The sequence below is a fragment of the Vitis riparia genome, chromosome 6 (genome assembly GCF_004353265.1).
Source record: "Vitis riparia cultivar Riparia Gloire de Montpellier isolate 1030 chromosome 6, EGFV_Vit.rip_1.0, whole genome shotgun sequence".
In the NCBI taxonomy this organism is placed as follows: Eukaryota; Viridiplantae; Streptophyta; class Magnoliopsida; order Vitales; family Vitaceae; genus Vitis; species Vitis riparia.
The window spans coordinates 21637546-21709030 of record NC_048436.1 but is presented as its reverse complement, the minus strand read 5'-3'; the positions used below and the strand labels follow the sequence as shown (position 1 = coordinate 21709030).

General features: G+C 34.3%; 1 protein-coding gene across 1 annotated transcript; it reads left to right on the top strand.

The window, feature by feature from the left end:
* The first annotated feature begins 26776 nt into the window (after positions 1-26776).
* LOC117916207 (callose synthase 9-like) lies at positions 26777-62738 on the top strand. The gene is made up of 21 exons (XM_034832123.1): positions 26777-26903; positions 26984-27109; positions 31686-31775; positions 34307-34404; positions 34535-34652; positions 35853-35984; positions 41302-41378; positions 41442-41520; positions 41945-42067; positions 42584-42686; positions 42972-43095; positions 43216-43405; positions 43536-43588; positions 54334-54394; positions 54483-54564; positions 55171-55220; positions 57191-57276; positions 57736-57821; positions 57937-57960; positions 62491-62585; positions 62715-62738. The coding sequence occupies exons 1-17, from the start codon at positions 26805-26807 to the stop codon at positions 57269-57271; spliced, it is 1686 nt and encodes a 561-aa protein (XP_034688014.1). The 5' UTR covers positions 26777-26804; the 3' UTR covers positions 57272-57276; positions 57736-57821; positions 57937-57960; positions 62491-62585; positions 62715-62738.
* Positions 62739-71485: the final 8747 nt, after the last annotated feature.

Below are 71485 nucleotides of genomic sequence, written 5' to 3'. Positions count from 1 at the left end.
AAAATAAATTTGAGATGTTTTTATGATTTTTTTTAAGAATATTTTGAGAAATAATTAAAAATATTGAGAATATTTCGAGAATTTTTAAATTTTATTCAAGTGTACATTACATCCATAGAGAATAATTTTAAAATTTATTTTTTATTTGAATTCTCAAATAATTTTTTTTTCCTTGAATTAATTGAAAACTTTAATTTAGAACTATTTTATAAAAAGAAAATTGTTTTAAATTTTTTGAAAATAAAGAAAAAAATATTTTTTTAAAAAATGTTGCAAACAATCCATAAATCATCCGCAGAGTTGGAAAGTTATACCTCAATTTAGTGGCAGACTAGTTTTCTCAAATTCTATTGAAATTACCTTTGCATAAATTCTCAAATTCTATACTTCAAAATGTCTTTGAGAAAATTTGATCTTGACACACAATACTAAAAATTTCCACTTTTGCCGATCCAATATGATGATAGATGCTTTGGGATATATTTTTCTACTTTCATTTTTTTTCGAAAATTGAGTTCAAAAAATAAAATAAAATAAAAATGGATATTTGTACAATTTTATTAATAAAAATAAAGATTGATTTTTAAAAAATTTTAAAAAAATTCATATTATGAGACTCATGATATAAAAGAATATATAATTAAATATTGTCTATAATTACCATTTTGTATATTTATTATGTTATAGATTATTAGAAATAAATATGTTTTGGTAGAAAAACATGGAATTGCATATTTGAAATGCTCAAAATTCAAAAAGTAGTTATTTCACCGTTTAATTTTTTGTTCCAAGTCATGAATGGACCACATTAAAATAAAAAATCACTCAACTCCAACAAATTTTCTATTAGAAATTAATTTATAAAAATATATTAATTATAAAGACGTTAGAATATTCTATTTTATATATAATAATATTATTATTAATGTGGCAATATATACATAATAAATAATAATATTATTATCTTTTATAATAATATATCTTATAACATCGCATATTAATTAAATAAAATTTTATTCATATTTTTTATGATAATAAAAACTCTACGAATTTCATTTTTTTCAAAAGATGAAAATGATCATATTAAGGAATTCACATGTTTTTATAATGACGATAATCTTATTTCATGATCCACCCGGCAGTCTATCAACATTATCCTAATACATCCCACTGGTCAACACAAAGTCAAGGCCGTCACGCGTTCAAAGCGTTGTCATATTCAAATTGTTGGGCAATTTTAATACATGGTTCCACTCACTAAAATGGGATTTGATGGATTGATTTTCTTCTTTTGACTCTTACTTGTTGATTAAGCTTATTTCGTATATTTAATTACTTATTTTGATTTTTTTTTAATATTTAATCATGCATGAACTTCCTTTGATTTCTACACGCTTACTAACATCCCGTTTGACGACAATTATAAAAAATACTTTAAATAAACATAATTAATGGGTGCTTTTAGAAATATATATATATATATATAGATGAAAAAATTTAGAATATGCTTTTAAAAAATTAAAATCATTTATAATATTTTTTTAAAAAATATTTAGGTATTGTTTGGTGATTGTTTTTTAAAACAATTTTAAAAACTGTTTTTTGAAAACTATCCTTTAATGTTTTATAAAACAAAAGTTTGTTTTGAAATTTAAAATGTTTTTAACCTATTTTTAATATTTTTAGATATGTTTTAAAAATAATTTTTACATTTAAAACTTTATTTTTAAGTAGTATACATGCTTGTATAATTATTTTTAAAAATAGTTATTAAAAATAACTAAAAGAGTTATTTGAAAATACCATATTTTTTGTTTTTAAGAACAAAATACATAAAATAATTTTATGATTTTTAAATATATTTTCTAATTTTTTTTATTTTGTAAAATATAAAACTATTTTCGAAACCAATTATCAAATTAGTCATTAATAAACAAAATACTTAAATAAAATATTTTTAATAAAAATACTGTCAAACATATTCTAAACTTAATTTACTAATTTTTCATATATTCAATCATCCATAAAAATTTCATATACGGATTGAAAATATAAAAGTTAAGTTTTGAATTAAATACATTTTATGTTTTCTATTTTAAAAAATAGAAAATAACTATAAATTCTATTATAAAGATTTATATTGAATATATAATGGTTTTCCAAAACAACCAAATTTAATTAAAAAAATTGAAGTATTACAATTTTGTTGCCACCTCAAATTTAATTTTTTAAAAATATAAGATAAGTCTATAATTTTTTATAAGAGTTTCTATTTTTTGAACAAAAGTTTGCATATCTAAGAATAAAAATATAGGAAATATATCAACAAAAATGCTATTAAAATACTTTTCTTTTAATTTTTATCCCAACATTAAACGATTATTTTTAAAATATTACTAAAACTAAAAATATCTTAATTAGAATCACTCTCAAATAAGCTTTTAATTCAAATTAAGCATGCAAAAATATCAAAATTTTATAATAACTCAATTCATTCAATATTATATCTATTTTTCAACTTAATTCATTCGGGTGTATGGTAGAATTTGAGGTATTAAATAAGGGTACAAACAAAATATATTAGGTACAAATAAATTGATCAAGATATAGGATAATAAAATCAATCGGCAAAGTAATAAGATCACGTAACCCCAATCCTACTTGCATTTCATCTATTTTTTTCATCTCTAAAAAATTAGAAGAAATATATTATAAATAAATAAATAAATTTAAAAAGGGAAAGGGTTTAAACTCATAATGACTTTGTTGACAATCAAACAAAACTTTGACTCGTAATAGCCTTTGTCAAAAGCATACATCATATATCCTTCATCAGCGCCTCAAGTTTAAGCTTACCTACTGTATTTTATCAATTTTCTTCTCTTACCATATTAGAATTTTTGTCCTTATTCTTCTAGTTTGGCATTAAATCGTTGTAATCACTCGTAGTTCATAATTAGCAACTGTAATTTTTCATTAAATTAGTGCGGAGTCAGTTATTCCAAATGTTTGTTACTATCCACTGCACAAAAACTTTATCGTGTCCTATTTATTATTTTTCTACTTCTTTTATTTGAGTTTTGATGCGTTTAATTTAATTTTATTTCTCTTTTTTCCTTAAAAGGATTAACTTACAATGATAAATATTTGTTTACATTATCCACTTAAAGTGCATTCGAAAATGTTTTTATTTGAAGTATTTGTAATAAAATTTGTTTCTTTAAAAGTATCTTTAAAAGAATTATCTATAAAATGTTTCTTTAGAAAACACTCTAATTTATTTTGCAATATATTTTTCAAAATTTTAAAAGTGTTTTCTAAATTTTACCAAACACTAATTTTTTTTTTTCAAAAATATTTTTTGGATAAAAATACTTCTCAAAATTACTATAAAAAGACTCTTAAAACATGTTTGATAATGATTTTAAGAAACGTCTCTAACATTTTTAACACTTTAAAATTTTTATTATTTAAATGTTGAAAATGTTAGAAACATTTTTTAGAATCACAGTCAAACATACTTTGAGTGCATTTGAGAGTGATCTTAAAATTAGGTGGTGCTTGTTTTTTTACTTAATTCTAAAAAGAACTTTTATGTTTAATAGTATTAGGTATAATGTCGTTTATTTTTGTAGTATTTTATTTATATTAAGCATTAAAAAGTAGAGAAAAACCAATATGTTACTTTTTTTCTATTTAGAAAAAAACAAAATATTTTGACTTTTTCTATTTAGCAAAAAATTTATAATAAGAATAAAAAAGTAGAAAAACAAACAACCGAAATTTTGAAAACAAATTAATTTTAGTTAAAAAAAAAAAAAAAACTCCCTTACCACATGTTGGAAAAAGTATTTTTGAAAAAAATTAGGTATTTGGAAAAAATTTATGAAACGCTTTTTAAAATCTAAAAAAATCACTTGTAGTGTTTTTTAAAGAAACACTTTATAGGTGATTATTCTAAAAATGTTTACAGATAAAATATTTTTATTAGAAAAACTTTGAATAAAAATTTTGTCAAACGCACTCTTATGACGTGTTGAGAGTGTTTCTACTTCAAGTGTTTTAAATGAAAGTGTTTTTTTTAGAAGAATAATCCATCATGTGTTTTTTTTTTTTTTTTAGAAAAAGACAAGTGATTTTTCAACACTATAAATAATTTTTTATATTTTTAAAAGTGTTTCCTTAATTTTGTCATATGTCTAATTTAAAAAAAAAAAAAAACATTTTTTAGATTAAAACACTTTTTAGAGTTACTGAAGAATGAACTCTTATTTTTTTTTTTCATGGTTTAAAGTCTTATTTACTAATTGAAATGATGATTATTATGGGTTGATTACCCCAAAATTTAGTGTAAGCACATCAAAATTATGATAGTTTTAAATTTAATTGTTAAACTTCATTTTTAGAGAATTATTAAACACAACTATCTAAAATTTCTTTAAAATAAATTTTATAAATGATATAATTTATAAAAGTGCTAATCTAAAAAATTTAAAATCAATGAGGGTTAAATATAAATACAACATATGTAATTAAAATTAACTCGAACTATTTTTTGTTTTGAAAAGCAAAAGAGAAGTAAAAATAATAGTTTTAAAAATATTATAAATATCAACTATTTAATTATATATGAACATGTTGATTATTTTCCTTATTCAACTATGAAAGTCTTTAGAATTTTCCAAGTCTTTATTAAGTATCTTTCTATTTGGTCAAATAAGCCACCCATTATTCCTCCAATGCTACATTTAATTGCCATGTTGACTTTTTTCTAGATGAATAATAATTGATTTGTTGACTTTTCTCTCAATAAATAATGATTTTAAGAAATCTTTTGAAAAAAGACTCAATTTTTTCATCATCATTCAAATCTGAAGTTTTTTTGGAGGGTGTCAACGGAAAGATTGAGAATTTTACCAATTTTGATAGTTAAAAAAACATAAAATGACTAAAGGAAATGAGAAAACTTGTTTTTTACTATGAATTTAGCCATTCAATCCTTTTGAATGTAAAAAGTCCAAAGGAATCAATGGGTTTCATATTGAATAATGTCCAAATACTATTGCAAGTCATCAAGTTAAGAATATTTCTTATAATGAATTTAGGGTTGACTTAATAAATAAAAAATGACATAATTCCAAATTTGTAGCTATATGAGAAAATTTTCTTCTTCTTCATTCTATCAATTAAATGAATATACTTTTCTTTGTATTCATAAATACCATGTGTTATGATGATGACTCCTTCAACAAAGGTGGGCAATTTTTTACTTGGCAACTAGGTTACTACAATGCCAATAATGAAAATCACGCAATTTAACTAATTTGTTTTTACTACAAAGGCTTTGATTTTCAATTATTTAAGATTATTTTATTTCCCTTATCTCTTAAATTGTTACAATTTGATGGAGTCGTGTGTTTATTTGTTTGTTTTTAAGATTACGAATAACAATTTTGGATTGTCATTGATCATAATAGCGACTACGCATTTGAACTATTAGATAATTCTCCTTAGTTTATTCAAAAATTGACACTGTGTTTTACTTCAGTTAAAAACCATATTCATGTTAGATTATTAGGTGGTATGAAATAATGATCTTGTTACTTTTAGAGTGTTAGTCACTTCTTTTTTTTTGGTGTTTTTCCAATGGGTTTAAAACTAAGAGATGAGCATGGATAGATAGACTAACAAATCCCTCGTGTGATATAGTTTATCAAAAAATTGACAATATGTTTTTGTTTAATTAAGAACAATATTCCATGTTAGATTATTAGATGATATGAAATAATAATCTTATTACTTTTCAAGTGTTGATAATTTTTTTCTTGATGTTTTTCCAATAGATTTAAGACCAAAAGATGGGCATATGAGTAGATAGATTAACGAATCCCTCGTTCAATAAAGTGGTGATCACATGTATTTGAATTGAACCTACAATAAGGTAGTGGACAATTTGTCTAACCGATTCACTTAAATGATCAAGTTATCAACTATTTCAAGAGATTGAGATAATTAGCATAAAACACAAGATTATTTAGGATTTTAATAAGAATAAATTCATCCACCTCCACCCTTCAAAGGATCAAGAGGGCCTTCAATAATTTAATATTTAAATTGTTGTTGAGTTAACGGTAGTTAATCCATTTGCGATTGGTTTGTCTATACCAATATGATGGATTCAAAACTTTAACTTGTTTACCCCTTGGTGTTGTGATTGGTCTAACAAAAGTAGGTGATAATGGTTAAAATCAATAAAATCACGTATAAAAGACAAAGTAATAAAATACTAGACATAAAACAATGATATACATGTGACGTTTCTAATTATTGTTATCCTTTTGATATAATATAAATATCATTTTTAAAATATTATAAATATCAACGACTTAAAAGCGAACGTTTCGATTATTTTCAATTCTTGGAATATGAAAATATTTATTTAATTTTTTTTAATCAATTAAGCCATTCACTTATAGAATTAGTAGTTTAATATTATAACATTTCTCTAATAGTTGGGTAGGTATGTGGACTTTTCTTCATAAAAATGATGATTTTAAGAATCATTTTCAAAATAACCACTTACTTTTTCATCATTATTCAAACCTAGAGGTTTTTTGTTTTTGTTTTTTCCCCTTTTTGGGTTTTGGGTCAATGGAAAGTTTGAAAAGTTTTATCAAAATTTTAAGATAGTATCAAATGATTAAAGCTTTAGTCAATGCACTATTGAAGTTTGCTAATTAGTAATCCTATGATCAACTATGTGAAATTAGAAATCTTGTTTCTAACATGAATTTGACCATATCTTTTGAATGTCAAAGTCAAAATTATGGGGGAATTAGTGGGTTTCATTCTAATAATGTTGAAGTAATATCGCAAATTATCTTATTCTACTTGGAAATAAAAAAACCCTAGTCAAGTATCCTGTTTTGGACTTTTCTTTTGAAATATCTACCAGTCAAATGGAATGATTCCATTACCATTGTTTGAATTCCTTCCATCTCCTCAAATAAAGCCAATATGCTAATAATAATAATAATAATAAGATTAATTTTCAATTGTACTACTTGAAATAGCCATTTTGTAGAGTGACATAGAATGTAAGCCTTATAAAATTGATAAATGTAACAATGCTACAAATTTATTGTCGGAGAAGATAATGACTAAGATATCGTAACTCCTATAGTGTGGTTGATTACGACTATTGAAAATCATTTTCATTGATTTTGATTTTCATAAAAGTTTCGTCTGTCTTTTTCTTGATTTTGATTTTTGTGAAAATTTATTTTGTCAGTTTTTTGAGATGATAAAGAATAATTAATTTAAGTATATATTATAATAAAATTAAGATAATGCTAATCGAATACATGACATAACCTTCATTTTTAGCTACAAGAGAAATTTGACTTATATTTTTTATGAAAAAAAATCCAAGTGAATAATGTTCATCTTTCCAATTAAATGGAGTACGCCATAAATACCAAGTGTTATTAGTGTAACTCCTTCAATATAGGTGACCAACTCTTTATACACTACATGGTGTACTCTATGTTGATAATCAAAATTGTACAACTTTTTTAATTTGTTTGTATCACAAAAGCTTTGAATTTTCATTATGTAAAATCATTTCATTGCTTTGATCTCTCAAATTGTCATATTGATTCAACTTGTTGGATTAGGTGTATGCATTTTTTCCTAAAGATTCCAAATGACAAATTTGGATTGTTGTTAATCCAAGTAGCAACTACATATATGAACTATTAGCTAGTTCTCCTTAATTAATACGAGCATGAGATAAGATGATAAGCGTTAGCCTAAGAGTTTTTCCAATCGCGTTTTGATGATAACAAACTATGGTTAAGTGACTAATTAATTTGAATTATGAAGAATTTTAGGTATTAGTTTGGAAATTTATCAAATGACCTAATGAATGCAAGATTAAGACATTTGGAATACCTTTAATAATTGGAAACATATGTAAGATGAATACATGAGTGCACTTAGGATTTTCATATCTTTTTATGTATCTTTAAAAACTCGGTTTATGTATTAAAGTTACATTTTCATCAAAACCCGAGTTTTATCAAATGAACCTTAGGTAAATTGTTTCAAAATTGACATATTAATTCACTTAAAGACTTTGCCTAAGTATTAGAAAGGAAAAAAAAAAACAAAAAAAGATATGTTTTCGGGCAAAAAATGATGAACCAATCGAGACATTGGCCAACCAGATCAACCGACTAGGGTACCGGTTGATCGATTACACCTTCTCAATTGAGGTTCGGTCGAGAGATGAAAAAAGTCTTCTCTCTCTTCCAATAGCCTTGCATTCCCGGTCGAAGGATATGTCTTCTTGATCGAGGACTGGTTAAAATCTGGTCGAGGACTAATGGTTACCTGCCACACATTTATTGTCAAACGGCTAGTCAACTGGTTGATCCTTAACTCGACCGATCAAGGCTGTTTTTTTAGAATTTTTGGCTCCAATGCTAGAAACCTATAAATTGAGATCTCCACTTTATTTATAAGTAAACACCTACATTTACTTGTCAACCTACTTGTTCTTGCATCAAAATCTCTTATTCTTTTCTTAGTGTATTAAATATTCATTTACATATTCCTTAGTGCACTCTTGCGATTCTTCCTAACATTTAAATTGTATTTGACTTTTTGTTGAGTTAGGTTGAGATATTCAAACTTTGTTATTTGAGTGTTAGAACTTTCAAGTGAATAGAGACTTTAAGATATTATATAATAGCCCATTGAAGCTGGATTCCAAGCGTAAAGGTGATTAGAAACTTGGTTGAAACTTGAAGTATGGTGGAACCCTCACTTGGTTAGAAGTTTAAGGAGAATGGACGTAGGTAAGAAAGTGTCGAACCACTATAAAATATGAGTTTACTCTCTCTAACTTTATTTATTTATGTTTGTGCTTCTTTTACTTGAATTTATTATGTTTTGAAAAATATTTTTTAAAGCCCAATTCATCTTCCATCGTGGGTGTTTTTTCTATAAAGATTAGCCTTTATTTTCTCAATAAATACTAGTGGTAAGCTTAGTAAACCTGTTGTAGAATAAAATGATGACTATACACATCCAAATTGGTACTTGTAATAACAATTATTTACAAAGTTAGTATCTATTTTAAAATAATGAAATGATTGAAAGAAAACATAAAATGAACTAAAATCTTAGTAGGAAGATGGAAAGTAGATCCGAAGGCACCCCTCCCTAAGGGGTCATGAGAGCCTTTTATAACTTGACATTGGACTAATGATAGTTGTGGTGAGAGGTATTTATTTATTATTAGGTAGCTTCTACAAGGCGTAAAGGATTTAGTGCCTTGTCCAATTCACTCCATGGCATTAGGATTGATATAAGAAAAGTAGCTCATGCTAGTTGATGATAAATATTGCTTGTATATAGATAACAATGGTTGGTTATATATAGACAAACTTGGGATTATTCTATTTTCACTAATTAACACCACCTATTAAGTGTTACATGTGTGAACAACTAAACCATTCTCGAGAAGATCTCATTTCTCGATGGATTCAATACCTTTACTCGTAATTAAACGGGTTTGTGTAAGCACCTAAGGTTTTTAGACTCGATTTAATATGATAGGCCATCCATGGGTGGAATCAAATCCATCTTCATTTGATGGCCTATATTGATTTGGTCCATGTCCCTCTACTCGATACACATTTTTTAGAATTATTATTATTATTCTTTCTAAAGTTGTTGTTTCATCTCATGTACTACATGTAATTAATGTTCCAATTGTGTCATGAAGCCATGACACTAATTTATATATGGAAAAAACATATCCAAAACAAACTTTAAATAAAGAAAGTTTTTCCTTAAAATAAACATACAATAGAAAATTTTATATATATATATATATCAAAATTAAAGAGCTTATAAATTACCAATGCGAGAAATGGTACCCACTTAGAAATTTTGTATGTTACCAAGGAAAAAAACTTGAAAACTCATGTTAACCAAACTAACTATTTATTTTTTTGTTTTTATTTATATTTATAAAATTATTCACATTTTCTATTTTTAGATAGATCAAAATTGAACATAAAATGATAAATTATTGGTAATAATATACAAATCTTTTAAAATTTGACTAATTTTACACTCTTATATGCACATATTTGATGTTTCCACCAATATTTGAAATATCGATAAATATAGATATATTGATATTTGGATTTTACGGATATATTGAAAATATAGATGAATATTTTGATAAAAATATCGATAAAGTAAAATTTATTTAAAATTTATGAAAATATTTGAAAAAACTCTAAAAAAATTATAAAATCAATAAAAATTTACATTTTAAAGTTATTTTGTAAATGTAATTAACATAGATATTGTTATGAAAAAAATATATACATGTAAAGATATATCGGTCTTAATATGTAATTTATTATTTATCTTATCAAATTAATTTTAATTTATAAAATATTACAAATTTATTATTATCATTATTATTTATATTTTAGTTTTTAAAATAAAAAAATATTTTAAATATTTTAAAATAAAAACATTCAATATTAAAAGAATAAATATAAAAATTTAAAAATGAAGTGATAGTAATTTTTTAGAATAGGATTAATGAGACAAATTATAATACATTTAATATTAAAATTATAATTTATTTAATTCAAATGCATTTAATAGTGTGAAATAAATGATAATACAATCATGATTTATTTAATATTTATATTTTTATATTTAATTATCATATAAATAATATAAAAAAACTGATTAAAAAATTATAATATTGATTTTTATATTTTTATTAATTAATTAAATATAATTTAAAATAAAATAATTAAAATTAAATTTTTTTAATGATGAACCTTAACAAATTTAAATTCAACATAAATTATCAAAGACCATCATGGTTCAACGGTAGCCAGGATTGAACCCAAGCCCATAAATAGTGATAATCGAAATGAATAATTAATAATTATTTATATCCAGGAAAATTGTTCTCATGATTTTTTTTTTTTTTTTTTTTTTTTTTTTTTTTTATCTCTACTAAATCTAAAACTCAAACCGGCCACTCACTTCTCTCACTCGAGGCATCAAGAAGCCGTTTCTGAAGTTGCCTTCCAGACGAGAGAATCCCCAAGAAGGGCCCTATTTTCCTCTGCCACTCTCAATCCTCGCAGGTACTAATCTAACCAGGCTTTGTTTTGTTTTTTTTTTTTTCAACCCCCGTTCGATTCCCAAGAAAATCCATCCCCCATTTGATTTCCGGGAAAATTCATCGTCGTTTGATTTCCAAGAAAATCCATGCAAAACCCCTAAGGATTTTTTGTTGCTCCCTGTGTTTTCTGGATCTGTTATAGGGGTCTCTTTGCTTTTATGCCAGTGGATTTCAATTTCACGAACCCTAAATCCACGATTATTGAGCCAGGCTGAAAAACACAACATTTGCCTGCAAATCATGATCAGATTACCAAATAGCATCTTATGTTTTTTTTCTTTTAAATGGACAGATTTTGTATCCTGTGCGTGGGCTGGGCTGGTAGGAAATATCGGGAAATTCCCCGAAAAATCGGTAAAAATACCGATAAACACCGAAATATCGGTGATATTCCGAAGAATTACCGAAATTTCCGTCGGCCGATAATCGGTGACGAACATTGTGTCGAAGCCGGCCGATAAGCGAAATTTCGGGGAATATCGCCGAAATTTTTCGATATTACAAACACTGGTTTCCACTAAGAACCCAAGCGAGACGCCGATGGCCTGGCCCAATATCACCTTGGGCCCCTACAATTTAAACCTGAGCTCAGCTCGAAACCGAATGCCTTGATATGGCCCAATGGCCCCAAGCCCAAAAGCACCGATTGTATCCCAGACCATTTTACATCCCTTGACCCGGATATGCTTATTCTGAATCGGGTTCCACTTCCCCCAGTAACCAAACGCGGGGAAACTGGTCGGACCGTTTCTAAACGGGCAATTAAAAGTCACCGAGTCGTCGAGGGGGAGGTTTCTTCTACGCGTTATTCAAATCGAGTACGTGTGCCACCGGCTACACCAGCAAAACCGGTCACAAATCTTGTGCCCAATAACATTTACTTCTTTTATCTGCCTTTTATTCTCTTCGAAGTAACAGCTTTTTAGAGTCCGATACAGATTCGAATCCTTAGGGTTTCGTCTTCGATCAGGTACTCTAACTTTAATTTTCTCTTCTCCGTTTGGTTCCGGAGGAAATGCAAGAAAATGTAAAAGCATTGATCTTTTAGTTGTTAGATTTTTCGTAGTCGGGACCCGAGAAATTGAAAATCTTTGCTCAATGGAGTTGAAAGGATAGTTTTCATTTCCTTTTTTGTGAAATCGGAACTGATTTAAGCATGAGAAGGAAGAGCATGTTTACTTTGTTGTGTTGCGTTTCTTGTTTGGTTGGTGAGAAAAATGAGGAAACAGGAACGGAACTGAAAAAGGTTTTTTGTTTTTTAAACAGTTGCTTGTTTGGAAGCTGTGGAAGTGTTAGTTTCTTAGTTAATTGAGCTCTGTATGACCACTCAGCTTAGTTGAAGAAACTTTAATTTCGAAATTTTATTTTTTCAGTAGCTAAGCTGTGCTCTGTTAGATCTCTGTCTTGTCTTGACGAGCTAAAATTAGTAAGTGTTAAATTACATAAAGTGGCTGAGTTGAAGGAAGTTGCAATTTTTGGATGAAAGATATAATATTGAAGCTTGAAATTAAAATTTGGTTGTTCTATGCATTTTTGGGAAGTTTTGATTTTGTGCTGTGGTTACTTGCATGCCAATGATGCATTCTGACAAACTGATTGTGGACAATTAATTCAGTTTGTTTTATGGGGCTTTCAAGTTTTTTTTTTTTTTTTTTCAAGTTAAATGTAGTTTATACTTTACATTTGATTACATTTGGTGGATGATCTCCTTTTTCCTTTTCTATTGGCTTGTGATCCATGTTGGTTTGTTTTCTAAAATTTGTTTTGAGAAGGTCTTTTCATATTTGCAGGATATGCACCAAATTGATTGAGAATATTATAACATTATAATTGTCGTAAATTTTAGTACACTAATGCTGCTTAGTACGTTGAGCTTGAATATTCTGCATCTTCTTCTTCAGTTTGTGACCTGCACATATTTAGTTCAATGCCTGGTTATCACCTACATTTCTATGCTGCACTACTATGTTAGTGGTAAAATCAAAACGTAACATTTTCTGTAAGAATAGTTTCTCATTTTACTTCATCCCCTTGTCTTTTTAATACTCTGTTTTTGTTTTTGATTCATCAGGTTACTGCTAGTTCCTTTATGTCATGATTCCTGCTAGTGAATAGAACTGAGATATACCTGGTATCTAAAACTGGTTTACTCTTTTTAAGAGAGTATGTCTCGAGTAGAGCATCTATGGGAGCGGTTGGTGCATGCAGCACTAAGGAGTGAAAAGGCCGGGTTTGACGCATTTGGGCGGCCTGTTGGTGGCATTGCTGGAAATGTTCCATCTTCACTTGCAAAGAATAGGGACATAGATGCAATCTTAAGAGCTGCAGATGAAATACAAGATGATGATCCAAATGTCTCTAGAATCTGTAAGTTTTCCTACACATGGTTATATTATTTCACTGTCTGGTGTTTATGGAGGTTTTCTTATCCTTTCAACATGTTTATGCTGTTATTTGCTAAATATAATCGTACTTTCCAAGATACATTTGCCAAAAACTTACATATCCTTCATGGAAAAGATACATGATAATGGACTGCAGGAAGTGAAAACCTTGCATCATTGTCTGGCTTTGCTTGTACAATTAATGGTTTTTATCTCCACAATGCAATCTTTCTAAAGCACTTTAATATCAATAAAGGCAAAACTTGACTTTTGAGAAAGAATCTGCAAGGTTGGCCTAAAATCATGTAAGCTACTTCTAGCATGAAGGGTGTTAGTTATATTACTCAGGAAGGCATGAAAACCACTGCAAAAGCCGCTAGAGGGGAGGCACGAAAACCACTGCAAAAACCACTAGAGGGAAGGCACCTTGCTCAGGCAATTGATCCACTAACTGGTTAGTTGAATGGGGAATCTAGGTGCAGGGGCAACCTAACCCTCTGTGACAAATTAATGACTGGTGTACAATCAACCATCTAGTTTCCATGGCCTTCTTTTGCAAATCCAATGAAAGAACTATGACTGAGTGTCCTCTTAAAAAAATATTGATACCTCTTAAAAAAACCCTACAACATATTTGAGAGGGAGTCTTTTGTATACCTCCTGTATACTTTGGGACGCTTCCTTGATGTGCCTTTTATTATTAATATATTGCTGTTTATTCTTAAAAAAAAAAAACATATTTGAGAGTGAGATTATGACTTTATTGAGAAAAATAGAGGCTAAAAGGTGCAAGAGAAGGTTGTTCTCTCTAGGAAACAAAGTTTTGGTGATTCCTTTAGAAAAAAGAGGGAGTTGCACAAGCTGGAGTGCTTTGTGTAGTAGGTGGGTAGGGAGGGATAGGGGAGTGCTAGAAGGGGTGCATGTTTGGCTTGGCTCTTTTTCTTGTTGTTCAATGAAGTGCAAGATTAGCTCTTGGAATATGAGAGGGTTGGATGATAATGAGAAAAGGTAGTCCATTCACAAACGAATCTTTAAACCATTGAATGCCATAAGAGAAATTAAGGAACTTGAAAAGTTGGTTTCCACAAGTGGTGGTTTGACCGCCTAATTGGAATGTAGTTGTCCTATTTGTTTGGAGAGTAACCATATATGCTTTTTATATTTTTGTGTTGTAATGAATCGTCGCTCTAGGATTTTTGAGGACTAGGCAAGAACTTCAAAGGCTCTTTGAGACATCATTCATTTTTTTACCTCCTTTTAGGCCTCTTGCATCACAACTTTTAAGGGCATTATTCAACTTGATTGGTTATCAGCGTGTAGTTTGAAAGGTGTGTCCTAGCAAGGAGTGATTGCTTGGGAGGAAATTGTTCTTTTTCAGAATTATGATTTGTTTTTATATATTCCCATATGGTATTTTACTGTTGTATAGGTTTACTTAATACTTTGGAGGTTCCAACATACCTTCTATTTAGGTTCTTTGTTTTTTGGAAGGATTCCTCATCCTTCTTTTGTACCTCTTGATACCTAGTTTAATTTATTATCCAAAAAAAATAAAATAAAAATCAAACAATTGCTCTTCCCTTAGCACTTGAGACAGGAAGTCTTGTTGATTCCCTTATTCCTATATGTAACTTAAATTGGGATTCCAAGAAATGGTAGATAGTATGAAAGAGGTAAACATAGTAACACTTCTTCTAAAGAGAGGAAAACCCTTTTTCAATCATTTTGTCTTTTGGAAATTTTGATGCAACATACTCCTAGGGTGGTTACCTATGGTTAATAAGATAGACTAGTGCTTCTTGAATCTAGAATTTAAGAAGGGAAATAAGCATTTAATAGTTTTGAACTCTACATCATCAAAGGTTGCAAAGTATGCAAAAATCAATATTATTCATCATTATTTTGAACATTTAAACTTTCCATGTACTTAACCTGGAGGAAAATGATAATGTTAGAAAATAGGAACTTTTAGAAACGAAAGCTTTTTAGAAAAGTAGAAACTTTTAGAAAATAGAAGTTATTACAAAATAATAAACTGAAATTACTAGGTATCTATTTTATGCATACCTATCTTTACCTATCAAAAACAAAAAAGAAAAAAGAAAAAGAAAAAAAAGAAAATAATAATCTTTTTAGTCAATTGAAGTTTTTATCTTTTCAAAAAATAGATGCCTTTGAAAAATAGGAACTTCGTTAGAAAATTGTGCTTTTTTTTTTTTTTTTAAATAAAAATTTTAGAAACAAGAAATTTTTAGTGAATGAAAAAAGTCCAAATCTTTTGAGCTTTTGGTGGAGGAAGTGGGAGGAAAGTTGAGAGGGTACATTTGGGAGAGATGCAGAGGTGTAAACTCTTGGATCATATTTGGGGAAGCAAGTTTACATTGTTTGTTGGATGGTGTTGAGGCTTGTTGCAAGGAGAGTGATAATAGAAGATGGTCCTTTATCTGGGAGGAGGGGGGTAGAAATTATGGTATAGAGCGTCGTTCAAACGAGGTGGGTAGATTGCTATTGTGCTCTGATCGTGATATTGAGGCTAAAAGGTATTATCTAATTTTCCCATAAGGGAAGGGGTTGATTGGAGGTTGGACTACCTTGGCGGAGAAGTTGAGGGATCTTGGGGTGGTTCCTACTAGAGGGTCAAAGGAATCGCGAATCTGTGAGGTGATTAGGGAGGAGATGGGGGTGGAGTCAAGGTCTTTTGTGGATGTAGCAAAGTTGAATCTGGGCAGGTTAGGAGATTTGGTCTGGTTGGAATTGGGGGAAAGTGAGTTGCAAGGAAGGTTGGACCAGTTGGACCGTTGTTTGGTGGATTGGTGGGGTAATTGTTCGTTCCCATTTCCTAAGCTGGATTATCTGAGGAGCTGGACGTACCACCATTGGCTCTTAAAGGGGAGATTGAGCAATGCTGTATTGGGAAGAAGACTTCAGTTGTTTGAATTTGAGTTGTTAATTGAGGCTGAATGAGTCCTAGCCAAAGGCAAATAGAGAGTTGAGGAAAGCTTTCTGCATTTGGAGAGATGGAACCCGAAGTTGGGTTGATTCTACAGGGGAGCCCACGCTAGAGAGGCTTGGGTGAGGGTGGTGGGTCTCCCTCTCCACCTATGGAGCCATGAGGTGTTTAAAAAAATTGGTGATGGTTGTGGAGGTTTTATCACAATGGATGAAACTACGATTGTTATGGTTGAGGTGTAATGGGCTAGAATTTTGGTGAAGTTGGTTGGAAGGGAGTTACCTAGTTTTGTTCATATCGTGGTGGGGTTAGGGTGCTTTTCTATTCAGCTGTGGTGGGAAACACCACCTTGGTTTGTGCAGGTGGTGCCATTGGGAGGAAGCTGTGGGGTAGGGGTTTGTGTAGTTTGTTTCTCTGTCTTAGTCAATGGTTCCCCTTCAGGCTTCTTTCAAAGTTTTAGGGGTTTAAGACAAGGAGATCTTTTATCCCCTTACTTGTTCATCTTGGCAATGGAGGCTCTTTCCCTAGCAAAAATATGCTTAGAAGCTATATTCTTAACATCCTTTTGTAAAACTGATTTTGCAGATTTGCAATCAACTCTCAATAAAAACTCTTGATTCAAAAGATCATCTTGAAATTTTGAAATGCATAAAACAATGCTTAAAATCTCTTTTTTAATGGTGTTGTAGTTGAGTTGGGCATTATTCCAAGTTCTTGAAGTATACCTAACCAACTTCTCTTGGTTATCCATTCTTTGCTTAAGAATCCCACCATAACCTATGTCTGAGGCATCGGTCTCAACAATCTTAAAGGCTTCTGGATTAACTAGGGCAAGGCATGGTAGGGCCTTGACTTTGGATTTGACGAAAAAACTAAGCAAGATTTTTATAAAGTATTTAAAAAATCTGTCAGTAAGCAAAAGGTTAAGAAGACGGTAGATCCTTATAACTTAAGGCTATGTTTGGTTCCCGGAAAGTACAAAGGAAAGAAAAAAAATGCTAAGGAAAATGATTTTCTCATGTTTGGTTGTCTTATGAAAAATATCAAAGAAAATCAAATATAATTAAAACTAATTAAAAACTTATGTATTTTTAAATTATTTAATCTTTATATTGATGAATTAAAATAAATAAAATGAGTTTGAAGTAACAAAAAAAATAATTTATCAACTTTTAATCTATTTTTTTTATTTTCCTTCACTTTTTCTTTCCTTCTACTTTTCCTTTGTATTTTCTTTCCCTTGCATTTTCCCTCAAATTTTCCGGGAACCAAACATAGCCTAAATGAAATCTTATCAAGATTCAACCAGCAGTCTACTAAATACGTAACCATTAAGGATCTTCAAGAAGAAGTAAGACAGTATAAGAAGGAAATTAAGGATTTAAGACAATTCACAAGCTTAGGGTTTTCAGACCTCCAAGAACAAATCAATAGGATTATTGTAGGAAATCTTGTTGATAACCAGGAAAACCTTGAAGAGGTTCCAGAATCTTCACAAGCTAATGATGAAGAGGCAGATGGATACTTGAATACTGTTAGTAGGGTTATTTTCCAGAGGTGGGAAGTTTCCCTTACTATAGTAGTTAAGAATAAATTTGCCATTGATATTGTTGCTTTGATTGATTCAGGAGTAGCTTTGAATTGCTTACAAGAAGATCTTGTACCTATCCGTTTTTATGAGAAAACTAAGCAAACTCTCTTTGGAGCTGATGGTAAAAAACTTGCTATTGATTTTAAGTTGTCAAATGCTCACATCTGTAACCAAGACATTTGCATTAAGCAAACCTTCATCTTAGTTAAAGATCTTAAGGAAAAAGCTCTCGTTGGAGTCCCATTTTTAAGCTCTATTTATTCTATGTGGGTAGATGACCAAGATATAAGAACAAAACTCTTAGATAAGGAAATTCTTTTTGAATATGCCAACCCACTTGATGAGAGAAGTATAAACACTTTAAGGGATCAGGTGATCCAAGCTAAGGAAAGTCATGTTAATCTCTTAAATCAAGAGATTAATCTTGTTAGAATAGAAGAACAATTGAAAGTTAAGAAAACCCAACGTGCGATAGAAAAATTTAAGGAAAAGATTGTTGGAGAAGTTTGCTCTAACATTCCATAAGAATGAGGGAGGGTTTATTGATGACTTTCTAGTAAGGGGAAGAGATGGAGAGGGAGTGGAGGTTTCCCATTTGTTGTTTGCGGGCGATACCCTCATTTTTTGTGATGCTAGGAAGGAAAACCTTGAGTACTTGATTTGGATTGTTATGTGGTTTGAGACTATGTCAGGATTAAATATTAACTTGGAGAAAAGTGAGCTCTTCCCTATTAGGCAAGTCTCAAACTTGAGGATCTTTGTTGGGACTTTAGGTTGTAAGGTGGGTACCCTCCTAAGCACTTATTTAAGGCTTTTGTTGGGAGCCTCTTTCAAGTCCTCTAGGGTTTGGAATGGGGTGGAAGAGAGATTCTGGAGAAGATTAGCGATGTGGAAAAGACGGTATCTTTCAAAAGGTGGAAGGTTGACTTTGGTGAAGCATTTTGTCTAGTTTGCCAATTTACTTCATGTCCCCTTTTGTCATCCCAAAGAGGGTAGTTGCTAGATTGGAAAAGATTTAAAGGAAGTTTTTGTAGGGATAAGGGGCTTTGGATCAAAAGTCGCACTTGGTGAATTGGTTTATTATTTGCTTGGAGAAACAGAAAGGGGGCTTGGGCATAAGAGATTTATCCATCCTAAATGAGGCTCTTTTGGGCAAATGGTCTTGGAGATTTGTAAGAGAAAGGAACCCTCTCTAGAAACGGGTAATTGTGGGCAAGCATGGGCAAGTTGATGGGGGGTGGTGCTATAAGGAAGTGAGAGAAGGGCATGGTGTGGAAGGCTATAAGAGGTAGATGAGAGATTTTCAAGATTTGAATTGGGTTTAAGATTGGGTCTTGGAACAAGGTGAAGTTCTAGAAGGATAAGTGGTGTGGGGATTTGTCCATGAGGGAATTTCGAGGCTATATTCCATAGCTACCTTTAAAGATGCTTGGGTGAGGGACCTTTGGGAAGATGGTGGTTGGAGTCTTTAGGTTTACTAGGCAGTTGCACGATTGGGAACTTGAGGAGGTGTAAGCCTTCTTTGGGAGGTTGTCTGCACACCTCATCTCCTTGGAGATTGATGACGTTATGGTTTGGTTGACTACAAAGGATGGTGCTTTTTCTGTCAAGTCTTTTTGCTCCTCTTTGGCAAATAGGAGAGTGGAACCGTTCCCTCATGGCATAGTTTAGATTTTTTGGGTACTCCCGAGAATTAGCTTTTTTGCTTGGGAAGCAATTTGGGCTAGGATTTTGACTCCAGGTCAGCTTAAAAGGAGGGGATGGTGGATTCCTAATAGATGCTACTTGTGTAAGGAAGAAGAAGAAACAAGTGATCATATCCTCATTCATTGTTCAAAAGCTCGTCTTTTGTAGTAGTTGATCTTTATGCTTTTTGTTATTCAGTGGGTGATGCATTCTTTAGTTAAAGAGGTCCTTTTGAGATGACACGGGTCATTTGTCGGTAAAAAGTGGAAAAAAGCTTAGAAGGTTACTTCGTTGTGTCTGTTTTAGACTTTATGGCGGGAGAGGAATAGGAGGGCTTTTGACAACTATGAAAGCATGGACCAAACAATTAAAAATTATTTCTTCTATCTTTTTTAGGAGTGGGTTAGATTCTATATTGAGGGTGGTTCTTTATCATGGTTAGACTTTGTTGTTTGGGTAGGCTCTTGGTAGAGCACGGTAGCGGGTTTTTGTGTCTTCACACTTTTTTTTTGTCTTTTGTCTATTTTGTATACAACGTGTATACTTTTTTTCTCTTAATACAAATCTTATTTACTTATAAGAAAACAAGTTACACTTGTTTTGTGGTTGGTGACGAGGTGAGAATTCATTGTTGGGAGGATTTGTGGTGGGGGAGATCCACCTTTGTGTTCATAATTTTCATGTCTTTATAGAGTAGTTTTTTTTTTTTTTTGATTGGAGACAACACAAAGATATATTGATAGAAAAAAGAAGTACAATAAGAAGGATGAGAAATCATCTCGCCAAAGACAACTAAATTACAGGAAAATACATAGAAAACAAACGAACTCTCTATAAAGGACCAATCCTTATGGAGTACACACTGCTAACCAATTAAGTTGTATCACATTAAGGGGAGTCCCCTTAAAAGCCTTGGAACAGAAAGCCCAAAGAGAAGTAAGGAAAAGAATAGAGTCCCAAAAAGCCTCTGAATTCCTTGCTTTATCCTCGAAAATCCTCGCGTTTCTTTCCCACCACACAACCCTAATTAGAGCGATGCTCGCAGCTTGCCACAAAACTATCCCCCTCTTAGAAGTACCAAAACCTTTAAATTTGATGGACATCATGTCAAATATGCTCCTTAGGGGAACCCAGTCCATCTTAGTTAACTGAAATAACCTGTGCCACAACCCAATCGTCAAGGAACAATGAAGAAAAAAATGATCTGCTGATTTCCCATGCTTCATGCACAGAATACAAATATCAGGACTAAGGGCTTTGTAGGGTCTTCTCACTTGTAGCATGTCATTAGTATTCACCTTTTTGTGTGCCACTAACCAGACAAAGGATTTCACTTTGAAAGGAATTTGAGAATTCCAAACGAACTTTGAAGGGAAGTCCTGAGAAGATCCAGAAAATTGAGATAATGCTAGAAAGAAGGATTTGATTGAAAAAAGCCCTGAAGAGGATAATGGCCAAAATCTGGCATCTAGGACCGAAGGAGATAGATGCAATTCATCAAGTGACCACATGAGGCCTTCTAAGTCCTCTATCTCAGAATCTGACAGGTTACGGCGAAAATTTAAATTCCAAGAGAAAGGACGAGTAGGATCGAGGACTGAAGAAATTGGAATGTTTTTATCCACGACTACTCTAAATAGTCTTGGATATTGGGTTCCCAAAGGTTGGTCTCCCCACCACAAATCTTCCCAGAAACGAATTCTTTCCCCGTTTCCTATCACAAATTGAATAAACAAGGAAAACTCTTGAAAGACTTGTGCAATAGCCTTCCAAGGACAGCGATATGACCATCTGACTAAAGTGTTAGCATCTCAACCATTGGAGTGTGAACCATAAATGCTTAAAATGACCTGATGCCAAAAAGCTGAACCCTCTCTAGGATACCTCCATAGCCATTTCCCTAGAAGAGCGAAATTCCTCAAAGAAATTTTCCCAAAACCTAAACCCCCTATTGCCTTCAGTTTACGCACAACATCCCACCTCACTAAATGATCTCTTTTGCCTTCCCCAATCCCTGACCATAAAAAATCCCTTTGCAACCTCTCGATTTTTGCAGCCATTGAAGCAGGTAACTTAAATAAGGAAAGGAAGTAACATGGCATATGGGTAAGGCAAGATTGGATAAGAGTTATCCTCTCCCCGAAGGATAAGTAGGCCTTTTGCCACCCATCTAATTTACTTGAGATTCTCTCAATCATTGGATCCCAAAAGCCACACGCCTTAGGGTTCCCACCCAAAGGAAGACCTAGATGGAGTATAGGCCAGCCGAAAGCCTTGCAGTCAAGCATCTCAGCCAATCTTGAAAGATGAGCCTGATCAAGATTGATGCCATAAATACTACTCTTGTCAAGGTTGACCTTGAGCCCATAAATGTGCCTAAACACTAACAAAAGACTCTTGAGAGTCTGCAGCTCTTCCTCCCTTGTGTTAGAAAAGAAGATGGTATCATCAGCAAATTGCAAATGGGACACCCTAGTTCTGTTTCTACCCACCTTGAAACCCTCCAACATATTTTTTTCCTCTGCTCTCGTAAGCATCCTACTTAGTACATCTGCGACTAAAGTAAACAAAAAAGGGGATAAAGGGTCACCTTGTCTTAATCCTCTCGATGCCTTAACCCACCCTTTAGCGCTACCATTCACCAAGATTGCATAAGATACCGAGGATAAACATCCACTCATCCATTTCCTCCATCTAGGACTGAACCCCTTCTTCTCTAACACATGATCCAAAAAATCCCACTTCACGTGATCGTAGGCCTTTTCAAAGTCTATTTTGAAGACAACGCCTTCCTCCCCTGATCGTCTTCTCTCGTCCACTATCTCATTTGATATGAGAACCGCATCCAAAATTTGTCTCCCTTGAACAAAAGAGCCTTGAGTATAGTGGAAGGTCTCATGTAGAACCCCTCTTAGATGCCCTGAGAGCACTTTGGCTATTATCTTGTAGAGACTAGTGATCAAACTAATGGGTCTAAAATCTGATATTTTCTTTGTCAAACTCTTTTTGGGTAATAGAACAATGAAAGAGGCATTAGTGCTTTGATTGATAATTCCACTCCTATGAAATTTTGCGAACATTCTCATCAAATCCTCCTTAACCACATCCCAACAGTCTTGGAATACTGCAATAGTAAAGCTATCAGGCCCCGGAGCCTTGTCCCTATCCAACTGAAAAATGGCCTTAGAAATCTCTTCTTCAGTGAAAGGGGAATCCAACCTTAACGCGCTCTTTTCCGAAATAGGGGACCAATCTAATCCTTCAACACCCCAAGACTTTCCTGTAGGGCTCGCGTAAAGCTTTTCAAAGTAAAGTAAGATCTCCTCTGTGATGCTCTCGGCATTCTTCAACACTAAGTCCCTCTCATTCTCCAACTGCTTGATATATTTCTTATTCCGCCTGCCATTAGCCACTTTATGATAAAACTTAGAGTTGCAATCCCCTTCCTTAACCCATTTCACCCTAGCTTTTTGTCTCCAATGGATTTCCTCCCTCAAAATTAATTCCTCTAGCTCCTCTTTTCTTGAGGCTCTTTGACTTAACAATTCAGAAGTGAGACCCCCTACCTGCTCAATGACATCAAAGTTAGNCAATTATGAGGGGGGGAACAAGCAGAAAGGTCCTTCACAGGGCAAAGGGAATTAGATGGTAGTTGTCCAATGAAGTTGAAGATTCTAAGTTGGAATGTGAGGGGAGCAAATGACAGCTCTAAGAGGAAAATTATTAAGAACTATATAAGGGATTAGAGGGTGGATTTAATTTGTATTCAGGAAACCAAAATTCAAGCGATGTCGGAGGGTATTGTGAGAAGTCTAGGCATGGGAAGATTTATAGATTGGAGAGCCTTAAATGCGGAGGGGGCTGCGGGTGGTATTCTGATCTGCTGGGACAAGAGGGCCCTGGATATTATGGACTGGGAGGAGGGTCAATTCACGCTGTCTTGCAGATTCAAGATTGTAGAAAATGGGGCTTGTTGGGTGTTCACGGGAGTGTATGGTCCATTTACCAAAGTGGACATGGAGGGCATGTGGGAATAATTTGGGGCGATTAGAGGCCTTTGGGATGACCCCTGGTGCCTTGGTGGGGATTTCAACATCACTCTGTTTCAACGGGAAAGGAGCAACTAGAGAAGCATTAGCTCAACAATGAGGAGATTCACAGAGACTGTTGATGACCTAGGGCTGGTGGACCTTCCACTTTAGGGGGGAGAATTCACTTGAAATGGGGGCCTAAATAACCAGGCGTGGGCGAGATTAGACAGATTTCTAGTTTCCCCTAGCTGGTTAGATCAGTTTAGCGGGGTCACTCAGAGCAGATTGTCTTGGCCAATTTCTGACCATTTCCCAATCGTTTTAGAGGGGGGTGGAATAAGAAGAGGTCCTACTCCATTTAGGTTCGAAAACATGTGGCTTAAGGTTGAGGGATTCAAAGACATTGTTAGAACCTGGTGGCAGGGAATTGAAGTCAGGGGCAGCGCTAGTTATAGATTGGCTGCTAAAATGAGGGAAATAAAAAAGAAGCTGAAAGTTTGGAACAAAGAGGTTTTTGGGAGGCTGGAAGGTAACAAAGCTTCAGCCTTACAACAAGTAGACTTCTGGGATCAGGTGGAAAGCGAGAGAAACTTGACTGTGGAGGAAACTGAATTAAAAAAAGAAGCAAAAGAAACCTTTAAAAAGTGGGTTCTGTTGGAGGAAGCCCATTGGAGACAGCTTTCAAGGGAGATTTGGCTAAGAGAGAGGGATAGAAACACAGGTTTCTTTCATCGAATGGCAAGTGCTCATCGAAGAAACAACGCCTTGGACAGAATTAAGGTTAATGGGGAGTGGCTATCAGAGGAGCAGGAGGTGAGGGAAGAAATTGTGAATTCGTTTTAGCAGATGCTTTCTGAAGATATGGAATGGAAGGTGGATATTGGAAGAATTCAGATGGATCACATCAGCCGGCAAGAAGCAGAGAGCTTGGAGATCCCCTTTACAGAGAATGAGATTTATTCGGCGTTGATGGAGATGAATGGGGATAAAGCCCCTGGTCCGGATGGCTTTACTGTAGCCTTCTGGCAAAACGCTTGGGATTTTACCAAAGAGGAGATTCTGGAAATGTTTAAAGAATTTCATGAGCATAACTCTTTTGTTAGAAGCCTCAACAATACTTTTCTGGTTTTGATTCCTAAGAAAAGTGGGGCTGAGGACCTTGGAGACTTTAGACCTATCAGTCTCTTGGGGGGGCTCTATAAAATTTTGGCTAAAGTCCTAGCTAACAGGCTAAAAAAAGTGATTGGTAAGGTGGTCTCCATTGCTCAGAATGCCTTTGTAACGGGAAGACAAATTCTGGATGCGTCCTTAATTGCTAATGAAGTGATAGATTCGTGGTAGAAGAGAAAAGAGAAGGGCCGTATTTGCAAATTGGATATAGAAAAAGCTTATGACAGCATCAATTGGAAATTCTTAATGAAGGTCCTTCAAAAAATGGGCTTTGGGACTAAGTGGGTGGGATGGATGTGGAGCTGCGTGTCCTCTTTTTATTTTTTGTATGAACCACTATCCTTGCCTTTTCTTTTCCAAATGAAAACCAACCTTGTATTAGGTAAAAGTATAAACAAAAAGGATAAAAAAAACCTCGGAAGTGTGGGAATATTTGGAAGTGTGGTCCCAGTAAGTGGCATATGGTCCCGGGTTCGAATTTTGCCACTAATGATACCTTGAATTTACCCGGTGCTGATTGTTGCGAGCCGGTCAACACCCCGAGGTTTGGGTTCCCATGGAGAGTCTTAAGGGCTTGACCATGGAAGGTTCCTTGGTTATCAAAAGGAAAAAAAAAAAAAACACCTCGTACTAACCCTAGTCCATTGAACACCAAGGGGTATAAGATCCCTACTGAAGTCAACTAGGGAAATGACCTCTCTTTGCTATCCTATTGACTTCTTGGTTTATTTTAACTTTTAAAAGGAGTTATAAAAATAATTTATTGTGTGTTACTTTCCCTTCTTTATTTGCCTTAGCTGTTTCAAAAGAGGTGTGGGTGACAGATGTTTGGAATTCATCAATCGAAGGAGGCAGTTGTACTATGTGCTTGTCTTGGCCTTTTAATGATTGAGAGGTGGAAAGTGTGGAGTGGTTGCTTTTGAGATGTCAAGAGATGAGGGTGTATAGGGATGAGAAAGACAAAGTGCTTTGCATAGAGTCAAAGAGCGGAAAGTTTTTTGTCAAAACCCTTTATTCTACTTTGGAGTTGGGTGATTTGGTTTCCTTTTTGATGAGTGTCATTTGGAGTTCCCACATGCCGCCTATGGTGAGCTTCTTTGCATGGAAGGTGATGTGGGTAGAGGCCTGAACTGTGGATCAGGTTCAAAGGAAGAGAGTCAGTCTTTAGCAGACAAATGTTTGTTTTGGCATAACGAAGAAGAATCCATTGACCACATCTTTGTTCACTGTGTCAAGACAAGGGTTCTATAGTAATTGCTTTTTGATCTCTTTGGCGTGCCTTGGCTTCTTTCCTCTACGGTTAGAGAGACCTTTCTTAGTTGGCATGGTTCTTTCGTGGTTAAAAAGTGCAAAAAGGCTTGGAAAGCCGCCCTTTTATGTATTTTTGGACAGTTTGGAAGTAAAGGAACAAAATTGTTTTTGATATTGAGGAGTTTTCGAACCAAAGGCTGAAAGACTCTTTTGGTTTTAACTTGTGGTCTTGGACTAGGGTGTTTATGGATGAGGGTCCTTTGTTTTTAATTAGCCTTATTGATTTGTTGGGTTTTAAATGAGGGGTAGGTGCTGTTTTTTGTACTCCCCCATTTCTCTTGGTTATGCCTCTTAGCGATAGGTGTATACTTCCTGTATACTTTGGAACACTCATTTGGTGCCTCCTTTTTATATATACTCTTTTATTTTACTTATAAAAAATAATTTGTTGTTATTATTCTTGTTCTTGTACATGTTTATCTGATTGCTAATTTGACAGCTGAAACGGGTGATGGAATCAGATGCAGCCATGACTGAGGATCTAATTGCTTATAACATTATCCCTTTGGATGCTCCTACCATCACAAACACAATTGTATCCTTTCCTGAGGTTAATTAGTTTCTTTACTCAGAGCTTAAGTTCCTATTTTGCAGCTGGTGCTACATTGAGCCCATGAGATTTATTTTTAGGTACAAGCAGCAGTATCAGCTTTAAAGTACTTCCAAGGCCTACCAAAATTGCCCGGGGACTTTTCTATACCTGCGACAAGGAACGCTGATATGCTTGATTTTCTGCAGTGCATTTTTGGATTTCAGGTTTGATTCCATGACTGTTGCTTTTGGGGTTGTTTCATCCGTGCTTATTTTGTCAGATCTATGTTACCTTTTAGTTTTGGAGTTTCAATGTGATATTGTTTAGCTTATCTTTCATGTGTGTCTATGATATTGTTTGGCTTATCTTTCATGGATGTATGTATGCATGTCAGTCTTGAATTATATTAGATAGCTCTAGTTGAATTATATTGGATGGCTGTAGGAGGAATCTAATTAGTAGTTGTGGAAAGGGCATAAGGTACTTTGTATACAGATTCATGAGAGTTTCTGAGTGCTTGAGCATTCAATCAATTTTAGATTGGATGTATAATTTTACATAAAATAGGAAAATGCGAAAAGAAATTCTTTCTTTTCGGTAATCCCTAGTCAATGATAGGCTGTCTCCTGATTATGTATGTATATATGTAGGTGTGTATGCATGTACCTGCCGTTACCTATATATTAATGTATCCATACATCTACGTGACTATGTTTATTTGTTTGTATATATTTGGTATATGAAATCACCTACAAACACTAGGGGGAATCTAATTAGTAGTTGTGGAAAGGGCAAAAGATACTTTGTATACAGATTCATGAGAGTTTCTGAGTGCTTGAGCATTCAATCAATTTTAGATTGGATGTATAATTTTATATAAAATAGAAAATTGCAAAAAAAAAAAAAAAATTTCTTTTCGGTAATCCCTAGTCAATGATAGATTGTCTCCTGATTGTGTATGTATGTATGTACCTGTCATTACCTATATATTAATGTATCCTTATAGATATGTGACTGTTTCTTTGTCTGTATATATTTGTTATATGCAATCACCTACAAACCATATGTATGTATGTTTATATATCTACGTGATTGTGTACAAACCATATGTATATTTGTATTTATGTATGTATCTATGTACTTGTCATTACCTATATATTAATGTATCCATATATCTATGTGACTATGTTTCTTTGTATGTATATATTTGGTATATGCAATTATCTACAAACTATATGTATGTATGTATGTATGTATCTACTTGTCATTACCTATATATTAATGTATCCATATATCTACGTGACTATGTTTCTTTGTCTGTATATATTTGGTATATGCTATCACCTGCAAACCAGATGTATCATGTAAATGTGGGTATATTGATGTTCATGTGGGGTTGTCAGAGTTGAACCTGGAACAATCAGATTTGTGGCTCGCCCCAGGCTCACTCCTTATCACTGGGCCATCTGTTTGGGTTTAAACATTTACATTTTCACGTAATGAGTCTACATTTTAGATCTAGTATATCAGATGATCCCTAGTCCACATTACCAAATGATGTTTTGAAGTTCAGCATTAAGTTGCAGTAAGGACACTTATTGGCTGTTTTGTTGGTAATATTTTTCTAAAATGAACAAGTGTGAATGTGTTGGTTGGCTCTGGATATCTTGGGGAAGCCCATTTACTGCTAATAGTTTCTTTCCTGTTTTGAGTTTGATAAACTGCTGTCCATCATAATAACAGTCAAAGTAGTATTGTGAATTCTTTGGTCAATGACTAGGCGTAAGGTGTTTTAAGCTTTAATAAGAAGTTGCTTTGGCATCTAAATGAGGCTGTGGGTTTCTCTTCTTTCCATTATTGTTTTGAAAATATATAAAAAATGTTCAAAAGAAAAGGACTGAACGAGATATGAACTATGAGGAAAGACGAACTAAAAGGTTGGAAGTTTGGACATCGTTTCCAATGAACTATAGCCTTTCAATGAAATCAACAGAAGAAAAGCCACCTACAATCACGGACTCATGAGACCATGAATTTTTTTTTTGATAAGTAAAGAAGAGTATATATATTAAGAAGAGGCGCTAAAGTAGTGACCCATGATATACAAGATAAATACATTCACCCCCATTAGCTGAAACATAAAAGGCTGTGAAAAAGGAGGTGCAAAAAAAAAATATCCCTACCCTCAACAAGATCCCAACCAATCAATGAAACCAATTAAAGTCGAAGGACCATCCTTTATAAACATCTTAGTCTCCGACCAAAGAAAGTAAACAAAAGAACCTTTTACCCTTTGGATGGATAGCATATCATCTTCAAAGGCAATCCTATTCCTTGCCTCCCAAATCGTCCAAAAAATGCATAAACGGCCTGCTCTTCAAACTTTCTTACACTTTTTGCCCACAAATGGCCCATTCCAACCCAAAAGTGTTTCCCTCACCAAAGAAGGAAGCACCCACAATGAGAAAAAGGAATTTTGTGGCTTTAAGATTGATAAACTCATCCTCTAGAGAATATGACAATTTCGCTCCTTTCGGATGCTTTCAAAAGGCAAAAGGGACATAACTCTCCAAACCCTTCTATTCTCTTTTGGCACAAGGATGCTACACCAACTAAATGAACAATCCTTTATAGAGGGAAGAAGCATCCAAGATGTGTCAAAAATAGAGAAAAGAAGCTTTTAGAGGAATATACTAATCTTATGTTGAAGGAGGATATGATTAGTAGATTCCTTGCGAAGCCTATGATGAAAACACCAATGAACTACATTCCTTCCTTTATTGGTCAGTTACATGTATCTCTTCCATATAGCTTCATGTGCAAGAACACACTTCGGACAAAACACACAAGCCTTACACCTAGGATGCTAGAAATAATTATAACAACTTGTTATATTTATCCTTTTTTATTATAAACATATCAATGTAAGCCAAGAAATCAACTGCAAGCTCCAAGTCCTAATTGTGAAAACATTAGAGAGAATCTTTGATTCTAGGGTTTTTGCTCATTCTTTCTACAACAAACATTTGTTGATGAAACCATGATGAAGATCCTATGTGCTGTTCTAGATATGAAGCCACTTAGAACCTCAATAAGCAAGATGCAAAGATATGGGGACACTACATCTCCTTGCCTTAACACTCTAGAACTTTGGGAGAAAATTTTTGGGAGTACCATTAACATGAATTAAACCTCATAGTTAAGGTATATAATTTTCACCAAGCAATTTATCAATTCATAATCCGATTCTATTCAATGCAATAATTGAGAAATCCTAATTTTCATGGTCTTTGGCTTTCTTAATGCCTAACTTGCAAATGAAACAAGCCTTAGAGTTCTAAAGTCTATAATCAATGATTCATTATTCATTAGCACTGAGGACCACATTATTTATTTGTACATCTTTGGTGAAATCATTCTAAAACTTCATGATTGGGCTTTAAGATCGAAGGAAAGCAAAAGAAAAAACATTAAGCAAGCACTTAAGAAGATGAGACATAACGCAAGCATACAAATTATCTTGTAAGGATCATTGAAAAGCAAACAAGAAAGAAGAATGCGTGCCACCCATTCATCCCTGTTCCTTCGTTTACTATTATTAAAGTAGTTTTTCCCATAATTGTTACTTGTAAAACATATCTTGTACGTTTTTCTATTTTTTTGTATCATGTATTGTATTGTGTATTGTAAGTATTTTATATAGTGATATGGAGAGTTTCATTGATGTATGGAGTGTAGAGTAACATTTATCCAATTTTATGGAAGTTGGTAGGATTTAAAGAGTTAAAGTATATCATATCATATGAAAACATTGAATTTTAAAATTTTAAGAAGTTCAAATTAACAAAATATAACTTTAATATATAGGTTCATGACATGACCCACAAAAATAAACTTCTTGAATTTTTAGCTATGATTTTTAGTTCCAAATTCTAATAAGGCATATGTACTTATTGTGTTGCTATATATATATATATATATATATGCGCCTTTATGTGTCCTCTTCAAAACTCTAGCTTTTTCAGGTTTGTCATCACTCCACCAAAAAAGAAAGAAAAAAAACTTAATATGTTAAGTAAAATTTTTTATTCATTAATCACTCTCATTTTCATTGTTAACATTCAAACCATTCAAATGAAAATTTGCAATATTCATTATGAAAATAAAGTTACTTGGCTTCTAATATAATATCTGACAACAAGAATGCAGTTTTTCATATATGATTGTTGTACCTATTTCTCCTTTTTATGATCAATTTTAATCCTTTAATATTTTAAACAATTAATATAAAAATCTTTTAATAAAAAATTTAATTTATATTTTTTTAATAATAATAGAAAATTGTTTAAGATGTAAGTATTGTTGTATCTAATATCATGTATCATATCGTATATCATATATGTATCGTAAGATACGCTTTAAAATTACAAATGGATTGCGATACGTATCGATTTCCATAAAAAATGTATCGTATTGTATCGTTGTATTGTATCGTGTATCATAAGTTTTTAACAAGTAAGTCTTTTCTTATGAAGTACTTAAAAAAGAATTTTTGGAATAAAGACTTGGGATAGTATATGAATACCACTCATATATATTGGAGATGCCAATAGAGAAGTTTACTCATTGACCTAATACATAATTATGTCTATATTTAATTTCTAGACAAAATTACTTTTTACAATTGCTCTATCGATTTGATCATGTGGTTTGATGCTAATTTCTTTAATGTCTATAGATTTCTTCAAGCTTTGTTGTGTTTCTTACGTTCTAATGCTAAAACTTCGTTGCTGTTGGCAGAAAGACAATATTTGTAACCAGCGTGAACATGTTGTTCATCTTCTCGCAAATGAACAGTCACAACTTCGTATTCTTGAAGAAACTGAACCAGTATGTCTCTTTCTCTTGTGACCTTATAATTAATTGATTGTATTCAAACTTAATGTGTTGTTTTGGTTAATTATCATATTAGCTGGGGATAATCTATATTGGTCCACAAGTCCTTTTTATGACACATGGAATGGAAGATGCTGCTCATTTGACTGATGATGAAATGTTTTTTGAGAGCCTTCTTATATTTCTAGATATTGTAATCAATCATTTTCATAAATTGCTAATACATTCAAAATTTCTAACTGTATGCATTTATTTCTGATTCAAACAATTTCATATCAAATTCAGTCAAAACATTCCAATAATTTATTTACTCTGGTCTTTTATTTTCTTTCTTATGGTGGTGCTTTTTACCTCACTCTAATGTTCCTGCATCCTTTTAAATTATATAGTAGTTTTTGTATCATCGCTAGCGCCCTATCCTTTAGCTGTCATAAAGAGATGTAGTGAGATGGATTTCCTCCTAAATGTCAAGGCTAATGGATTTGAGTCTTTTGTGGAAATATTATGCAGGCCAAAATTTTCTCTGTACATTCAATTTTTAGTAATATAATCAGTTGATAAGGCTTAGTACTTGGAATGAATTTTGTAACATGTAAAGATGCGAGGGGAGTTTGAGTGATACCATAATGTAAGGTTTAGTTAGAAAGAGAGGAAGTGCAGTGAGGTAGTTTCATGTATGTAAACATGAAATTTAGCCTACTGAAGGAAGTCTAACTTCGATGCTATTCCATTGAATGCTGGAAGTGAATTGATTATTGGGCACGCTTTATCCAGAAATCCTTGTCGTACAAGTTAGTTGAGCTTGTAGAGATGAGGTCAAAGGAAAATGAATGGTTTCCATTGTTGAATATGACAACATGAATGGTGCTTGACTTAGATGACAACATTGATGGTGGTTTTAGAGAGAAGTATTATAGGTAGATGGGGTGATTTTTTTGGTTTGACATAAGATTTGGGTCCTTTGAAAATTTGGGCAAGATACGATTGGAGGCTGAAAGGAAATCTCCATTTGTCTTTGATGGGAAGCCCCTTCATCTTTTTTTGAGTTTGAGAACTTTTATGAGGCTAAAAGGGTATGGAATTCAAGAATGAGAAGGTTCGAAGGAAAAGGTTGCCAATGGATTGGTAGAGGCTAGATGCTGATTGCTTGAGGGAAGGAGTTTCTGCAAAAGATTTATGGGTCAAAGAGGTAGGTTTGCCACTACATTTATTGGGTAAGGAAATGTTTAAACAACTTGGAGATGCTTGTGGAGGCTTCATGATTGTTGATGCGGATTTAGTGTGGTGCCAATACTATAGTTAGGTGGCCACATTGCTGTCCTTAGAAGACCATTGCACAGGTCTTTCTGGATTTTTCAAGATACACTTGGATGGTAGTGGGAGATTGGGACAAAAATTCGGTTTGTGGAAGACATGTGATGAGGGGATCAACCTTTATGCTCTCAATTCCCAGGTCTATTCAGAATTGCCATAGTTAAAACCTCACTATCTCATCAGTTCTTAGGTCCACTCATCATTTCTCTTGGTATCTAAACTTCGGCTGCAATATTTCAGATCTTGAGATAGAAGTTCTTGAAAGACTCATGTCCTCTCTCTCACACTTGCACTTATCTCCTTTTGGTCATGATTCGAGAGCTTGGTCCCTATCTTCTTTAGGTTTGTTCACTGTAAAATTGTTCTTTTTAGTCTTGACCAATTATAGTGATCCAACTCCATCATTCCATGTTGATTTTGTATGGAAATCGCAAACCCCATTTAAGGTAAAATCTTTTGCTTGGTTAGTGGCACTCAAGAAGGCAAACACCAATGACATGATTCAACTGAGAAGATCCTACAAAGCCCTTAGTCCTGATGTTTGTCTATTGTGTATGGAGAGTGGCGAAATGGTAGATCACATCTTTTTTACATTGCCCATTGAGTTTGGGGCTATGGCACATACTATTTAGCTTGGTTCATATGGATTGGGTTCCTCCTAGGAGTTTATGCGACATGATGAGTATTTCATATAGAGGATTGGGAAACACCAGTAGAGGCAAGGTGCTTTGGAAGCTTGTTTGTCTTGCTCTAATATGGGTTGTGTAGTGGGAGAGAAATGCTAGGATTTTTTAGGATAAGTCGTGATCCTTAGAGGGTCTTTGGGACATGATCTTTTTCCTAGCCTCCTTTTAAGCATCTTGCTCCACAACTTTTAAGGGTGTTCCCCTTAATTTGATCCAACTTGATTGGATGTTGGTGTGTAACTCCAAGGGAGTGAGATAGCAAGGATAGATTATTTTTGTATATTCCCACATGGGACTTAGGTTGTGGAACCTCATAATTGTATAGATTCTTCAACTTGGAGGTTCTTGCATTCTTTTTGTGTACTTTTTGTAGGATCTCTCATCCTTCTTTGTACTTATTTTACTCACTTCAATATACTATACTGTTGTTTCTCATCGAAAAAACATTAGATTGAGGCTTTGGGAAATACTCTAATTATACGTTTCATTCTTAAATTAATATATTGTGCATTGATTTTGCTTCAGATATTGGACGAGGCTGCTGTGCGGAATGTATTCATGAAGTCCCTTGGAAACTACATTAACTGGTGCACCTACTTGTGCATTCAGCCAGCATTCAGCAAGTATGAATTCCTGAACTTTGATATTATCTACCTATAAAAAAACCTGTGTCATAGTCTGATTTTTCCCTATTTTGCCTGTGCTGATTACGGAGTAATGGAATATTGATAGCTAGTTTTGTTTATTTTGCAGTCCACAAGATGTCAATCGGGAAAAGATGTTACTGTTTGTGTCTCTAAACTTTCTGATATGGGGTGAAGCTGCGAACATTCGATTTCTCCCAGAATGCTTGTGCTACCTTTTTCATCATGTAGGTCAACCTTGGTGGACTTCATGATTAGCAAATTGTCTATAATGTTTCTTGCTGCCCTTGGCAATTAGTCTTTATGATGGAGGATAACCGTATGATGGTTGCCCACAATCAAATGGATGGGCTAGGGTTTTGATCTTTTAAAGTTTAATGAGAGGAATGGGGATAAAGTTTGTGGCAGCGAAATAAAATAAACTAAAATATAGAGAAAGAAGATAAGGAGAAGAAGGGATTGATTTGCACTAAGGCCTTCTAGGAGTCTCACCATGAAAAAAATTAATGGAGTCTCACCATTGAGAATTGCAAAGTATGTGAGAAAACAACATATTATTAATCATCAATACTTTGATTTATATTAGTTAGGCTTATTTATAGGTTTCTCTATGAAATCCAAATTCTATAAGGATTTTAATAACATATTATGACTCTAATTCTATTTCTCCTATAACCTAATTACCTACTCCTAATTTGACCCAACAAATTAGTTCCAACTAAGGCTAATCCTATTTAAAGTTTATTTATGACTTTCCTTTCTTTTCTTGAATACACTTTGAAAGGCTTTTCCCCATCACTTTGTTTATTAACATGCATGGCCTGGTTCACATACCTCTCTTGACTTTTATCTGTTTTAGTCTCAAAGTTTAATATAGACTTCTTTGTATCTAGTGCTTGTCCAAGATGTGCAGTGAAGTTGATAAGTCAGTAAAATTGAACCCCCCGTTTTCTATTAATATGAAAATTGTCTTAGTTTGGTTTATTTATTTACTTTTGCAAGGGAAATTTCTTTTTGATGCTCTCTTTTTGTGGATTGTTAAATGAATACCTGTACACTTCTATGTCATGGAATGTTCTTCTGTCGTCTATTTAGCGTTTTGCCAATGATGTGTTTGTTTCTTCTTCAAACTGTTATTTCCTGGTAACATGGTTTGGTAAAACATTTAAATATAATATTTCCTTTAAAAATTCGCCCTTGCCTTGTTAATTTGGGCAAATTCTGTAGCTGAATCATTTGATGTGTATTTCAGCCATCTAATCTTTCTTCAGCTGTGTTGGTAGCGGAATTACTGCATAAATTCTCTTTTTAATATTTCTTTTGTTTATTTTATCAGATAATGCCTAGGGTTTTGGCCTTTCTTTGTTATACTTTTCCATTTAACACATTTGGCATTTATTCTTTTAAGCACTAAATTTCATGTACAGATGGTACGGGAGTTGGATGAAATGTTACGGCAGCAGATTGCCACTGCCCAACCAGCCAATAGCTGCAAATCAGAAAATGGTGTCTCATTCCTTGATCAAATTATTTCTCCTCTTTATGAAATTGTTGCAGCGGTATGTTTTGCTGTCCCTTTCTTTGTATTAGTCTATCTGCTTAGCTGAATGTGTGAAGTTTTTTAAGTCAACATGAAAAAAATCATGCTGTTTGTCATTTTCAAGGTTACAACTGTCCTAAAAAATTTCTGTTCATTTCATGTCTGCCTGAATTTGGCCATTGTGAAGTCATGTGTACAAGGCGTCTGTTTTTTACAAAGTTTTACCATGCTATTGAAGTAATTAAGGTATCCATTATTCAAAAATAACTTCTATTTCCAATAAAAAAAAAAAAATAAAATTTGAAGATAACTTTTCTAAAACCTTCGAAAATCATAATGATAAATTTTCCTAGGCAACTTTTTTGATTGTCTTTGAGTTAGAAATCTGGTTTCTTTGAATTTTTTTAAAGACATGTTGTCTTCTTAAGTTTCAAGAGGCCCAAATGATATTTTGATTACTAGGATTTTGTATGAATTTGTTGTATGGGTGTGGATTGGCCCTTCCTCTTTTAGACATTTTGTTGCTTTGGAAGCCCATAGGGGCTTAAGGAATGCCTTTTTCAGATAAAAGAAAGGGTGGCTTGGGTGTTAGATGTCTTTTTAAACTCAATAGAGCCCTCTTGGGTAAATGGAGTTGGTGCTTTGTGGAAGAAAGGGGGAATCTTTGGAATCAAGTTATTAGTAGGAAGTATGGGGTAGAAGAAGGGGGGTGGAGTACTTGAGAAGTAAGGAAGGGGTATGGTGTGGGGCTTTGGAAGGAAATTAGGAAGGAATGACCTTTTATGAAAAACAAATTCGTCTTTTCTGTAGGGGATGGAAGAAGAGTAAGATTTTGGGTGGATAGGTGGTGCGGAGACGAGGCTCTAAGTCTTTCTTTCCCTTCTTTGTATGCTTTGGCGACTTCTAAAGAGGCATGGGTCCTAGAGGTTTGGGATCCTTTGGGGGAGGATGGGGGCTAGAATCCATGCTTTTCTAGGCCATTTAACGATGTGGAGATAGAGATGGTGGAGAGATTCCTATTCTCTTTGCAAGGGAAGAGGGTGGTTATTAATTTGGAGGATAGGATATGGTGGAAGGAGGCAAAGGATGGTAATTATTATGTTAAATCCTTTTATAGTGCTATGAAGGGTAGCAACACAGTCCCGTTCCTGAAAAGCATTATTTGGAGCCCATGTATTCCTACTGAGGTTGGTTTTTTTGCTTGGGAAGCCTCTTGGGGTAAAGCTCTAACATTGGAGCAACTAAAGAAGAGGGACTGGTCTCTTCAGAACAAATGTTACCTTTTTTGTATTGCTGAAGAGTCTATTGATCATCGTCTAAAGCATTGCACCAAGGCTAGGGTTTTGTGGGAGTTGTTATTTAGCCTTTCTGGTGTGCTGTGGGTTCTCCCATTGTTAGTGAAAGAGGTCCTTCTTGGGTGGCATGGTTTGTTTGTGGGTAGGAAGCGAGTAAAGGTTTGGAGAGCAGCCCCCTGGTGTTTTTTTTGGATAGTTTGGAAGGAAAGAAATGGGGTTACTTTTGAAGATAAGGATCTTTCAATCCAAAGGATGAAATATTCTTTTGTTTGTAATTTGTGGTCTTGGTCTAAGTTGTGCATAGATGAAGGGCCTAATTCTTTAATTAACTTTTTTGAGTGGTTGGGCTATAGATGAGGGCAGGTGAGTTTTTTGTACCCCCTTTCCTTTGTTTTTTGCCTATAGGTGCCTATTGTATACCTCCTATATGCTTTGGGTTAGCTGTTGGGCGTCCTGTTTTTATTAATAGATTTTTCTGTGTCTTTGCCTATCAAAAAAAAAAAAAGAAAAAAAAAAGAAAGAAAAAAGAATGCTTTTTTCTCTTCTCCATGCTTTTAATAATTCATCTATTTAATGAAATAGCTTTATCCCATCATTTTGAAATCTTTTTCAATTTGAGTAAGAAGAATATTTGATTCTTATGAGGTTGCAAGAGAGAGCATTAGAGTTTCACAAATCCTATTCTTAGTCCTTTTAGGCCGGCCCATGATTTGTGGTGTTCAATCTTTTCTTGTTTTGGATTCTTTGGATGTGTACTTGTTTGGTTAAGGAGCTTTACTAGATTGACAGGAGTTTCTTAGGGAAGAAAGGAAAAATGGTTTTGGGGGATGCCTTTGTGTTTGACATGGCTTGTCTGGAGGGCAGGAGAGAAGAAATTTTGTGGTAGTGGGGAGCTGGGAATTGGTACTTTGAACTTCGTAAAATTTCTTGTACGTTTAGTTTGAAATTGTCTCTGATTGTAACTTAGGTACATTCTCGATATCTTTCATTGTTGAGGGAGGGGCTCAAGTGTTTACTTTTGTTGCCCTTAGCACTCTTTGAGGGGATATGGTGTTTTTTTTTTTGTTTCCTTTGGATTTTTTGGTATACATCCTATTTAATTGGGTTATGGTCCCTTTTGTTAGATATCTGTTAATGAATTTTTTCTTTGCTTATAAAAAAAGTATTAGGTTTGAAATAGTTGGTGTTGGCATGCTTGATAATCTTTTTTTGACATAAAACAGTTTTTTGAAAACTCGTTTGTAAAATAAGGTGTTTTTTGAAAACATATTTTAATTATTTAAAGTTGTTTTCACTTTTTTCCTGATAGCTGTTTTAAAAAATAATTATGTGAAGATGGAGAATGATTGAAAAACAATACAAATAAAAGTTATTTTTAATATATATTTGGAAACATAGAAAACAGGTTGGAAACATTTCAAGTTTCCAAATAGATTTTTGTTTGTAAAAATTGTTCTCAAATATTGTTTTTTGGGCCTTTTTTTCAAATATATTTCCAAACAGACCCTTAATTTCCATGAAAATTTCAATCTTCTTGAAATTAAGGACTCTACATCACTCCTCTTATTGCTGTAAAGAATTTACTAACCCTTGCTCACTCCAGTAAATAGGTGTCAACATTTGGAAGGTTTGGGGCTAATTTGGGAACCGTGTGTTAAAAAAGTTCTCTTCTAGAAATAGAAAATTGTTTTCTAGATTTGGAAACCAATCTACTAGTTTTTTTGATTGAAAACAATATTTTGGAGAACTTTTTCTGAAAACAGGGTGTTTTCTGATAGCATATTTTTATTGTTTTCAGTTATTTTTATTTGTTTTCTGGTGTTGTTTCAAAAAAATAATTGTACAAATATAGAGAATGATTGAAAATAAAGCACTGTAGATAAATGTTATTTTTAAGCAATATTTAAAAAACACCAAAATAGGTTGAGAACATTCCAAGTTCCCAAACAGATTGTTATTCTAAAACACATTAGATAACTATTTTTGACAGTTATAAAAAACTGTGTTTGACTGTTGATCTGTTTTTAGAAACGTTCCTAAACATGTACTTCAATTCCTTTTCATCCATTTTCTTTACATTCCTTGGGCAAAGTTCAATGCTTTTACCTTCTTTCTTTTGATCTAATTAATCTGGTAAGATTAAACTCAAGAAACTGCAAGCTTTTCCATGGCTAGTGACTCATAAAAAAGTAGCATGTTGTGGCCATCTATTCTGCATATCTCTGGTGTCTTTGGGTCTTTTGCAATAGTCGGACCATCTCGGATCTTTCTCTCCTCCCTCGTTTTTGTTTGGATTATTCTCCACAGCTGCATTTAGAGCAGAATTATCATGAGGTAGTGTTTTCATCATAAGATTGGCGATTCTTCACTACAAGCAAGGGAACACACTTCATTCAAGGAAGGAAGTGGAACTTTTTTAAGGATTTGAATCCTTATCTGATCTTATTCTAGATTCAAGCTAACAAGGAATTCAAAGATCTTGTCTCTTTCAAATAAATCATCAAGCTTTGCAACATCATTTGGCGATTCCATTTCAATATGTTGATAGTTGTCACCTCTTACCACAATACCTTACAATGTGTTATAGTAGGTTGTCATTGTCGATGCTCCTTTTGCATGAATCTTGTTCATCAACTCAAACGCTAGACCAACATCTCCCTTCTTTGAATAGGTATGTGCAACAATATCTCAAATCTCTTAAGCCATAGAGAGAAAAAAGAATGTCTTAGCTATTTATGGTTGCATTGAATCCAGCACCTAGGACATTACCAAGAGTTTTTGGGTTCCCATGGCTCAAAGTTGTGATCCAAAGTTTCTGGTTCTTTTACTGTCTTACACAGATTTCCCATCTTCCCTTGACTGCATAGAAAAAGTTTTGCAGCTTGAGACCACTCAAGAAAATTATTATAATTGAGTTTTTGGGTAGTGATTTGGAGAGTAGGATTATCATGATGATTGGAGACTTTCGGGACTGGATTTCTGATTTGAGGTTTGTTTAGCCAAGTTGAGAACTGAAGAAGAGAAAAAAAGGATACCAAGAAAGGGAGGAAGGAGGTGGAGACCCTAAAGGTAGGAGAAGGAAGGGTAGAGATGCCAAAAAGGGAAGAAATGTGGAATAGAGACGCCAGAAGAATTGTGAATTGAGCCCTAGAAACTGAATCTGCTCTGATACCTATGAACCAATCCATTTACCTGATCAGAAAATATTACACAAATATATACAGTAGTATAAAAGGTGTTAGGATTAAAACACCCTTATCCTATTTTTTGGAAGCGATAATAAACCAATGCGAAAAATAAAGCACAAAAACACACGAGATTTAGAGTTGTTCACTCTCAATGTGTGAGTTACATCCACTTGTAGCTGCTGCAGATTTTCACTATGATAAAAAGAGAGTATAGGATTATCCCAAAATGCCTCACCCTCTAGGCTTTTCTCTCTACATTTTTCTATCTCTCTCAATATCCCAAAAAAATAAAACTCTCTTAAAGTTGGCTACCCTAAACATAATATAAATAGGGTAATCAAATCACATGGGTAAAATCCCCAAAATGCCTCAACTTAAAATACTGTTACGATTAGGATAATAATTAGGCTCCACACATCTTAACAATCTCCCACTTGGAGATTAATCCATCATCAACTGTCTCCACTTGTAATGGCTACGACTTCTCAATCCTTAGTCGAGAAGTCCAACTGAAGTTGTGCACAACTCTAGTTTCTCAATTGTTACAGTTTCTCAATCAGTTTCTCAACTGAAGCTGTCAACATATCAGCTGGATTCTGATTCCCCTGAATCTTCTTGAGTGTTAAAACTCTATCTTTCAAAGCTTATCTTACGAAGTGATCCCAAACCTGTATGTGTGCAAATTGTTCTATTTTGTATATTTTTGCTATTGTTTTAGATTAATTGTGGCTCAGCAAACTATCTGTTCTGTGTGATGGTTGTCTCGTCATGAATTTTTCTGCCAGTTTGAGGTTTTATGATGCATGATAGTCTGTAGAATCAGAAATTTTGACTTATCTGCAAGAACATGCAGGAGGCTGCAAACAATGACAATGGGCGAGCACCTCATTCTGCCTGGAGGAACTATGACGATTTTAATGAGTATTTTTGGTAAGCTTCTTGAATACTGGTTATGGGGTTTCCGTTAATAATCACTAATCATGTTTTTTTTAGGTCACTTCATTGCTTTGAACTTGGCTGGCCCTTGAAGACAAGTTCATCGTTTTTTCATAAGCCCAAACCCAGATCAAAGGTTAGCAGTCAGAATCATGTAATATATGTGGTTAATTGGTGTTTTATTTTGTTATTTTTTATGATTTTACATTATCTTTCTTATTTTATGTATTGACAATAAAGGCATTTCAAGTGTTGTTTCTCAACTATGGGTTTGCTGTAAGAATATTCAAATGAAGAAGGAATTAACAGAAAGACAAATGAATTTGGTTTGTCTGATGCTTATTGCCATCATATTTCCATGTATCCTTGCTATTCTAGTGTTGACTTTTCTCTCTTTCTCTGCTTTCTTCTGCTTTATTTAAACAAGTGCTTCTGGAATGTAGTGGATTTAGTTGCTATGGGTTACTCTTGGTGTTTGTGTTTCCTGTTGCTTTATGAATTTCTTGTTTTTTAGTTTGCTTGTACTCTTTCTTAATCATCTTTGCTATTTGTGATTGCAGAATCTGCTCAAGTCTGGTGGAAGCAAACATAGAGGCAAAACATCGTTTGTTGAGCATCGGACCTTTCTTCATCTTTACCATAGTTTTCATCGCCTGTGGATATTTCTTTTTATGATGTTTCAGGTTTGTGGGTTTGCCGTAATAGTTTATCTATGCACACTTCCATTTCTAATGTGTACTGAGATTGCAGAACTACCACCTATTTCTTCCATTTTATTTTATTTTTGAGTCTGTGTGTGTTTGTGTTTATATATGTTTTTCCATCCCTTGATTTCCATGGAAATCATGTCTTAATTCTTATGTCTCACCTAGTTCTGTGTGATATATCTAATGCATTCACCCATATTATTGTTTCTTCTGTCTCTTTTCACATTAGATCTTCTTTAATCTTTTCCTAGTGTGGTATGGTTTATTGAAATATTCTTCCATTAATTCCTTCCTTAGTTGTGTGTGCAAAAGTGAATTTTACTGCTGGTATACCACCAATTTAATTATCTTCTTTGATTAAATGTCCTAGCAGAATTATTATGCATTTGTTCTTTTCCTAAAAACTAATTATTTCTGTGTTTGTTTCCTCCTAATAAGAATTTTCATCAGTGTGACATGTTTATAGACTGCAAAGTTTGTTATTTTTTTTAGGGACTCACTATCATTGCATTCAATAATGGACATTTCAACTCGAAGACCATACGAGAAGTCCTCAGTCTCGGCCCAACTTTTGTTGTGATGAAGTTTTGTGAGAGTAGGTTTCTTTATGACAGTGTTCTGCAGTTGGGTATATGTTATGTTCATATGAATAGATACCTATGTGAACCCTAGATGTTTTCATTGTAGCTGATATAAATTAATATTTGGCTGAAGTAGCTGCCCCTAAGGCCTGGCTCAAGTGTCTAATGTTTGGATGGGGGGATAGAATGTCTTGCATTTGATTTCCATTGGGGACAAAAAAAATAGTTAGCTAGCTATATAGTGCATCTTTCTATGATTTCTTTGTTTAGTTACAGAAAGTGTTTGTTTCTTTACATAGGTGTTTTAGACATTCTCATGATGTATGGTGCATATTCTACAACACGAAGTGTAGCTGTATCTCGAGTTTTTCTCCGTTTCCTATGGTTTAGTCTTGCTTCGGTCTTCATATGCTTCCTTTATGTGTATGTCTCCTGATACCCTGTTGAATTTTCTCCTGTATATTATATTCTTTCTTGATGCTTTTGTTTGTCACCTTCTGTACTTTTTATTTGCTGATTTGGTGGTGCATGCTCTAATCTCAGGAAAGCTCTTCAAGAAGAGAGTAAACTAAATGGAAATTCAGTTGTTTTGAGAATCTATGTTTTTGTTCTGGGCATCTATGCTGGTGTCCATGTTTTTCTTAGTTCCCTAATGCGAATACCAGCATGCCACCAGCTGACAAATCGATGTGACCATTGGCGTTTAGTTCGCTTTGTGAAGTGGATGCACCAGGTTTGTGTTCTCTTATGTTTCCTCATGGTTTTTATATGCAAGATTATGTTTTTCTTCCGTAACTGAAATGCTTTATATTGATATGGTGATTTATTAATTTCTTGTTGCCTTTCCTTGTTCATATTTGCAGGAACATTATTATGTTGGACGTGGAATGTATGAGAGGACCACTGATTTTATCAAGTAATGTTACAATTTCTTCTTGTTTTGTTATTCCTGTGTCACATTTTGAAGAATGTTTATCACTTTAGGAAGTTTGTCTTCATGCTTAAAAAATAAAATAAAAGAAAAATGAAAAACGTTTGTCTTTTCATGTTTTTTCCTTTTGTTTCATGAAAGATGGAATAATTTATAGAGAACAAGAAGAATATCTATTATAATTTCTTAAAGATAGGATGAATGACCCTTATTACTTGCATTTTATCTAGCTTGGGGGTTTAATTTATGCCCACCTTTTGAATTCTAGCATCAATTTTGATTATTTCATAATAGTTGATTTTTTTTTATAGGTAGATAATGTAAATATATTATGTAAAAGCATCAAAAGAAATAGTGCACCAAAATACATAGGATGGTAAGAAAAAGGATTTTGGGATCCAGTGGTTGATAGAATCTCAAGGAGATTGAATGGGTGGGGGGAAAAGACTTTTTTGTCTTTGGGGAGGGGGGAGGAGGGATAACCTTAATTTAGTCATGTTTGTCTCACATCCCTAGCTATTTCATCTCTCTTTTCAAGATCCCAACATGAGTAGCCATAAAGATTGAGAAAACGAAAAGGTACTTCCTGTGGTCAGGGACTGAGGATGGTAAGAAAGATCATCTTATTAGTTGAGATGTGGTGTGCAGGCCAAAGGAGTATGGGGGTTTGGGTATTGGGAAGACTTCCTTGAGAAATCGTGCTCTTTAGTGAAGTGGCTATGGCGGTTCCCTACGAATGTGGTCTATGGCATTAGGTTATTGCGACCATTTTTGGGCCACATCCTAATGGATGAGGTGCCAACATTTTGCTTAGATGGTCACAAAGATGTCCTTGGAAGGCTATTGCATAAGTCTTTTAGGATTATTCCCCATGTGCCCGCTTTGTGGTGGGGAGCGAGGAGAGAATATGATTTTGGGAAGATTTATGATGGGGAGATCAACCTTTGCCTTCACAATTTTCAGGTTTCTATTGAGTTATCTCAGTAAAAAATCTCACCATCTTAGTCGTTCTTGGTAATTCCTACCCACCTTCTTGGAATTTTAATTTCCACCGCACTCCCATTGATAGTAAAATTGATTTTCTTGAAAGATTCATATCTTCACTTACTCCAGTCCACTTTTCTCCCTCCATCGCAGATTCAAGGGTTTGACCTTTATCATTCTTAACCCATTTGGGTCTTCCTCAAAGGCTAATGCTTTTTGGGGTCTTGTGATTACAAAATTTTGCGGAGATTGGATGAATGACAAGAAGTCTTTTTGTCTTTAAGAGGGTAGAATAACTTTAAGCTAGGCTTGTTTGTCTCACATTCCTAGTTACTTCTTGTTGTATACGATTCCATCAATAGTTGTGTTAAAGATTGAGAAAATGCAAAGGGATTTTCTTTGGTCAAGGGTGAGAGAGGGAAAGAGATATCATTTCACCAGTTGGGAGCTTGTGTGCTAGCCTAAAGTTGAAGGGGGTTTGGGATTTTATATGATTTCATTGTGGAATAGGGCTCTCTTAATGATAAGGTAGTTGTACGTTTCTATGGGTCTCATTATTGTGGTTGGGATTCCAAAAATCTAGTAAAGTGGTTGCACTGTTGCCTTTGGAAGGCCATTGAGCAGATTTTCCAAGTGTTCTCTAGATGCACACTTGTTTTGTGGTGGGTGATGGAGCAAGGATTCATTTTTGGGAAGATTTATGGTGGGGGTATCAACCTATATGCTTTCAATTTCTTAGTCTTTTTAGAGTTGTGATAGCTAGAAACTCTTCCCTTTTATTTATCCTTATTTTCTTAGAAGCTTCTCTTTTGTTGTAACCTCACTTATTTGGAAATAGGGAACCTTGAAAGGCTCATGTCCTCATCTTACTTGCACCTGTCACCATTCATCCTTGACATGAGAGTTTGGTCATTATGATTATGTTTTTTAGGCTTATTTTCAATAAAATATTTCTTTTTAGTCTTATTCAACCTTTTAGATCCTTCCCATTTCTCTCTAGCAAAATTCATTCGAAAATTTAAAGCCCCATCTAAGATCAAGGGCATTACATAGAAAGTGCCCATATGTGACTTAATTTATTTTTATTCTTCTTTTTGGGTTCAACAACTACAACTTTCATTGGACTCCTCTCAGTGTAATTCAACTTAATTGGAATTTTGTGTGTGAATCATAAGTGTCAAAATAGTTAAGCTTGGAGCAAAGCTTCAGTTTATAGAGTAGAGTGGCGTTCATGTGTATATTTCTTTTGGCAATATATTAAGATATAGGTCTTGATTTGAGCTTTGGGGAATTAATCCTCTTGTTCTATTTGATTGGAGTTTTATATCTTTGGGAAGTATTCCTCTTCCTCATGTAATTTCAATTCCTTATCAATGAATTGTTGTTTATGATAAAAATAAATAAATAAATAAGGAAGCAACTCTCCATGCCTTCTTTCATTTTTTCTCACTAGGAAGCCATGCTATCTTGAGAGAGTCTCTCTAACCATGGACGATATCACTCGAGATATGCCAGGCAAAGATAACAACAACTACCATCAAACCCTTGTCATGACAGTTGAACTATCTCATGCTGTTTCTTTATTATCATTTAATCATGTATGGAATTTCTTTAAGCAAATAATGATGATACTAAAAAAACTTACAAAAGTAGGAGGTGTAACCCTGCCATACAAAAATCTTCAAGGATCATCCAAACAACAAAAAAGAAAAGAGATAGCCACAGAGAACAAAGCGAGCCAAACCCCTTAAGGCGAACTGAATTTGTCAATTGAATCTAGAACATAAAGACTTCCATATTTTGAATCCCCTTGACGAAAGGAGCATCAATATGAGGAAGTTATTTGTTTGAAATTTGATTTGATGTGAGCTTTGGCATGTCTTTTGGAGTGGGGTTGGGATGCCTTCCATTTCTTTGATAGGAGTTTATGATTTATTTCGTCGAAGTTGAGTATGGCGAAAGGATAGGTTGTTGTTAGAAAGGAAAACATGATCTAAAACAAACCGAAGGCAAAAGAAAAAAGGAAAGAATATATATTTTTTTGTTTGCGTATCAAAAAAGAATATATATATGTATAGGCATAGAAAAATTTTCTTCTTTTCATAATAGAAGTTTACCAAATCAGGTCTTAATGTGTTCTTAGGGGAAAAAAAATTATTTAGGAAACCAAGGAAAAATTTTATCATAATAAAAGAGGAACATATGGAAAATATAGTGTGGAAGAATGAAATTAGGAAAGTCATAGTTGTATAGTGTGAAAATTTTATAGAGTCATCTAAGTGAAAAACCTTACCGGCTTAGTTGTCCTTGGTAATTCCTATCCACTATATTGGAATTTTAACTTTCGTTGCAATCTCATTGATATAGAAATCGAGCTCCTTGAGAGACTCATGTCTTTCCTCAGTTCATCGCATCTGTCTCCTGCTGCTATAGATTCAAAAGTTTGGTCTTTGTCTTCCTTAGGCTTGTTTACTGTAAAATCTTTTTTCTTGGCCTTGTCCAATTTCTCATATCCTATCATGTTCCTTCCAACCAAGTTTATGTGGAAATCAAAAGCTCCCTCAAAGGTTAAGGCCCCTGCTTGGTTAATAGCACACAGGAAGGCAAATTCCAATGACATGCTACAGTTGAGATGATCCTATAAACCCTTAGTCCATAATGGTGCATTTTATGCTATGGAAATGGAGAATTGATTGACCACCTTTTTCTACATTGTCCATTAACTATAGGGCTATGGCACAAGCTCTTCAGTCTAGTAAGGGTGGATTGGATACTACCAAGGAGTATTAGAGACATGATGGTTATTTCTTTTAAAGGTTTGGGGAATTCATTCAGAGACAAGACTCTTTGGCAAATTGTTTGACTCACTTTATTGTGGATTGTGTGGCAAGAGAGAAACGCTAAGTGTTTTTAGGATAAGGGGAGATTGGAAGGGATGTTGTGGGATTTGCTTCATTTTTACTCCTCTCTTTGGGCCTCTTGTACTGTTGCTTTTGTAGGTGTTCTACTTAGCGTTATACAACTCAACTGACTCAAAAGTTAGTGAGAGTTGCTGGTTGCTATGCATATAGTTTTACATAGAGGGATGTCTTCTTACTTTGATCAGAATTTGTATTTTGAGGGAAGGACCTCTCATTCTTCTCTTGTACCTTTATTATTATTAATATAATATATTTATTGTTTTTGATAATTTTGTAATTGAGGAGAGAATTAGGGCAATCTTTTAATTTGGTGGATCTAATATAATTAGGTTAGGAAGGTTCCTTTTTTTGGTGTTAGGAATATTTGTATATATATGTGGGTCTTTGTAGAAAGAAAAAATCAAGGAAGAACTTTATACCTTTTATTCCTTTTAATCCTTCATCTTCTACATATAGACAAAATGAAACTAAAAGATTTAGACATAATGTAAGAAGTCTAACAACGAACCTCATAAGAAAATAGAATCCCCTTCACATTCAAACCCAATTTGTTTTAAGTGTGGAAAAGTTGGGACACTTTAAAAAAGACTGTAAGGTAAAATGTAAGATTAATAGTTTAGGTGTCTAAGATAAATTTAAAAACTTGTTATGTGATTTAATGCTAAATACTTCAGAATCAAAATTAGTTTATCAAGATGATGTCAATCTTCTTGAAACAAACAAAAGAAAGTCTATGCAAACATTCTAGTGACCAAGAAGGGTGTATTAAAAAATGATTTTGACAAGAATTGATTTTAGAATTACTTAACAAGATGGAAGACTCTTTAGTAAAACCAGAGTTATATGAAATCTTTAAGAAATCTTCTTGTTTTTGGTGGTACAAAGACAGAGTTCTACGCAATTATTATCGAAAGATTTCTTTAGGATTTGCTATTTAAGGTTGGTTAATAGATTTGTTGTTTTATATATATATATATATGTATGTATGTATGTATGTATGTTAGTTAGTTAGTCAGTCAGTCAGTTAGTGAGTATAGCTACCTGCTAAAGGACTTGTTTTGTGTTTCCTTTAACATTGTGAAAGTAATTATCTAAAGAATTAGTTGCACCCCTAGGAGGGACCCGAGACATGATAAATTGCTAAATGAATATTCTCATATATCTCAAGGGTACATAGCTGTTGTACATAGATAAGCGATAACTACGCAAACGTTATACACAGCTGTACCCCTGTACCCACATCTGTACAAAGATGAACCGAGTACGACTGTACATGATGAACCCGCAATTGACTCTCCCCTCAAGTTGGTGCATAGATATTGCACATGCCCAACTTGTATAATGATGCATAGAATGGACCACTAGTAACAACATGAGTCATCATATCAGCTAATTGATTTACACTCTTAATGAAGGGAACCTTTATTATGCCAGAATCTATGTTATCCTTGATGTAGTTCCTGTCAAGTTCAATATGCTTAGTTTGATTGTGTTGTATCGGATTATTTGCAATCTCAATAGTTGTCGTGTTATCACAAAAGAGCACCATAGGTTTCTTAGGACCAAACCCAAGCTTGCTTAAGAGAAGTCTTAGCCAAGTAAGTTCCATAATTGCATGATGGAGTGCATGGTATTTAGCTTCTGCCCTAGACAATATGACCACATTTTGTTTCTTAATTCTCCAAGTCACCAAATTTCCTCCTATAAATGACACATACCTTGAGATAGACTTTCTATCCAATCTGGATTTGGCAAAGTCAAAGTTTGTGTAACCCTTAATATCTAGATACTTGTGTTTAAAGAACATAATACATTTTCCCAGAGAGGACTTTAGATAGGTCAAGATAAGATTTTCTGCATTCATGTGTTGGTCACTCGGATTATGCATGAATTGACTTACAACATTAACTACATATGACTATTAGGTCTAGTGTGGGTCAGATAGATTAATTTCCCTTCTTGTCTTTGATATCTTTCTTTGGTCATTTGAATTTGATCAAGGTAGATGGACAAATAATGATTTGTCTCAATGGGAGTATCTACAAGTTCGCAAGCAAAGTTACCAATTTCAGCCAAGAGATCTAATGTATACTTCCGTTGTGAGAGGAAGAGTCTTTGCTTGGACCGAGACACCTCAATACCCAAGAAGCATTTTAGAGCACCCAAGTCCTTCATTTCAAATTCCTTGGTTGGATAACTTCGACGCTTCTCTATTTTTGTAGAGTTACTACTTGTAACAATCATGTCATCAACGTAAACAATAATCAAAGAAATGTCATCACCATTTCTCTTATAGAACAAAGTGTGATTTGCCATCGCTTGTTGAAAACCATACTCCTTCATTGAGTAGCTTTACTTTCCAAACCATGCCCTTGGCGATTGCTTCAACATATACAAAACCCTTTTTTAGTTTGCATACCTTGCCTCCTTTTGGTGTAAACCCCAAAGGGGGGTACATGTGCACCTCCTCTAACAGATCACCATGGAGAAAGACATTCTTTACATCAAACTGTCTCAAAGGCCTCTCCATATTGACTGCAAGAGAGTACGATTCTGACAGTGTTCATTTTGGCCACATGAGCAAAGGTCTCTTGATAGACAATTCTATAAGTCTGGGTGTATCCCTTGGCAATCGGTCTAGCTTTGTATCTATCAATTATCCCATCTGACTTGTACTTTATTGAAAACATCCACATACACCCCACTGTCTTTTTTTTCTTGAGGGAGCTCAACCATCTCCCAAGTAGAGTTCTTTTGGAGAGCATTCATTTCTTCTACCATAGGAGACTTCCACTTAGGATTTTCAAGGGCTTCCTAAAAATGACTAGGAATAGACATAGAGGATAATTGAAGAGCAAAAGCAAGAGAAGTCTTAGATGGGCGATGATTAGAGACAAAATCAGAAATGGGATAGACAACATTAGAGTATGATTTTGAGAAACCCAACCTATTAGGTTCCTTACGATCACGAAGAGGATATCCCCTACCTTGTTCACCATCGTGTGGATTCAAGGTAGCAGTTTCGGAAGTTAAAGATGAAGGAACATGTACCTTAGGATTAGTCTTGGAAGAGTCATCTGATGACGTGGTAGTATCATCAAGAGGAGTAGTGGAGCCTGGAGGGGGTATGACAGTAGCATCTTTTGTTTTTCTTTGTATAACTTGTTGAAATAATCTAGCTTGTATAACTCATGATCATTGTCAAAGTGAAAAACCTTAACCGGAGTGTTAAACTGTGTGGCAATCATTTTGGGAAATTGAAGAATAACATTTAGAACATCATTCTTAGACTTAAGCAAATAAACCCAGCTTGCCCTAGGACAATCATCAATAAAAGACACAAAATATTTATGACCTGAAGCAGAAGGAGTAGAAAAAGGATCCCAAACATCGGTAAAAACACGGGTAAAAGGAATCGAACTTTTGTTGAGACTTATTTTGAAAGCCGCACTATGATTTTTAGCATAAATGCATTGTTCACACCTTAATTTAGAAATTGAAATATTTTGAAACAATTGAGGAAATAAACATTCCAAATAAGCAAAAGATGGGTGACCTAATTGGTAATGCCATAAAAGAATCTTTTCTCTATCAGATGTCTTTCTTGCTACTTGAAAAACATGGTCAAATTTGGATTATTGCTCCCTTGCCCCTCCAAGTAGTAAAGACCTCCCCTCACCTTACCAATGCCAATCGTCATCTTCGTAAGAATGGGTTGTAGAACAATTGAGATGTTTGGTAATCTTGCTAATAGAGAGAAGATATTAGAGAGACTAGTGCAAGTAAGATGGAGGACATGGAGAGTGCGGGAGAAAGTGAGGCATTCCCGACTTCTAAAATTGACATAGGAGTCCCATTAGTAACCTAATCAGACTTAACAAGTGAGGGTATTAGAGAGTCAAATAGGGACATATGATTAGTGGCCTGAATCAATAACCCAAGTGTTAAAGGCAACAGAAATTAAGGCTAAACTAGAATTACCTTCTTAGGAAGATAATCGAGAAACTTGAGAAGCACAAGCTGGAGGAGTAGCGCCAGTAAGAGCAACCTGAGCTGATTTTTGTTTTTCTTTTTAGCTTGTTTAAGCTTGTACCACTTCCCACGCTTCTTTCAACAAACATCTACTGTATGTTTGGTGCTATTGCAGTGAGTGTAGAAGTGAGAAGAAGAGTCGTTTGAAGGCATAAAAGGTGTTGGTCGTCTATTATTTTGATGACAACCATTGCGGAAGCCTTTGAGTGATGTTCTGTTCCCATGGTGACCTGCTTCTGTGCTTCACGATAAATCTAGTGAATATGCTTCCTCTAGACTTGGTAAAGGAATGGTGGCCAAAACACGATCACTAACTTGATCCAAATTGTGATCAAGACCTGCAAGTAATATATAAATCTGGTCTTCAACAATACGGTTCCTTTGTTTTTCAATATTAGCTGCATATGTCATATCATCGAGTCTTCAATAATCAAACTCCATGAATATTGAGTTTAACTCATTGTAGTATTCTGTAAGAGCGCGACCACCTTGGTGTGATTGACATGATTTCTTTATCAATTCATATACTTGAGAAGAATCAAAGACATCAAGATAGCTTCTGTTGACTGCATCCCACACCTCCTTAGTCATTCCACACTGCACAAAGTGTGATATCAGTCGGTCGGTCATGGAAATGATGGGCCAAGACTTGACTAGAGCGTCTTTGGTCTCCCTTCCTTCTTGTGATATATCCCTTCTCCTTTTTTCCAACAATATGTATGTCTAAAATTTGAGACTAAACATGATAAATAGCACTATCCAACTTAATTGAAATTATTGGAGAGGTAGTCTCATGAATGGTCACCATGGATGACTTTTTGCTATTAGAAATACTCATATCTATTTTTATAGACATGATATGGTATCGAAGAGGGTGAAAGAATGGAAGGAATGTCGGCTAGGTAGTAGTGGAAATTCTCTGCTTTCGCTTTGATGCAAACTTGATGAATTGCTAAATGACTGTTCTCATATATCTCAAGGGCTTTTATCCAAGGTACACAATGCTATTTTAGGATAGCCAACTATACAAAATAATCGACAACCATACAAAATAAATCACAAACAATCGACAATTGCACAAATGGTTGTACACAACTCCACACATAACTATACCCACAACTGACTCCAAGCAATGCCAACAACGTGAAGCAACCTAGGTAAAAAGATAATGCCATTGGGCAATTGGCAATAAATGGTTAATTGTTTCTCCACTACCCATATAGATGATACAACAATTTAGGCTTGGGGTGTAAAAAACAATCCCCTTAACCATCCTATGGATGTGGTAAAAGAAGGTATCAAGAGCTTCTCTGTTGTGGTTATTTGGACTATTTGGAAGATGAGAAATCATAGATCATTTAAATAACATAGAATAGATGGATAAAGCCCCGTTTTTGGCTGCTCTTCTGCTCTGAGCTAGAATGATCTCATATGAGGTCTCAATATTTTTGTGATTGGTTGACTACAAAAAAGGAGGGTGGGGGGGGGGGGGGGGGGTTGGGGGGGGGGGGTTGTTTTTTTTCCGCTCTTTCATTGTCATAAGGAGCACCCTTAACGTAGGCTTTGTATACCTATATTCTTTAAGCCTTGCTTTATCTCCAAATCACTTCAATTATGGGTGATAATTTTGCGGACTGGAGTTCTCTTCTCATTGTGAATCAAATGGACTCCTTTTCTTGAGGGTGTAATGGTAAAAATTTCTCTCTTCATCCGCTTCTTTCATTTTGTCTATTTTTTTCTTTCTTCTTTTCTTTTTTTTTGCAATAGGAAATCGTTTTTCTCTTTTGGAGAAATTTGGTATGTTAAATCATTAAGGCAACTCTGTGAATGCTAATGATGAAATTCTCACCCTCTTTTGGCAATTCCTCAACACCTTTAAACTATATTACAAAAATCCAATCCTAGTTCGCATTTATAGAGCTAGAGTTAAAAATTCGTGCATCATGTAGTTCCTATCTTAGTTGGAACTTTTTTTTTTTTTAAAATTTTTTTTTTTTGTTAAATAGTAGATATATATTGTGAATTGAAATCCTACAAGTTTAAGATTTTAGGAAAATTGGTAGTTTAACATGGTTTTAGAGCCTCATTTGGTTGGAGGTCACGTGTTCGAGCCTCAACACTTATTTGTTTCCCTCATTTTTTGAGTGAGTCAAAGAGGATAATTATGGTTGTTTGCATACGGGTGTATCTCTCTACATATGGGTATGGGGCCGCATGTGAGGTAGGGTGTTAAAGAATATGATATACATTGTGAACCCAAATCTAACAAGTTTAAGCTTTTTGGAAAATGGGTAGATCAGCGGGTTTTTATATTTCACTTATGGTGAAGTAAGGCAGTTTTTTCTCCTGATTGTTTAAGTCTTTGTCCACCCGATTCCCTTCTCTTTTCTTTTTTTGTCTCTTTTCTTATTTATCATTACTCAATTATTTATTATTATTTTTGAAATTTGGCTTTCATAGTTCCACATGTAAATATTTACTGCTTGCTTCTTAGAGTTCGATATTTCTTAGTCTCATGAATAGTTCTTTGTACTGCCTTTGTCACAGTTGGCATCATTAGTACTGAGACTAATGAACAGTCCTTCTGCCTGCTCTGTCATTGATACTGTCCTTATATTCTCTTCTATCATTAACACTATCCTTACAATTTCTAAAGGACAACGCTGTTATGTTATCGTAGAATATTTTATGATTGCTCAGATTGGTTGTTTTGTTTTCCAAATGCCTTGTAAAGCAGTATGAATATTTTGTTAAATATTTCAAAATATGTTTACTGATGTCCATATAATGCAGGTATATGCTTTTTTGGCTCGTTGTTTTAGGTGCCAAATTTTCATTTGCCTATTTTCTCCAGGAAAGTGACATTCATTGCAGTTTCTTTCTCTGATATGTCGCTGAAGGTTGATGTTCTTATTTCCAAATCTTTTAATTGTTTTATGCAGATCAAGCCCCTGGTGGAACCAACACAGAAAATTGTGGGTTTCACTGATTTAAAATACTCTTGGCATGATCTTGTATCTAGAAGTAAGTGGCCATATGTTCTTGTCATGTATTTTGAAATCATGCACGGGTATTATCATTAGGTTTATACAATTTTTTGTGTTGAATTTGTGAAGCCATATTCTTTTACATGTTTTTTGTGTGTTTCATTCAATGATGCTCTTGCTTGGCTAGCTGATCCACCTATTGGTTTGGTGTTCACTGCATGAAATTGATTCTTGTGGATTCTGTTGTAGGATCCTCAAGTCCATTTTAATTCCATAAAGTTTTCTGGGCTGCATTGCTAGCATTATGATGAAGGTTTCAACACATTTTCAAGGTGTATTGGACAGGGTTGAGGGATTGTGTTTTGTCAACCTTAATTACCTTTGTCTCTTAGCCTTGACTATTAATTGAATAGTCAGTCCAAAAGTTATTTAGTTGTGAAGTAGTAAAATGAGTTAGGAAAATTGTTCTTCTCTTCATTCAACCTTATAAATTTTTTAGAGGTGTTTTCCATTTCCATTTGTAGTAGTACTGTCACATGTACCATGATAATGTAAAAGGCTAGATAAATAGTTTTGAAAAATGCTTTCTACTCTGTTTTCTGTGTAAAAATGTTAATGTTTAAACTGCTTTCTTTGATTGCAGATAACCATAACGCTCTTGCAGTTGCTAGCTTATGGGCTCCTGTGGTCGCTGTAAGTAGCATGCCTTACACTGTGTGTGTGGGTATGCAGCTATATAGTTTGTCTGTGTTTTTTTCTAGCTCTATGGTGTGTATTTGTGTGTCCATGCATCTGATGTGTACTTATATTTTAGGGAGAATTGAAAAAGAGTCAGAAACAATTGATAAGTCCTCCAAAGGATCCCTTTTTTTTTTTTTTTTTATTTTTTATTTTTATAATTTCTGAAAGGGATATGGAAAATGAAAAATCAAGTATGCCAAAAGTCTTCACTTTTAGGTGAAGTACAACCTTTTTTTTTTTTAATTTTATTCTTCAATGATAATAACATTATATGCTTACAACCATCTTGTTCTTTTTTTATTTTTTTATTCTTCAGGGTAATAGCATTTTATGACTATATTATTATTATTACTACCATTATTTGTAAAGATACTAGTTATATTCTTCTTCTTCTTCTTCATTTATTTATTTATTTTTCTGTTATTCTTCAATGGTAATAACATTATATGATTATTATTGTTATTACTGCTACTATTGTTTCTAAATATACTATTAATTGTATTCTTCTTCATCTCATTCTACGTGAATGATGGATATATTCTTGCTGTCATTTGATTTGGTAGTGAAATGTTTTTTTTCATAAAAAAAAAAAAAATAGTTTGGAGAGCATTTTGATATTACCTTATTAAAAGTATTTATGGAATGTGCTCTAATGGCTGAGATGCCAACATTGTAGTTAGATGGGCTCACGTTGTCGTTGGATAGCTATTCCCAGGGGTGCTCTTTCTTGATTCTCTTTGTTCACTATTATTTTAGTGATGGTTCATGGTTCCAAAATTTGGTTTCTTTTTCTTCTTAGGAAGCTATTTGTAAGGGTCTTCTTTTCATCAAGGAAGGATGCCGATAGAGAAGAAGAGGAACCAAGTTCCAAAATTTGTTTCCTCTTTTTCTCTATCGTCATCCTTCTTTGATGAGAAAGCCTAGTCCTTTGAAGTTGTTTCTTTTCTTCTTCTTGTTCTTATTTGGTTCCACTTCTTCCCTATCATCATCCTTCCTTGATGAGAAAGTCTGGACCTTTGAAGTCCTTTCTTATCCAATGTAAGCTTCGGTTGTATTCCTTGTGGTTAAATTTGTTTAGTATTTATTCTGTTTTATTTGGTTCCTCTTCTTCTTATCCTATGTAAGCTCTGGTGATATTCCTTGTCGCTAAATTTGTTTAGTATTTATTGTGTTTTCATGTAAATTTGTTTAATAGATCAATTGGTCAAGGGTGGTGCTTCTTTGCTCATGGATTTTGTTGGGTATTTTTTTGCTTTCTGAGATATAAATCCTTCAGGGATTCCTGGTTGGGCTATCTTCAGATATTGACTCTTTTTATTTATTGTTGGGATTTCAATCATCTTCGTATTGGTTGATTGTTTTATTAATGCTTCGTTGCTGTTGTCTGTTCCCCCCTTTCTCACAAATGAATTAAAGATCTTAGTTCCACCTTTTTGCGGCCTATATGAATCCCTTGTGATTCAGCCATATGTAAAGCCATGTCCTGATGAAATGTATGTTTTATGTTGTAAAATAATCATCGAACAACCCTGTTTTATCTTGTTGTTTGACTGGCTGTGTAATGGGAAGGCAGTAAGCTGGAGGCTTATTGTCTGCCTACTGCATAATGAACTGAGATAGCTACTTGAAATTTAACCTGTGGTAAACAAAATCTTCTGTGTTTAATTAATGCCAGATATTGTAGGCAATAATGTTAGAAACATGTCAATCCAACTGGTTTTATTATCTGTTTGAACTTTGTGTTTTATATAAATTATAGATATTTGGGTCATAATGGTTTGGTCCATGGTGTCTTGTAGAACTTTTTGTGGACAGCGAGTGCAAATCTTGACTAATAAGTTTTGATTGGCACAAACTTTGACGTTAGCATTCTGTGAATTTTCCTTCTTTTCTTTTGTTGGTTATTCCCCTTTTCTATGCAGATATATCTCTTGGATATCTATGTGTTTTATACCATTGTATCAGCTGTGGTGGGATTCCTGCTTGGTGCACGAGATCGTTAGGGGAGGCAAGTAATTTTCCTCCACTTTTTTTTTTCCTTGTTTAAAACTAACAGCCCATTGATAATTAATGAGAATAGAAGAATGAACTAAGTACAACTAGGTAAAGAAGAGAGGACAATAATGTCCAAGACTTTTTAGTCCGACAAAGTACTCTCCCTTGGTCAGCTTGTTTTTGTATGGTTAGCGTATTGAGGAATCCAAGTAATATCTATATATGAACTTCTTTCTGTAAGTTAATATCCTTGGAATGATACCAACCATGCTTATGTTCTAGATATAGGAAAAAGTGATTGTTAAATTTTGTAGCTAATCCATGTTCTTGACTTCTGGTTAGGTGTGTCCCTTTCCATATCAGTTATGTGACTGTCCTTAAAACTTCATATTACAAAGGGGCATAGTTTTTTCCTTGCATTTTGTTAATTTATAAATTCTTTAATGGTTGGCTTTTTGTTTATGGTCTTCAGATTAGATCACTAGAAGCTATTCACAGATTGTTTGAGCAGTTTCCTCAGGCTTTTATGGATGCTCTTCATGTCCCTCTTCCCAACAGGTATGCTGTTTATGCATATCTTTCTTTTCATTTGCATTTATTTGGATTATATCCTCTCTGGATGGCATCCAATGTTTTCTTGTCCTAGTAAGTGAATCCAAGTTTTATTTTTCAGGACTTCCATCAATCTTCTAGTGAGGTGAGTCATTGATGGATTTGTCTCTCTTTGTTTGCTTGCCAATCACACTTTGTTTGAGCTCATTGAAATGTTGGGAAAATATTTTCATTATTTTAATTTTTTTTTTCAACCATAATATGGCTATTATTGTTGCAACTATAAACTTACGATTTTAGGGTTTGGAAGGAGGGAAAAGAAATGAAAGAAAATATCAAAGAGGTTTAGCTTTTTTTTTTTTTTTTTTTTTTTTGTCATTTTTAACATAATAATTGTAAACTCTAATGTTTCCCCATAAGCTGGAGTGTATGGATTAAACATGCTCACTTGTAACACCTGGAAAATTGGCGTTGAAAGATATTACAAGGCATTGCTCTCATAAGAATATTGCCTTACAAAAAAAAAAAAAAAAAAAAAAACAAAAATTGTCTCATTGGTCATCAAATTGAATATAATGGTAACACTCTATTTTCACTTGAACAGATCTCTAATAAAATGACAATCAACCTCTATATGCTTGGTATTTGCATGAGAGATAGTATTATTAGTAATAAAGATGCCACTTGATTGTCACAATGCATCTTTCATATGAGTGGAAATATCAATACCTATTCTCTTGGAAGAATGAACTCATTACGTTTTGGAAGCAGTATGAACCATAGCAAGTTAAGCAGCTTCAATAGTATAACAGGTTATAACTATTTGTTTCTTACTGTGTCAAATATCAAGATTATTCATCTATTAGAAGTACTGCCACCCCAATAAGCATCACTCAAGCCCACCATAACAGATTAGGCGGTAGACATCTTGCACAAATCATTTCTTGGTGTGCCCTTTAAATAATGTAAAATACAAGCATCCTTGAATGACACGTTGATGAGATGCCTGCACTTATTGTCTATTGAATAACAACAGAAGTAATATTTGGATGAGGAACACAAAGATAAATTTGTTTCCAAACATAACATTGATAATTTTCACTATCATCAAGTAACTTCCCTTGCTCTCCATTATGTGTAACAGTAGAATTGATCAAAGTATCAATAGGTTGAGCTCCCAAGAAACCTTTCTCAAAAGGAAGATCAAGGACATATTTTTGTTGAGACAGAAAATGCTTTGATGAGAATGAGAAACCCATGGAAATAACAAAGTGCTTGTGGACAATGGTCAAAGATAGAATGATCAGAATTTGAGTGGTGAAAACCAAATTCAATCTAAATCAGCTTGAATCTATGGAATCAGGCTTGAATGAACTGCTTATAATTGTTGAGGGCATTTTTTAAACGACAATCCAAACATACTGTCAAATAACAATATAATTAGGTGGCTGATCTATATACCTTTCTTCTTATAGGTTGTCTGTATGAATGCGTTCTTTATATCAAACTCACAAAAAACTTCCACAAACAAAAGAACCGTTGCAAAATTAAGATGAGCAAATTAGAAAATGTCTCCAAGTAATCAATTCCTTAAGTCTGTGTGTAATTGATTCCTCAACTGTCACAAAGTATTACAATACTCTCAAAGGATTGTTGCTGGAACCAGATTTATACCAGAGCCTGGAGATGGAATCAACCACTGGCACAAAGATATTGAAAGAAATACTAGAAAGGGAAGAGAGTATTCCAATTTTCGGTGAGTCTTTATTGAGAGTTAGATCAGGCTAATGGTCAAGAACGGGGCAGAGAACCATTTCCATCTCTGGCAGGAGCATTTGCTCATGTTTGAGGGGAAGAGAGTCATAAGGAACTGACAATTGGAAATTCATGAAATCCTATACTTGAGAATTCAGCTTTGGTAGTATCCAAACCCCAATGTATTACTAGAAATTATAGGGGAGAAAGAAAGAGGATGGTGGATAAGGATAAATTATGGTGTTATTATTACCATAAACCAAGGGGGGAAATTCCATGGGAAGCCTCAAAATATGAAGGTAGCTGGCACAAGGGAACACTATGCAGCAAAATCTGGACAAGCACACTAAATAGCTGCTGAGTGCTACTTCTGATCCAGATTCTGGTCATGCTCACAATTCTAATCCATACATGTGTTCTATCCTGTTTCTTGTTCTAGTACAACTTCTGGTCATCCAGGTACATATTGTTGTCTTGTTCCCAATACTGTTTTTGCTTGATTCCAATTCTGATACAAATTCTGGTCCCAATGAGTCTTCAAGTCATGATTCTCAGTCAAAACCTGTGCATTGAGAACGTTGAATCTACTGAGATCTCAAGCATTGCAAAGTCATCGGAGACCAAGACTAAGAGGCCTAGAATTGCTATCTCCAATCTGTATTCCGGGTGGAAGAAGTCCATAATCACCCCACATATTCCAATCTTTGACCTTGTAACAGGTAATGAAAATGAAACTGAAGCTTTTGATATATTTATGTATACTTCTTCCTCTAGATTTCCATGGAGGAAAACATTTTTTACATCAAATTGTTACAAGGGCCAATCAAAATTTGTCACCAATGAAATTTGAATTCTAATGGTGTTCATCTTGGCTACTGGAGTAAAAGTCTCTTGGTAATCAATGTCATATGTTTATGTGTAGCCCTTAGCAACCAATCTTTCTTTGTATCTCTCCAATGTGCTATCAGCTTTGTCTTTAATGGTGAAGATTCACTTGCCCCCCACAGTTTTCTTCCTTTTTGGTAGCTCCACCATCTCCCAAGTCTTTTTTTTTTTTTTTCCATGGCTCTCATTTCCTTATTCATGGCCTTCCTCCATGGCTTCAAACCAAAAGATTTTCGAACAATAGAAGGAACTTCATGAAAGGATATCCCCACAGTTTTCTTCCTTTTTGGTAGCTCCACCATCTCCCAAGTCTTTTTTTTTTTTTTCCTTGGCTCTCATTTCCTTATTCATGGCCTTCCTCCATGGCTTCAAACCAAAAGATTTTCGAACAATAGAAGGAACTTCATGAAAGGATATCTGAGAGACAGGCTTGAAACTTAAGGTGAAAGATACTAAAAAGAAACAAACTAAGAGATAAGATGAGCATACATGTCTCTTTGAGTAAATCTTTTATATACTTTCATTAAGAAATCAATAATTCTTTCTTTCATCTAGCAACCTCAATTCAAAGAAAATTCAAAACTTGCTGAAGTCTCTGATCTCAAACTCCTTACCTAAGTACACTTTCAGCTTGGTCATATCCAGTAATGACAATATCATCAACATTCACAACTAATATTGTAATTTTCCCTAAATGAGAGTGTTTGATAAATGAAGTGTGATCACCTTGGTTTTGATGGTAACATCTCTTCACCATGCCTTAGGAGATTGCTTAACTAGTTTACTTATCACACACAATGCTAGACATTGCATATGTAATGAGCGTGGTAAGTTAATTTATTCAACGCCTCAAGGCGTTTTTGCCACACCTCACCCTGAGGCGTGCTTCAAGGCGTGCCTGAAAAACGCCTTTGAAAACCTTAATTAAGACTATTCGATTTTCTCTATGTACTTGATTTTGGTATTCCTTCATCCTTGAGGAGGTGTAATTTATGCCAGGAGAAATTTCACAATTTAAGGATTAAAATCTCTGAAGAATAAAAAATTGAACCCCTTAAATTTTAAAAGATCTGTTGAATCCAAATAAACAAGAGTACCAATAAAAAATAACATTGTGGAACCTAAAAGAACTTATGAACCCCATTCTTGTCATAGACTGAAAGGAACTGATGACAAACCAACAATAAAGAATCTCAAATGGAGTAAGAGCATATGGACCAGAAAATCACCACTAAACAGTGTCCCAAAATGTAAAAACAATATATGGACCCTCTTACACCACAAAGAAATACCCAAAATGGAAAAAAAATCAGCAATTCTTATCATCCTCTAACCTAGGTGTGCCATGTGTAACTTATTTGGAAAAAAAAACATCCACCAAAACAACCCAAAATTTCAGAACTCCAAAAATTAAGGGTCAAAGTCCTGTAAATCATAAGAAATTGAAAAGTCAATAAACAGCTTCAAACTACTACAAAAAGGTCACCATACATACTAAAAACATTGGCAGATCTAACACTCTAAACAGCTTGAGATGATGGTATCCGCATGAAATCATCCTGATGTCAGGTCTTTATTATTATTTTTTTAAATAATTATTTTATGGTTTGAAAATTTAGGGCAAATACTAGGATTGTGCTCTGATACCAAGTTGAAACTATAAACCTGTGATTTTAGAGTTTGGGAGGTGGTAAAAGGGAAGAAAGAAAAGATGGAAGAGGTTTTGGTTTTTCTGTTTTGTTGACTTTCCCACATCTTTCCACCAATTTCTATATTTCCTAAGAAAGATAGCAATAATAAGCTTTAGTATAGTGATAGTAGACTAACAATTATTATTGTCGGTATTATAGTCATCGTTATCACCATTTGATTGTGAAAGTTTGCTCTGTTTCATGAGAATTGAGAGGTTTGTGCTAGAGCTTCTCCAAGTAATCTAGCTTGCTGCTTTCTTTGAGCTCATATTACCATTTACTCTATTTGGATTCACCTTTTTTGTTTCTTCTTTTGTCTGTTCATGTTACTGTGTTAACTTAAGAATGTGGAGCAAAGCAAGTTTGATGCTGCTCGATTCTCCCCATTTTGGAATGAAATTATAAATAATTTAAGGGAAGAAGATTACATCAATGATTTGTGAGTATCACAAATATCTTCTAGTTGTTGCTTTTCTTTTGATGACACCTATTTGTATTATTAGTGATTTACATGATAGTCTCTTGCTTCCCTCAGCCCACTTCCTAACACCTTTTTCCCTGTTTGTAGGGAAAAGGAGTTGCTTCTTATGCCTAAAAATTCTGGAAAACTTCCCTTAGTTCAGTGGCCCCTTTTCCTTCTTGGCAGCAAGGTCAGTCAGAGATTGTTTGGTCTTTATGTTCTTATATTTTCTCTCTTTATTTGTTTCTTTTTCCCTTTCCTTTTTTTTCCATTGTTTCTTTTAGTGTACATGTGTTTATCCCCATAAATAGCTGAATATAGGTTTTCGATTTACTTTTATCTTTATCTTTTTTTCTTTTTGTGTAGATATTTTTGCAAAAGATATTGCGGTAGAAAGTAGAGGAGATTCTCAAGATGTTCTTTGGGAAAGGATTTGTAGAGATGACTACATGAAATATGCTGTTGAAGAGTGCTTTCACACCATTAAACTTATCCTGATGGAAATATTGGAAGGTGAAGGAAGGATGTGGTAAGTTCATATGTTTTTTAAATGATAGGAATGCACTCTAGAAACGTTATTATTTACTTGTGGTACAAATAACAATGAAATATTGAAATGAAGGCTTCTGGTGTGATTATATCCTATTATGTCAGGGTGGATAGGTTGTATGAAGATATTCAAGAGAGTATAGCAAAGAAGAGAATTCATGTTGACTTCGAGCTAAGTAAGCTGCCACTTGTGATTTCAAGACTTACTGCCCTTTTGGGACCAATGGTTCGTATTCTTTGCTCTAATCCTTGATTGCAGAATGAAATTAATAAGATAAATTGTTGGTATACTTCTAGAGGTTCATGTTATTCTTTTCTGGTTATTTTTTATATTTTGTTCACTTATGTGCCTGGAGTTTCTATTTTGTTGCTTATTATCTTAAGCCATTCTTTAGTTGAAAATGGATTGTATTATCAATGATCTTCAGTGTGAGAAACAAAGGTTTTTACTCCATTGAGTTTGTGTTTGAGTTGAGTCGATGGTACAACAGGTGCATGCTAATTTACCTTCCAAATAGGAGCTGGCCATTCCATGTTGTACCATGATGTTATGACTTTTGATTCCTGTGGTTGTAATTGTTGAATTACCAATTTACCTAACATCTTAAGCTTGTAGGATTTGGGCTTACAAATGTATATCATTCACTCTGACACCCTACCTCATGTGTGGCCTCTATTTTTCGGCTTATAGATGGACTTAATATATTGGGTAAATAAACATGCAGTGGTGAGGTTCAAAGTTCAAACACTTGGCTTCCCACCAAACTTGACTCTGATACCATGTTGAATTACGAATTTTCCTAAAAGCTTAAAATTTTAGGATTTAGGCTCACAATGTATATCATGCACCATAACAGTTATTTTACATTTCATATCAAATATTGAGCTGATATTTCATACTGTCTGTGGGACAGGTGGTTTAGAAATTCTTGAATAGATGTGGTTTTCACCACAAACTTGTTTGGTACGAAAGGTTTTGATTAGTTGTTGTATATATATATATTTGGCCCTTTTGGTGGTGGGTGTATAGGTTTGTATACCTTGAGTCGCTTTTTTGGCATCTCTTTATATATGAAACTCTCTTTACTTATCAATATATATATATATATATATATATATATATATATATGTGGAAAAGAAATAAAATAAGATGAATTTGTTTGGTACAATGACTTGAGACACTTTTGTTAAAAGGGGTTTTGATTATTTGTTCAATATATTTAAGAGAGGAAAGAGAACAAACAAACAACCGAGAAAAAACTGAAGAGTTCTGGAGAAGGTGATGAAAGGATTATTGTGTGAACACATTCTGCGTTCATCATATCAAATTTATGAATTGAAAGTAAGATCATATTGCTAATTCTTTTTTTGGGGTTTTTTTTAACAGAATGAAGCCAGTTACCATGCTCCTTGAATTGCACATTGTATTTATTGGTTACATCCAACTTGCATAAGTTGGCTGAACTTCACAGTCTTGCTGAAAAATATTTTCCATTTGATTATCTTGTTTTAACATACGATGCATTACCTTCATGGGCAGCTGTTGTTTCCCTTCTTTGTGATGAGCTGGTAGATTAGAATAAGTTAGAGGAAAAAGGCTGTAGAGGAATTTCTAGCTTCTTTATTGGGCTGTCAAGTGGGCTTGTGGTGGTGATCTATCTAGTTTATTTATTTGGGGCTTCTTTAAGGGAGGGTGGAGATCTTGTGAGACTAGGGAGGCCTATGAAGTTGGGTTGTGGAAAGCAATAAGTAAGATGGGGCATCTAGTAACCCCTTATTTTGGCTTTGTGGTGGGTGATGGTAAGAAGGTGAGGTTTTGGAAAGACAAGTGGTGTGGAACCATCCCTTTGTGCGAGGCTTTTCCTTCATTATATGCTTTAGCATCTTACAAAGAGGCTTGGGTAAATGAAGTTTGGACAGCCGAGGGGGAAAGGGGGGGAAGTTGGAATCCTTGTTTTAATAGACCTTTCAATGATTGGGAGTTGGAAGAAGTGGGAAGGTTGTTTTGTTGTTTGGAGGGGAAGAAGGTTAGGGTGGATGAGGAGGATAGGGTGAGGTGGATAGACTCAAGGGATGGGGTTTTTTCGGTAAAATCTTTGTATAGGGCTATGCAGCTGGTGTCTCTTGTTGCTTTCCCTTCAAAGATTATTTTGAAGTCTTGTGTGCAACCCAAATTAAGCTTCTTTGCATGGGAGGCTTCATGGGGAAGAGTTCTAACCTTGGATCGTTTGCAAAAGAGAGGTTGGGCTTTGGTAAATAGATGCTTTCTGTGCCATACGTGTGAGGAGTCAATTGACCACCTCTTCATTCATTATGAAAAAACAAGGGAAGTGTGGATTTTGCTCCTTTATTTTTTTGGAGTTTCTTGTGTTTTTCCTATTTCGGTAAAGAAAACCCTTTTAGGATGGAGGGGCTCTTTTTTGGGTAAGAAGAGGAAGGTGGCGTGGCAAGTGGGACCGTTATGTTTGTTTTGGGTCATTTGGAAGGCTAGAAATTCAATTGCTTTTGAGGATTGTGTGCTGTCCATTCAAAGGCTGAAAACTTCTTTTATGTATTTACTTTGGTCGGAAACCAATTTGTGGATAAAAGATGGTCCTTCGACTTTAATAGATTTTATAGATTGGGTGTGTTTGCGATAAGGGAGAAGGTTTTTGTTTTTTTCCTTGTTGTATGGGCCCTTATGTAAGGGGGTGAGTTCCTATATACTGTAATTCTGTGGGTTGCTATTTTAGCGCCTCTTTGCAATACAATCTTATACTTATTGATAAAAAAAAAAAACATACATACATACATACATACATATATATATATATATATATATATATATGTGTGTGTGTGTGTGTGTGTGTGTGTGTGTGTGTGTGTGTGTATGTATGTATGTATCATATTTTTTCTGCTGAGAACATTTTGGTACTTTCATGCATTAGATGTTCCCATCTACATGGCTTATAAATTAAAGGCAAGAATTTATTAGTCATATGCTCGAAAGGAGCTCAGAATATATACTTATTCCATCATATATTTGAGAGTTGTTGCAATCCTTGTTTTGGTGGAGGTGTTTGTTTGTAACAACCTGGGCCTCCTGTTTTTGGGCTTTCCCCAGGCTAAAGCAGTGTGGGACCTGTTGATGGGAAGGTTTGAGAGGAAGTTATCGTCCTGGATAATATCTTTCCAAAGGTGGGAGATTGGTGCTCAAAGCTCATTAAGAGCATCTTTTGAAGTTGATGATTTGTTATGCATGTCAGTCTTTTTTACCCCATCTATGATGAAGGAGAGACTGGAGATGTGGTAAATTGGGGGGTCATGTTCTATCCCCAGCAGGGAGAGCAGGCTGAGTACGAGGAACCTGGAAATCCTAAATCAATCTGTGCTAGAAAAGTGGCATTGGAAGTCAGGTCAAGGGTGGTACTTGAGGGAGGTGAAGGGGCCTTATGGGAAAGGTGAGTGGAAGTGGTTAGTTCATAGTTGTCATGGTGGCTAGTGTTTTGGGGATGTGGTTGGAGCATGACATGTTCACATGAAGATTTCTTTGAAGTTTGCATTCTCAGACCAAAGAAGCCAACGTCTTGAAGTACTTTTCTGATCTGATTGGAGGGCTCATTGGAATCTGAAATTCATTATGGACTTTTCTGATCTGGTGGTGGATGCTTTTCTGGGTCATAGTTCTTGAGGCAAGGCTGACAGGTGTAGGGTGAAAAAAAAATTGGTTGAGGGAAACTCTGTGGTTTTGGCCAACTTAAGGAGGTAGAGGATTATCATCATTCTATGAAGGATAAGGAAATGACCAATATTCTTTTGGGAGCCCAAGAACTATGGTTTTTGATTTTTGTGTTGCTCGGTGTCTCTTGGATTCCTGCTGAGTCGGTGAGATATGTGCTCTTCCACTGGTGGAGTTTTGTTCAAAGAGCTAGGAGAAGATGTTGAGTACTGCAGCACATGAATCCACTTTACGTATTTGTGTATTCAAAACATTAAAAAATAGACACTGAATCATATTATTGAATGTGAAGAAAGATTTGAAGTTCTAAATAACTTAAGTAATTTATTAAATGATGGTTCCCCCCTGTTTTTTTGGGCACATAGAAGACAAGCTTGTTTGATTTCTGGGCTGTACTGATACGTAGCTTGTTTCTTTGGTTCCATTATATTTTACTTTGTCATGAACATTATATTTCTGATCATATCTTTAAACAGGGCAGTGGAAATAATTGTGTATTTAATTCATTTAGGACGATTTACCAATGAATCATGCTTTCATGCTAATAAATACTGTTTTTTCATCCTGTTAAGAAATGATGATTATTTATTTTTTTTTTAAAAAAAAACTTATTTGATGTCTGATGTACACATCTGCTCATTTTTCTGTTTAAAATACAACTTGAACAGAAAGAAGAGGAAAAGCCTGATTCTGTGAGTGGTGCTGTTAAAGCTGTTCAAGATCTCTATGATGTTGTGCGACATGATGTCGTTTCTTATAATATGAGGTCTGTTTAGTTTTCTATTTCATCCTATTGGATGCAGTCCAATAGCTTTTGTTTATTGTCTTGTAAAATTTTGCTCACTTAGGCATTATTTTCAGGGATCATTTTGAGACATGGAATCAGTTGTCAAAAGCAAGGACTGAAGGACGCTTATTTTCAAAGTTGAAATGGCCAAAAGATGCTGAGACGGTATATTTAGGCATCAATATTTAGGTTTCCTATAGCATTTCCATTTGAGATTGTTTAACTCAATAACATATGCAGAGAGCACAAGTTAAAAGATTATGTTCACTTTTAACCATCCAAGATTCCGCTGCAAATATTCCAAATAATCTTGAGGCCAGACGTAGGCTGGAGTTTTTCACAAATTCCCTTTTCATGAAGATGCCTGCAGCTAAGCTAGTCCGTGAGATGTTGTCTTTCAGGTAGTATAATTCTCTCGATTCACTTTTCTTGTATTTAATGATATTGATACCTAAGCTTATAAAATATAGCATCCTCAGTTCTTTCTATGTTTCTGTGCAGTGTGTTCACTCCATATTATTCTGAGACTGTGCTTTATAGTATGGATGAACTCCAAAAGAAAAATGAGGATGGAATATCAACTTTGTTTTACCTCCAGAAAATTTTTCCAGGTATACTCTGCTTTCAACGGTCAAGTTGGAAACTAAGCACTTATGTTTTTTCTATGTAGGATTTGTGCAATAAATATTCATATCTAGATTTGTTCAACTGTGTTGCCATATAAGTGCTTACTTGCATCACTTGTTTGGTTGGTCCTGCATGCTTATTATATCTTGGCCTAAAAGGATGTTGGGTTTTTGTAGAAATTGGTTGATTTGCACTGGCTCTTAAAATAATTCATCTTTTGTAATTACCTTGTTACTTCCTTTCCTTGTTTAAGATACCAGCTTCAGTGGCTGTAAAAATTGAGAGGTTGCGAAGGGATTTTTTATGGTCAGGGATTGGGGAAGGTAAAAGAGCATCTAGTTAGTTGATATGTAGTGTGTAATCCGAAGGTAAAAGGGGGATTGGGATTTGGGAAGATTTCTCTAAGGAATCTCGCTCTCTTAGGGAAATGATTGTGGAGGTACCCTAGAGAGGGTTCAGCTCTATGGCATCAAGTCATTTTAAGCATTTATGGATCACACTAATGGTTGGGATGCTAACACTATAGTCGGATGGTCACATCGTTGTCCTTGGAAGGCTATTGCACAAGTCTTTCAGGAGTTTTCTAAGTTTACTCGGTTTGTGGTAGGAGATGGGGAAAGAATTTGGTTCTGGGAAGATTTGTGGTGGGGGGACCAACCTTTGGGATCCCAATATCCAAGACTATTTAGTGTCGTCTCGGATAAAAATATTCTTATTTCTTCAATTCTCGGTTCTACTCGTCCTTTCTCTTGGAACTTTAATTTCCGCTGTAACCTTTTAGACTTTGAGATAGAAGATTTAGAAGGCCTCATGCGGTCACTTGATGGTTTGCATCTATCATCTTCGGTTTCAGATGCCAGATCCTGACCTTTATCTTCTTCAGGGTTTTTTTTCAGTCAAATCTTTCTTTCTAGCCTTATCCCAATTTTTTGGTTCTCCTCCGGTTTTTCCTACTAAGGTCATTTGGAATTCTCAAGTACCTTTCAAAGTCAAGTCCTTTGTCTGGTTAGTGGCACACAAGAAGGTAAATTTAATGACTTGCTGCAATTGAGAAGACCCTACAAAGCTCTTAGTCTTGATATTTGTATTTTGTGCATGAAGCATGAGGAATCAACAGATTATCTTTTCCTACATCGTTCTTTGACGATGGGGTTGTGGCACAGATTATTTCAGTTAGCCAAGATGGATTGGGTCCCCCCGAGGAGCATCTTTGACATGTTGTCCATCAATTATAATGGTTTTGGTTTATCTAAGAAAGGGTTAGTGTTGTGGCAAGCTGCAAACATAGCTTTAATTTGGGTTGTGTGGCAGGAAAGAAACGTGAGGATTTTTTAGGATAAAGCAAGGAATTCAGAGTATCTTTGAGATTCTATTTATTTCCTTACTTCTCTTTGGACTTTCTGTTCCAAGGTTTTTAAGGGGACTTCCCTTAATGTGTTACAACTTGATTGGTTAGCGGTGTGTAATTCCAAAGGGTTGGTCTAATCTAGAGAGTTTGTTTGTTTTTACTGTGTACTTTCTTGTTTTTGTATTCTTATAGTTTAGTTTTCTTTGGTGGGAGGATTTCTCATCCTTCTCTTGTACTTCTTTTTTTTCTATCAATATATCCCTTTGTTTTTTCCTATCAAAATTTTTTTTTCTAATATTTCAAACTAGTCTGGATGACATACATCTCTTCTTTGACTCTTTGAGTACCTTGGTCCACCTTGCAAAGCTCTCTCTCAACACGATGAAGTTTTTTAATAATGTTTTGATGTGAATTGTTTCTCTAGATTTGTTAACTGTATGAATTATTTACTTTTAATTTTTTATAATTGGTAAGCCTGATTTTCAAAAGGAAACTCCCAAGAACTCCTTGGCAACTGTCATCTAGACAGATATGAGAAAGAAGGCATTCTTCCACAATTTACTCACTAATCTATTCCTATCCGCAAAGATTTTAATGTTCCTTTTTAGCTTAATAACCCACAAGGTTGCCAGAATTGCTCCCCTGTTAGTGGTCTGCTGGTGGAACTTCTGTCAACCTTAGATATAAAATCATCATATTGGAGTCTCCTCTGGGAGTAACCCTTGCTATCCATGGTACTGAAAACATTTGCCAGACTTTAAAGAAAAGGGGCTATGGAGGACAGGATGGTGTGTTGATTCCACAATGCACAAGCATGACACACAACAAGTGATGTAATCTTTTTCTGTCTTGTCTTGAGCTCAAACAGATTATAATTATTTTACTTTTCTATTAAACCACCCCAACCTTGTGAAGTGCTGGATTTCAGGGGAATTTGGGATTTCCAAATAAGTTTGTCTTTAGGGAAGTGAGAAGAGGAATCTACTTTAGGAGTGGGTTGGAAGAAAGATTTAGAGAAAATAAACTGCTAGTCCCTAAGCTTCCAGGTGGAATGAGTAAAGAAAGATGCTTTGCAAAAAGACAACAGTAGTAGAGCTAGTAGATCTTCAATTGTCAACGTAAAATATTCTTCTGAAATTCAATATTCCAAGTGTCATTAAAAAAACTATAGATATTAGCACTCAGGTGACCCCTAATGTTTTGAAAACCGGACTATACCAGCCGGTCCAACTGGTCGAACTGTCCACTGGTGGCTTTTCTGGTCCGGTTGGGTGGAATGGACCATTATGGGGTTGAACTGCCATTGAACCATCTGACCCGGAGGTTAGACTATCGAATCGGATGAACCGTCTGGTTTTCTGTGAACCAGTCAATATATCGTTTGACCAAAACCTTAGTGGGCTTTCTCTTCACTTGGCCCAAACTCCCTTGTTTCCCAGCCCACCAAGCTTCTTGCTTGTAACTTGTATGTGCAAGCTATTTATATTACTCATTTAGTTTGTGATATTCCGATGTGGAATGTGGTTATAAAGAAAAGAAATTCTACATGGTGAGGATTTGAACCATGGATCCAAGGTTGCCAAAATGAAGAGGGAACCACTTTGCTACATGGTTCCTTTGATAAGTATATTGTTACATATCTATATATTAATGCTCTTTGCAAATTTTTATAATATAAAACATTTAAACAAATATAAATATTTATATTCACTTTTATTTTATAATAATTATTAACAATAAATATGAATTAATTAATATAATAATTTTCAAAATTTTAAAATAATGAAATGCATAGATACATAGATAAATTAAATATTATTATTTTCTTTTCATTTTAAATATTCTACATA

Bases quoted from the DNA above. Each gene is read 5' to 3' on its own strand.
- LOC117916207 (XM_034832123.1), top strand. From the start codon at position 26,805: ATGGAATCAGATGCAGCCATGACTGAGGATCTAATTGCTTATAACATT. The intron at 34,653-35,852 runs GTAGGTCAACCT...TTTCATGTACAG, and splicing joins TGTGCTACCTTTTTCATCAT to ATGGTACGGGAGTTGGATGA. The intron at 43,589-54,333 runs GTAATGTTACAA...CATATAATGCAG, and splicing joins AGGACCACTGATTTTATCAA to GTATATGCTTTTTTGGCTCG.